The sequence below is a fragment of the Lactuca saligna genome, chromosome 8, assembly GCF_052625555.1.
Source record: "Lactuca saligna cultivar CGN05327 chromosome 8, ASM5262555v1, whole genome shotgun sequence".
Taxonomy (NCBI): domain Eukaryota; kingdom Viridiplantae; phylum Streptophyta; class Magnoliopsida; order Asterales; family Asteraceae; genus Lactuca; species Lactuca saligna.
Genome location: NC_136424.1, coordinates 12047386 through 12119474, shown reverse-complemented (window position 1 = coordinate 12119474; position 72089 = coordinate 12047386). Strand labels below are relative to the sequence as shown.

At 37.7% G+C, this 72089-nt stretch overlaps 3 protein-coding genes and 1 pseudogene across 3 annotated transcripts; 1 reads left to right on the top strand and 3 right to left on the bottom strand.

The window, feature by feature from the left end:
• Positions 1-16956: 16956 nt before the first annotated feature.
• Positions 16957-17724, bottom strand: LBD21 (LOB domain-containing protein 21). The gene has a single exon (XM_078966559.1). It carries the CDS (start codon positions 17675-17677, stop codon positions 17192-17194), a length of 486 nt encoding a protein of 161 aa, XP_078822685.1. The 5' UTR covers positions 17678-17724; the 3' UTR covers positions 16957-17191.
• Positions 17725-23463: 5739 nt separating this feature from the next.
• LOC145010834 (uncharacterized) lies at positions 23464-27294 on the bottom strand. Its single transcript, XM_078969384.1, has 4 exons — positions 26696-27294; positions 25903-26388; positions 24477-24983; positions 23464-23869 (listed from the first exon to the last, which is right to left on the bottom strand). Exons 1-4 carry the CDS (start codon positions 27191-27193, stop codon positions 23786-23788), a joined length of 1575 nt encoding a protein of 524 aa, XP_078825510.1. The 5' UTR covers positions 27194-27294; the 3' UTR covers positions 23464-23785.
• A 7807-nt stretch (positions 27295-35101) lies between these two features.
• Positions 35102-39365, bottom strand: SYN1 (Rad21/Rec8-like family protein). The gene is made up of 20 exons (XM_078968104.1): positions 39243-39365; positions 39008-39076; positions 38854-38912; positions 38740-38784; positions 38629-38648; positions 38469-38545; positions 38263-38383; positions 38088-38163; positions 37930-38008; positions 37719-37834; positions 37585-37649; positions 37339-37515; positions 36954-37116; positions 36705-36787; positions 36420-36615; positions 35936-36002; positions 35715-35845; positions 35546-35639; positions 35325-35437; positions 35102-35219 (listed from the first exon to the last, which is right to left on the bottom strand). The coding sequence occupies exons 1-20, from the start codon at positions 39293-39295 to the stop codon at positions 35137-35139; spliced, it is 1887 nt and encodes a 628-aa protein (XP_078824230.1). The 5' UTR covers positions 39296-39365; the 3' UTR covers positions 35102-35136.
• Positions 39366-44648: 5283 nt separating this feature from the next.
• LOC145009399 (pyridoxal kinase-like) lies at positions 44649-63422 on the top strand (annotated as a pseudogene).
• The last annotated feature ends 8667 nt before the right edge of the window (positions 63423-72089 follow it).

Genomic DNA, 72089 nt, shown 5'->3' with positions numbered 1-72089 from the left:
GTGAGACGATAACATCTTATATTCTTGAAACCGAGATGTGTGAGTTGTATCTTTCAAATTGGTTGCACATTGATAATATGTAAACGCACTAGTAACTTGGTGTTATAAAACATATTGTTGTGTGTGATTTGGTTAGTAAGTGCAAGCAAGCATTGTATCAAAGTTTATCCGTTCCTTTTATCCAAAGAAGGATAAAAGCGATATCTTTTGGGCCCCTCGATGGTTTAGTGATGACAAACGTAAATGCTCGTCCGGGCTAGGGCTAATTTGATTTGTTCAATTAGTCAGTTGTCATAAATCGGGAATCGAGAAATAGTACAAAGAGAATGATTAGAAATCATGTCTTATACGATATCTAGAATGGAGGAATATATGATCCCTTATCTAAGGACACGCGTATCTGATAGGATCAGAGTTGACAACGGCTTTGGAAAGCTACGATTGCATATCAGGATCTGAAGTCATACGCATAATAGTTATTAGACTTATCCAAGTGGGAGACTGTTGGATTAGTGTCTAAGTCCATAACTATTTTGGTATGTACTTGACCCGATGGTGCATGGTCCTTTTGGGTTGCCTTCACCAAAGCAACTTGATTGGAGAAATAAATAGAGATAGAGGTTATTATGATTTATTAATATGTTATAAGAATAATATATTAAAGGAGAAATCATATTTGTTTAATTAATATTGGTCAATAATTAATTAGGAATTAATTTTGTGATCAAGTGTAATTAATTAAACTAGAGGGGCTGATTTGTAATTATGTGATAGTTACAAAATATGGTAATGGTTATCCTAAATATGGGTTGAACGAATTCAAGGAGATAAGGATCCTTGAAATCATCCAAAGGATAAAGGATAAGGGTTTTCAAGGCTTATCTTATGGTTGCTTTGTGGATAAGCAACTAGATAAGGATAATGACTGAAACCCTATCTCTACACCTATATAAAGACCCTAAGGCCTTAGAATTCGTGTACTTGTTACCAAGAAGTCCTAAGGACGAATTCTAACCTCTCTCCTCTCTCTTTATACCTTCTCCATTTGCTCTTGGTGTTTGTAAGCCATTAGAGGAGTGACACTTGTGACTCTAAGCATTCCAAAGTCAATTCAAGGAGGAATTAGGATTGTTATTGCTACATAACAATCAAGGTAATATCTTAAACCTAATTATATGTTAATATCGATTCCCATATGCTAGAATTAGAGTTTATAGTCTTGAATTCAAAGCATGTACAATAGAGAAACCTAGATCCAAGCATTAGGGTTTGTATGAGCACATAGGATATCTTATGACCAAAAAACCCATCAGATGATGCCTTCACATATTGATGAACTTGACTCCCCACTTAATGAAGACGGTGTTAATGAGTCATTAAGTGATGTTGGGGACGATTCTGATAATGTTTGTGAAACTCCAATTGTGAACTTTATGAATAATGTTGGAGATGTAGGCGATGATGACTTAGCTGGTTTCTAAGACAACATTCATATAGCTTGTTCGAAGGAATTAGACAACAAAATAAGGTTAGGAACACTATTTGAAATTAAAGAACATGTAAAAAAAGGCAGTATCACTTTGCTCGATCGCCCAAAATAAGGAGTTTAAAGTGTATGAAAGTAAAAGTAGTTATTGGGTAGCTAAGTGTAAGACTCTAAGCAAGGCATGTATTGACCTTACATTCAATAGAACTATGCAAATTTTTAGAAAACACAATGATATTGCAATGAAATACAATACACCTCTACCATCACATATGTGGCGTCTTTTTGTTAACCGTGACTGTAACGACCCAATTTTCACGCCCGCAAATTTCATTTAAAATAAGTGGTTTGTAAAATATTTATAGTAAAACATCATCCGATCATATCATCTCATAAAACATATTCCGTGTCCTAAACCGAAACATAAAAACAACCATAATGTCAGAGTACAAATCCCAGAATATCTCGTAGTGTGGAAAACAAAGAGCGTGTGTGTGATATGATGCTACCGCGCCAGTTCCTTCCCCTTCGCTGAAGAGGCACCTGAACAACAACTAAAAACCATAAGCACGAAGCTTAGTGAGTTCCCCTACCGTACAACATACCAAATAACCACATAACATACATATATTGTCAGGCATATTTGGGTCCCCGACCTACCCCTTCGGTCCTCTCGACCGGATACTAACTAGCATATCTGGGTGCTTGTCTCCCCTTCGATCCTCTCGATTGGATACTGACTAGCATACCTGGGTGCTGGTCTCCCCTTCGGTCCTCTCGACCGGATACTGGGGACTATTTCACCCCTATCACTACCACATAACATGTATCACATAATCTATCTAGCATGGCTGGGCATATCTGCCCCTTCGGTCCTATCGACCGGTAATCTGGGGACTATCTCCCCTACTGTCACTAGCACATAGCATCATATCATACTAGCACATAAACATAACACAGGTAGTAGCAACCCTAGATGAATATCACAGAGACAATCATCTAATCATTCAACTTCTACTAGTGGGCCGACATTTGGCCTTAGACCCACTGCTACTGGAAGGTAACTCACCTCGAAAAGTAGTTGTTGAAAGTCTGCTTGCTGAATCGAAAATCCTCCGGCTATAAATCATAAACATAGATTAGCCACTCATACACACCCTTAGGTCAGATGACTGACACACCCCTGGTCCAAGGTCAACTCCTTGGTCAAATTCAACTTCCATTTGACTGGACTCGCCGAGTCATGGCACCGACTCGCTGAGTCCTTCTCCCACTAACCCGGTCCCACTCTACAAGTCCCTTTTCCCACTCACTGAGTCACCCTTAACTCACTACTTGGAACGATAGAACCGGCTCGCGATCCGACTCACCGAGTCCAAGAACAACTCGTCGAGTCCATACGAGCAGATCTCCTACTCGCTTCCAAATCCTCACCAAATCATCCTTTATGAGGATTTGGGTTTCTGGGACTATTGCTACACGTAGATTGCTAATTCCGCATGCAGATACGAAGGGTTTGACCTTCAACACCTAAATCCCTCTTACTCAGTAATTGTTCATCTGACTCGCCGAGTTTGAAGAACAACTCATCGAGTACCAGGAAATTTTCATAGGACTCGCCGAGTTGTTCATCCAACTCGCCGAGTCTAAGGCCATCTTCAAAGAACTCGCCGAGTTCCACTTTGGGACTCGCCGAGTCTCTTGACCCACTTCCCATATCGACTAAATCTGAGACATGCAATGCTTCAAAACCATAGATCTATGTTCCTAGGGCATGCTTATCACGTAAAGTTGCAAACTTTACGTGCATGCATGGCCCTACAAGCTCAAAAATGCAAACCCAATCTCTTTATGAGGTCATACACCCAATGGGGACCTCAATCACTTTAACCACATAAACTTTAGGCTTCTAATACGTCCACAAGGTCTATGTATGAAGTCTTTTCGGATCATTAAGCACAAACACATGGAGTTTGGTGTTTTAGGGCTTGAAAACCACCAATTTAGGACAAAATGGTATCTAATGAACTAGTGATCAAGGTAGGAATTTTTCTACCTGAATGGAAGCTTCTCACAGTGTAGATTTCGGATCTACTCCCCTCCTTGCACTCTTCAACCTCCTCCTTCTTCTTCTAAGCTCTAAACTTCCTTCACCAAGCAAAATCACTTACAAGAACAATATGGGGGCTAGGGTCTCTCACTACAGCTCTCTAGAAGGGTTAGGGACAAGGGAGGCCGAGTTAGTGTGCTTAAATAGGGTGTCAACACTCGGGTTAGGGTTTTTGCCCAAATAGGGCCTACTCGCCGAGTCGGGGAACCGACTCGCCGAGTCCAAGGCTCAGACCTCGCGTCTCATCCCACTCCTACTCGGCGAGTCGGTCCTTCAACTCGCCGAGTCCAAGGCAAAAATGCATGAATTTATTAATTACAAGAAATACGTACCGAGAACCAGGTGCTACAATGACACTTGTTGTCACACCCCCAAACCGAAACGACGGAAATGTTCGGGGACGGAGGACGTCATGTACAGTATCACAACAATTATATAATAGGAATCAAAACAACACAACCATTACATTTATAAGGTAAAGTATTTACATCTGTTCAATACATAGTTTGTATGGCATCAAAATGAACAACAAAAATATAAAAGATGTGACTCTAGAAAGCTCCGTCTTCTCAAAATCCTGCGTGTGTACCTGTCTTATCGGTTCCCTGAGAATACATGTGGTTTTGAAAGTGTATCAACATTTAAGTTGGTGAGTTCATAAGTATGTTTTAGTGTTGGAAAGCTTGTCTTTGTACTTTGAAAATGCAGTGTGTTTTTCAAGAAAATCTAATATTTTCTTATAGTGATTGTAATGTAATCTTGTATGTTCCTAGCATTTGTATACTGTATTAGTGTACTTAGTGCTAGAAAACAATGTATTGTATCTGTATTTGTATGAAAAACCCTTGTACGTATGCTTGGATATCACCGGTTGTAGTGAAAGTAATGTATTATAATAGTGTCTATATAAAAACCTTAGTATGAAAACTTGGTATTCACCAATTGTAGTGTAAAGTAATGTAACACAGTAATATTAGTGTGAAAACTTTGTATGAATGCCTGGTTATTACCAGCTGTAGTGTAAATAGTGTACTGTAGTCTTATTAATTAAAAATAAAACCATTGAAGTAGAGTTAATACTGTAAACATACTTATTAGTTATACTGTTGTGAGTTTCATATAACAATGCCAATATGACCTAGTGACCTCTAAGACGTTCTTCAGGTGTCCGATAATTATGACATTTGTCACCTCAGGTCTGCCGACCTAGCTGTTGCAAACAACTCTGGTGTGGGATTGTCAGTCCCGTATCTATAAACAAATCTCACGCTCTCCCTCCGGGAGACTCTGGTTATACTTTATAGGATTTAGTTCCATACCCTAAAGGATACTAGTGAAGTAGTGCCTCACAACCATGTATCAACTAGTTTACGTGTAGTGTTGTAGTGTTCTCTTGTATTAGAAAATAGTAAGTATTGTCTCGTATTAAAGTATTGTAACACCTGTGTTTCTGGGTCTGTCATTAATGATGATATAATAGTCTAGGTTAACCTTTGTAACCCGTTTTGAAACAATAGAAGTGTATTATTTGAGTATTATGTGTTTTGTGCTTAATTGCTTAATTATGTGGTTTGATTAATTAAGAATAAAAATAAGCGTCAAATTTAAGTGTAAAATAAACTTGATATCTTTGGATAATGTTGTAGTAGTTGAAACGAGGTTTCCGAAGATATAAAGAATGCCGAAATCCAAGTTATAACAAAAAAGTTATGACCTGTCGAAGTTTCGCGACACAACCGGCAACGCTGAATGACGTAAAAAGTGAAATTTACGTTAGAGCGATATTTAGCCTTAGTGATCTAAATGAGAATCGAAGATCTCGTTGTTAGTATCGAAGCGATAAAAAGTTAGGCGAGAACGGACGTCAAATGAAGAAGTTATGAATTTATAACGGAATTTTTTGTCCCAGCCTATTAAAAATAAATAATAAAAATAAAGTCAAAATTAGCCGACAGAGTCTAAACGAAAGTTGTAGAGCGTAGTCTCACATTCGCGTGGATATACAGAACGTCGAAAACGGAGTTCGTATGAAGAAGATATGAATTTTCGAAGTTTATTAAATAATTAATAATTAAATTTAATTATTAAATTCGGTATTATCCGAAGGCGAGTCACCGGACTCATCCGAAGTACGCCTCGCGTACAGCGAAGCATGACACACCTCGCACTTGAGTTCTTCGGATGACGCATGCAGTGACGAATTTGGAGGCTTACGCCCCGCATAAGGCTGTACGCCCCGCGTACTCCGAGGCTCCAGCCTCCTATAAATAGGATGCAAGGGCAGCCGGCTCTTTTACTATTTTTCTCTCCTCTCTCTCCCGTTTTGCATCGTTTTACGTGCCAGAAGTACCCCGAAGCCCCGGTAATATTCCCGGGTCCCGAAGCAAGTTCCGAGATCCCGAAGATCCCGAGAAGTGCGGTTTCCAAGCCGAAACTCTGCCCGCGAGAAGTTCGATTTTTGTAGAGATCTTCCAAATCTGCTGAAGATTACTACTTCTACAAGCCGTAGTGTTGTGCGATCATCTTCTGATCAAGTGAGTGTATACTACCTTTCATAAACAAGATAATAATACAAGTATGGTTTGAGTGTATTAAGTATACTGTTGTTTATATGTGTGAGTGTGTAGTTACTTTCTTCTAACGCATAATTATGAAGTATTTTATACAAAATACGTGTTATGTGTATAATTTTGTTGTTATGTGCGTGAGTGTATATTCACTCTCTTCAATCTCATAGATCTGAATTGTTTTCTATGAAATACGTGTTATGTGGGTATGCCTCATCTGTTATGTGAAATATGTATTGAATGAAAATGCTATATAGGTTTTAAACTATGTATAAAAATACATATTTTTATCTACTAATATATTGGGTAGAACATGGGTAGATAGTTGGTGTGTAATAAACAGATGAGAAACCTCGATGTTGTTGTTGTTGACCTAGTTATTCAGCGGAGTATGGATAACAACCACATACTCCTTCTAGACAGTCTCGTGGAACGCTAGCAGGTTCATAACCTGTAGGTGTTGTGAACGATGTGTTCACCGGTGTACTCTATCCCCCTCATGGTTGCCTTTAGGATATCTATTGTTGAGGAAACCCCTTAGCAATAATGTCCGTCCCGATGAAAATCCTAGATTAGGTCCCTTGAGATAGATGTTGTTTTAGGGACGTAAAGTGAAGATAACGGGAATGGGTAATCGGGATAGTGATTGGTCGGTGAAATTAAATATAATTTATTTATTGTGGGTTGAAAACCGTTCAACCCCTATATGCTCACCAGGCTCCTAAGCCTGACCCACTCAGTTTTATTTGTATTACAGGAACTGGCGCAAGGGAGTAAGATGGATGAATCATCGAGTTGTTTTGTTTACAAGTCTGTATATTTATATATTTATTGAATGACTTGTAATGTTATCGTTTATGCTTTATGGTCTGTATCAGAACATGACACCCCGAGTTTTAATTATATAATGAAAATGCATCTCTTGATGAAATGCTTTGATAAATATTATTTTATCATGTTTTGTTTTGGGAACAAATTCCGCAACACTTTTAAATCAAAATGATTTACTCTGAAATTATTCTAAAAACATAAATGAAATCGGTTTTTTCTGGCCGTGATTTTGGGGATGTCACAAGTATCTTGTAGTGTAAAATAATTATTTTATTATAGTGTATATGTATCAATATACTAGAGTAGTGATTCCTAAACTATATCTATTATAGTTTGATTGTGCGTTCTTGTTTCGTGTATCATACTTAGTAAAATAATGTAACGAATCCCAACTATATCAACTATAGTTTAAATGTATGTTTCGTGGTGAAATAAAAAAAATTTGCAATTTAATTGTATAAGTAATTACCCTTATGCTCGACATATTACAAAATGGTTAAAATATATAAAATATTTTTAGGAAGTGTAGCGAAGGCTTATTTTGGAACAATTGCAAATGTTTTTTTTAAGTATTTAAAAATATTTGTATAAACACAATAGTCTTTGTATTTTAATTGTATTCCCCTGCCCTAAAAACATTTAAAAACATCAAAAAAAATGTAGGGGTATGAACTCACCTCGACTGTGTGTGACAACCGTCAAATTTTGGTCAAGTCAAAGTCAACAGGTCAAACTGATAAACACATTTAGTGCTTGTATGATAGGGTATATTCTATGCTTTCTTATGTACAACTTTCTATCATAATACAAAGTATCACTTAGAAGTTTCAAATGTTTAGAAATTCTAATCCTAACCGGGGAGAGTGATGCAACAACTCTATAAAGCACTATTACATACCCTTTGGGGGTGTAAAACACTCATAGCGAGGCATAATGGGGTTTACGAACCTTGCATTATGGGGCCAAACACAATCGAAGGCTACACACACAGTTTCTCTCAATCTCTCCCACTCTATCTGAATCTTTCCTAGACCTTTCTCGAAATCTCTCCCGATCTCTCTCAAAAATTTTAATAGTAAAAATCACAATTTCGAACGTTTATATGATCATCCGTAGCATCCTAAACCTTCCCTAGGCCAAAAATAGATTAAAACGAAAGAAGGAAGTCAAAAAGGGGTCTGGAGGTTCGCAAGTCACTATTCACCTATGAACGCTCGCAGGTCTTCACAAACCCTAGACACGTTCATTTCTTAGTTAAGGTTCGCATCCTAGCCGGGAAATCTTGCATGAACCCTAGCCTTTCGGATCAAAACCTCCTTTCGTAGTGAAACGGGAAAGTTCGAACTCTAGCCAGGATTCCTCGCATACGAGCCTCTCACTCCGAACTTCACACTCGCAATCGGCTAGGTTCGTATCCTCCTCACCGAGAGCCTTCGCATCCGAGCAAAACCATCTTGCACCGAACCCACTTTTGCAGCCGAGGACGTTCGCACCCAGCAGCCTCTCGCAACAGACCTTTCCCCTCTCGCATCCGGACCCTCTCGGATCCTCAGCAACCCTTGCAGGTTTGCATAACCTTCCTGATTTTCGACCACTTTCGCGTTTTAAGTTTGTTTTTGATGATTTTGACAGGGGATTTTCACCCAAACTCATATTTTGACATATTAGACCCCATAAACTCATTCTATTCCTATTTGGGGGAAAATTCTTATTATGGATCATATCTTTTGTACAAGATATTATCTAAGGGTTGTTGACTTTTCCAAGAAGTTATGACACCAAGCCATACCCATATCCACTTTATGTTACTATTCACACCTTACCTAGTCAAATCATTGTCCTTTTATGAACTACCCAACACTCCATCAGATTTCCTTAATCAAATTTACTCAATGAAAACTTTATTCTTCACATTTCCAAAATCTCATTTGCCTCCACCGAAAGCAAACTTATTTCTCTCTCTCTCTCTCTCTCTCTCTCTCTCTCTCTCTTTTTGGAAACTCAAAATTTCCCAGGAAGATCTCGAAATTCTCCTCCATTCTTGGTAGCTTCTTCATTATTAATCTTAATATCCTACATTCCTTCACACAAATCATGGATTTCTTACACAAATATCGTCATATTTGTTTTTAGAACCTCCAAATCCTTAGGTATTCTCCAAGTGTTCTTGACTTGGAAACCCCTTTCTTCAACCATCCATCTTAGGAAATCACTCAATGTGAGTTCATACCCCCTTCTTTCACGTTTTCATCTAGTTTTATGGGGGAGAATACAAGTTACAACCTCAAAACATGCTTAAACTCAAATGAAAGCTTTCAACAGAAAAGTTATAGCTCAATCACGAACTATTTTGACCATCTTAAACTCCATAACTTTCAAAACTGTTCAATATGAAAATAGTTCAAGTTTATACCTTTTAAATGACTACTTGACTATGTCCATACGATTTTTATACAATTTATGGTGATTTTTACAAAACTGTCTATCACTGCAGTAAAGTTTTCAGACCAGTTAGTGAAAATGGTCATTTTGACACTAGTTAGAAGTCATTAAAAATCATAATAAAAATTGTGAGTATACTAGATACATTTTCTGAACTTCCGGAGTTTACGAATTTAGATTTCAACTCACGATGATCTTTCTGTAATTTTTACAAAAACAGGGACATAAAAGTAAAATTAGTAACAAACAGTTTACAAGTTATTAACACTTTGTAATGTGTTGAACAAAGTGTTTATCTATGATGACTACATATTTACTTGTGTTTTCTGTTAAGTGACACTTAAATAACAGAAACTTATTCATTATAAGGGTTCTTAGTCATTACAAACATACAAGATGAACTATAATAAATATAGTTTATGATTTGCTAAATTACTATTCATTATGAAACTGTTCAATTCTCACTACAAATGGGTTTTTTCACTACTACGTACATTCAAGATAAGCTATAATAGGTATAGTTTATGTTACATCAACTCTATGAATTTACTAAGGAAGGTTATATTCCTACTATCAAAAAGGAATTTCAATTATACTACACGTAAACTCGTTAAATCCGGTTGTGAGACACTACTTCATTGTACTCTTAGAGTACCGGTAAAAATCATGTAGTTATAACCAGAATCTTTTGTAGGGAGAGCGTGATACTTGTATATAGATCTATATTAGGATTGACAACCCACACCTTAGCTGCATGCAACACCTAGACCGATAGGTTTGGGGTGACAAATTCCGACGCCTGAAAAACGTCGTCACAGGTTACTATGTAAATCAGTATGGTTATAATAACTCACATAGGGAAATAAGAACACACATAGTTTACGGGGATCTCTACATATAAAATGGGTTTTATTTTTATAAAACTGCTTACACTATTATAAACATGGTAAAGTACTTGTACATTTTGGTCTTTGGGTCTTAAGATTGCAACTCATTTTATAAGGAAGATATTGGATTTTTTGTGTGTATACATTACATTTACAAAGAAAGGTTTTCAATTCTATATACAAAAGCTTATGCACTCACCAACGTAATCGTTGACACTCTCTCAAAAGGTACTTGTATTCTCAGGTAATCAATAAAAACAAGTGACTACTACCTTTTGAGGATGGAAGGCTTCGGCGTTAGTCAAAATATTTTATCATTATATTGTAATCGATTTTGAAACATGTACTCTTATAAAACCATGTAACTTTCTAGATTATATTTGTAATGGTTGTATTTACTTCGAGCACTATTACACTCATTGTTGTGATACTATACATGAAATCCTCCACCCCCAGACGTTTCCGTCATCCTTGGTTTGAGGGTGTGACACCGTGCGTTGGCGACGTAATTTAACGAGTTGTAGAAACGATCCCCGGCTAAGCGTACGTGCTAATAACGTTACCCTAAAAATAATTATATTCTTCGTCGTATTTAAATTAATTCAAATGGTGTGTTCAATAATTAATTAATTAAGTAAGAATTACTTACAAAAATTAATTTGAATACTTGGAAATGTTGAAGTGTAAATTCGGTGGGGAAAATGAGTTTCCGGTGGGGGGAAGGGGGTGTTTTCGGTGGGAAAATAGTGATAGTGTGTGTTCTTGGTGGATTCCTTGAAGATTTGAAGGTTCCTTTTGAATGTTCTTGAAATTCTATGAAGATATGAAGATATTGGGCAAATTTTTTGAAGATTGAGAGTGTTTTTGGATGAAGGTTGAGAGAAAAGTTGGCAAGAGTTCGGTGGCAAAAGTGAGAAATAAATTAGGAAATCGGTTATACACATATATAGGATGTGTTCGACCTTAATGGGCCTTAATTGTTGTGTTCTCGGTCCTATAAGGCCGAATTCCTTCATGAATTCGGTCATAAAGTCAATAGAACTGTGAGTGTTCGGTTTCTAGTCTATGAAGAATGGAGAATTCGGTTTTTGGGTCAAGGGGAAAACAAAATTCGGTCAAACCTTATATCTTAAAGGGAATTTGGTTTTTGCTTCTACTTCTTAAAGAGATTTCGGTTTTGAAGCACATAATTTAATTCCATAAACCAATTTCTATATATATATATATATATATATATATATATATATATATATATATATATATATATATACATTATATAATATGATTTTATTTAAGTTTTAAGCTTTTACATGATTCCAAGGGTATAGCTTTCGTTTAAAATTTTCTTGGAATGAAAACCACAATATATTGAGATATAATATAAACTAATCTAAGTATTAAACTTAGGTATGAATAGATGTAACTCTTTGTTTGATCTAGTGTAAGCTTTGATTGAATTAGTGTGAATTTCATTGACTTTTATTGACTCGAAAGAACGGGTTGTTACACTTGTGCACAAAGCCATAACTTATCCGAGTTTGGCTACAATGAAGGTGTCTACAAAATTATAACCAAGTTACGGATGAATGAAACAGAAGGGAATACATAAACTGTCCATTGTTAACACATATGTACATGTGGTAAGTGGAAGATGGAAAGATTCCCATGTTTACATGCTCTTGCTGTTTGGTGGTTCAGAGGGGATAACCTGATGGGTTTTACATGTAATAAAGTGGAAAAATCATTATAAGGGTACATGCAACCTATTAGATCTTCATAACACTATTGAAGTAACATTCTATTGAACAACAAGAACCTTATAGAAACCCTAGTAATTTTAAAAATTATAAACAAGTTAGGGTTTACATTCCTTTTAGTTATTATTGTAAATAACTAATCAAATCCTTCTTCAATAGCTCTTGGAATCAAGCACTATAAATCTCATGCTTCTGATGGTTCACACCCAAAACCTAGCAACTAAGGCCCTATTTATAGCTACACTAGGAAATCCTATTTTGAATATAATACTATTATTTCAGATTAAGTATTATACAATCTCCTAATTATCTTCAAGGGATATTCTAGAAACCCTAGAATTTCCCTCCAAACCGTCCACCTCTTGTGAAGGTTCTGGAATACATTTTGTTCAACTGTTGAACAATTACAACTTATGTAACATCCTAAAATAAGACCCAAATTTTTTTCATTTTTAAGTTTATAAAATAGTAAACCATATCGTTATCATAAAGCCAAGGTAATCAAATTTTATCAATACATTATAATAATACAGTGAATCACAAAATGTAGAATCAAGTAGTGTGTGCTATGCAATCATCCCGGGCTCTTTCATTTGAAAACAGAAGTACCTGAAACATAACTGAAAACCATAAGCACAAAGCTTAGTGAGTTCCCCAAAATACCACATACCAAACATACAACTGGGCCTAGCCCTGTGGTATATTCCAACCCAATAAGCAAGTATGGGCCCCGCCCTAGGTCCTCACCCTGAGCCGATCATATTTCAACACGACATGCCATAATGGGCCCCACCCTGGGGTATATTTCAACCCAATCATGCCATACTGGGCCCTGCTATGGGGTATTTTTCAACCCGATCATACAAGAACAAATATATATATATATATATATATATATATATATATATATATATATATATATATATATATATATATATATATATATCACAACAACTAGAATTCTACTTAACCGAATAATAGGCCAACATTAGTGCATTTGACCTATATATACAGGGAGGAGAAGTGGTATACAGAAGGTATAAAACTCATATCTTGAGGCTTGCTTTGCTAGATATTGACAGGAAGTGTTGCAAAACTCGGCCTACTCGGCCGAGTACTCGAAATCTGCCATCCACCGAGGCGAGTAATGTGCACTCGGCAAAAAAACTCGGATTAAGTCAAACTTGGTCAAAAATTGGTCAACATCTCTCTAACTCGGGCCTACTCAGTCTTACTCGGGCCTACACGGTCAAACCCAACCAACTCGGTCAAAATCGGTCAACTCGGTCAAAGGGTCAAAATTGTCATAAAAAGAGAAAAAACATCAAGAATTTCAAGATTAATATGTATAATACACTTAATGATTTATTATTTAACACACACATGTGATTATTACTACATATATATCTTAAATTTTCAGTAATTATTTATGAAGTGAGACATTTGTGTGTATTTCAGTTTTTATGTATTCATATGTATATAATTTTGTTATATATTTCAATCAAATTATTATTTTAACTTCTGATTTTGGCATATATAAATTTCCTAAAGTTATTTCTACATGAATTACCGAATCCGAGTACTCCCCGAGTACTCGCTACTCCCTCGTCGGCCGAGCAGGTACCGAGTAGTGAGTTCTACAACCTTGTTGATAGGGTTTAAGTTTATGTTCATTTTGTCCTAAAACCTTGGTCTTTGTGAGTATGAACTACTCCATACCATTTGATTTTTCCTTTTAGAAGTTTTTGAGTGCATGGTGTCATAAAAATGCAAGCTTGGTCATTTCCTTTCACCCATGCATGAGTTATGGGGTTTTTGGTGATGTAAGAAGTTTGGGTTTTGTGTTTGAACTCTATTTAGCCATGCATAGGAATAACTTTGGAGACTTTATGGGTTAGAATGCCTTTTAGGGTCAGATTTGAGGTTAGGGCGAAGTGTTTTAATGATTAAGAGCTTAAAAGTTAAGACTTGAGTTTAGGCTGAGTACGTCATGTGTAAATATGGCTACCCCCGCATAGCCAGCCGAGAGCTTGTTTTCAGGCTTCGTGCTCTACGCCATGCATAGAGCCTTGGTGCGCAACGTGTGTGGTCAATTGTGTTAACCATTGACTTTTTGATGGAGTTTGACTTTTGATCAACTATGGGGGTTTTGGTCTTGGAAGGTGCTAAATAGTCTTTTGACCAAATTGTAGATTAGACTTGGCTTGAGACTAGTTGAGTTTGGATAATTACCTTAATTGCTAATTAGGGTTATTTAGTGCGATTAATAGGCATAGTCTAGTTCCGGTAGTTTGGGTGTGAGTTTTATCAGTCTTCTGTGCGAGGTGAGTTTTCTCACTATACTTACCTATGTGGTAGAATATATGTGTTGACCAGATGGGTCTATTTATTGTTACTGTGATATGTATTACTGTGTGTGCTGAGACTTTTGGTAATCTCCAAGATTGCTAATAATCCATAGGATGTGTTGTTGCCTACTGAGGCTTCAGGTAGTCTCCAGGGTTTCTGATAACACATAACTGTTTATTTGTGTTGTGTTGTATGTGGTATTCGGGGAATTCACTAATTTTTGTGTTTACATTTGTTGATTAAATGTGTTTCGGGTACTTCTGATGATCACGGGAAGACGAAGGCTTGATTATACACATTCTCCTGTGATTTATGATTCCATATATTTTGGGACACTCTGATATTATGATGATGATTTGTATTTGATACTTGTGATTTTCTTGAGTTAGGTTTTTAAGAACAATGTTTTTAGTTCATTAAAAATGAAATTTTGGATATTACACGATGAGCTCTACAACTTTCATTAAGGTCTCAACAACTAATATTTGCTCTAACAAAAAATCATATTTAGACCGGTTTAGACTGTTAAAGTTCGTGCGAAATTCATAACTCTTTCAACTTTGTTACTCCTAATCATAAGACCTTCAATTATTGTTTAGATTGTTTTGTCTAACAATCAACCGATTTGAATTTTGATTTCTATGCTAACACAGCTGCACCGAAACTTCAAAAAATCATAACTTCCTCACACGAAGTCAAATTTGGGCGTTCAAATTTATTAGGCTAATAGCAAATTATCTATAATTCACTTCTAACAATGTGCATAACCATGCCGGTTTAATCGTAGAACTTCAAAGGAGCATAACTTCTTCATGTGAAGTCCGATTTATGAGTTCTTTTGAAGTACGCAATCCTTATCACATCTACTATAACTTTGGTTATGATTATTTATCCTAAATAATCATCTATAAAATTTTCGTTTATCGTTTGTCGATAAATTCCTTAAAAGTCTTATAAGAAGTAGTCTAGGGTTCAAATTATAAATTCATTAATTGTCTATTCTGAAGTTGTGGGCGTTACAGTATCTAAGAAACTACAAGAAATTTGTTAGAGCTAGAGCATAAAAACATAAACGAAACTACTAATGTAATAAATTGAGGGTGTGATAAGATCGTTATCCTTAAGTAATATTAACCCTCACCAGGTCGTTGGTAGTTTTATGAGATCAAGACTAAGTTCCTCCCAAGACCTCCTCGACGTTTAAGAGTTGAAGGCAACAATCCTACAAACTCTTCTTGTGAACATGACTCTGAACATTTTTGTGATAATTTTAAGAAGATATAAAAATAATCAAATGTAAATGAAGACAAAATCCGTGAATTCTTAGCACCAATTCTCAAAAATTGCAACTTTTCATGAAATGTTGTAATGCTTCATATATAACTGAAAAAACTATCAATTCAATTCTCACTCAAAACTGTTAGCAAAACAATAACAAAAACTTAACTAACCGTGAAGTATAAGTTTCTGGACTCAAATTGTAAGAAATTTTATGTGCGTGTGCGTGTGCAAGAGCCAAATGCTAATAGATAGATGTATGCAAGAGTTGTCACCGTAAGTGAAATGCAAGAAGGGAGATTGAAAAGAAAGAAGAAGATGAAGTCAACAAAAAAGAAAATAAAATCAGTTATTAGGATAGACGGATGAAACAACCAAATTGCTCTTATGTGCATTACACATGAGGAGAGGTAACATAATCTTTCCAAGTTTGTTATGGGCAGCGACTAAATGTGAAACGAAACTACGAAATATGGGCGAAAAATGTAACAACTCGGTCCGCGGACTAAATCTGCAGGATTTGGGAGAGCATGGGACAAGTTATGTAATTAACTCTTTATTTTACATTTAAAATTTATTTAAGGTATAATTAAATAAAAGTGTTATAGATAATTATGAAACGATTAAAAATATTATTTACAAAAAAAATATACTTTATGTTTTAATTAAAACTCAAAAAGTTAAAATAGTTTTCAAATGATATCTATATAATTAACTTCAAACAATAAATAAGAAGATAGCAACAACTACACAAGGATGGAATGAAGAGAAATATTCCATCGAACATAACAAAAGGGGAAAACTTAAAAATAAGAACGAAAAACAGGAATTGAAATGAAACTCATCCCCTTCTGGCTTCTTGGGTTTAGGTGATTTCAATTTCTATATATTTAAGTTCATCTTTATTCCTTCATATCAAGTACACTTTTATAAATTGGTTGAAAAAAAGATACGAGGACGTTAATTATGTCAACAACCCATTTGTGATCCCTTCTAATTTATAAAATAAATAGTCTAACATCAGGAATAATAAAAAACTAAAATACAAGTTAAAACTATTTAATCCCAATAAAAAAATAAAATTAATAATTGGGAAATAAGAGAACGTATATCATAATTTTTGAAAATGAATATTGATACAAATTTTGAAAAGTAATGGTTGCATTCAAGCATGCCAAAAAATGTTGGTTGCTTTATGCATAGAGGAGCACAATTGCATTTACAAAGCACAAGAAAAGGACACAAAAGCAAGAAGAATAAGCATCTCTTTGTAGCATTTTTTCAAGATCAATAATTACAACAAAACCCATCAATACCTAAATCAGTTGCTTGGAATTCACATAGGATTTTAACTTTTATGCCGAAGCCAAATCGATAAAAAGATAAAGACAACTAACGAACTGAAATATTAGTCTCGTAGAAGTCCTTAATTTGCAAGTTCTAGTTCTAGTAGATCATGTCGTCTCTAAATTAACGACGCCGTGTTATGGAAAAGGGTGTTGGTGAAAGTCACTTGTTAGCGCACCTTGATCCATGTTGAAATCACCGAAAGAGGACATACCAAAGTCACCATCCAACATCAAGAATGGTGATGTAGTTGAGCAAGAAGCATAAGTTGTTTTGGATGAGCATCGAGCTAGCCGGGCTTTAGCCACAGCTAGATCATGTTGCAACTGGAACATCTTATCCTGTAAAGACGCTATCGCCCCAATGCATCCATACACCGGGTCCTTGAGCCGCTCCTCGGCCTCAAACACCAAGGAATTGACCGCATCATGTCGTTGTGGTTCTGGGACCTCATTTAGGATCTTGGTGACATTGCTTGCACCGAAGACCTTGTGAACCTTGGCAAACTTGTTGGGCTCATCGGCTCGAAAATAAGGTGCAAAGAGACAATGAGGGGTGCACCTCCTTTTCATGAACTTGCAAGCCGCACAAGAAGATGTTGAACGTGGCTCTTGGCCTCTCATGGGATTGCCTTTTCTTTAGCTTTCCCTTTCTTGCAAATATATAGCGTTTGATGGGAAGGGGCTTTTATCTAGTGTACCCTCCCCACCTAAGAAATATTTAGTGTTGCTTTAATGAGTCATCAATCATTTTATTAGTTTTTGTATAAAAAGAATTAACATGATATAAATAATATTTTTGTAGCTTTTAAAATTGAATCATATTTATGAAATGAAAACTAAATTAATCTATTAAGATGGATTTTCTTTCTTAAGAGCATTAGTGAACGATGAAGTTAAAGGGGGACATATGATGGTTCATCTCCACAAAGGAGTGGATGAGACAATTGTGGCCTCATAAGATTAGATAGGTCATGATAGTTGTTCATCATAAAAAAATAAAAGTAGATTCACATTGTGATATTTGAATTGATTGAAGAAAAGAGATTTCAACCAAAGAAGAAACCCCTCAATACATAAAGTTGAATACATCCACAACAAGTAAACCTACACAAGCATTGCTTTGGAACCTACATTCACTTGATGGACCCAACAAAGCCACTACCACTACCATCTTCGTATCTTTTTCCTTACAAAACAAATATGCATTTTAGTTTAATAAAGATATTTATTATTAAATAAAATATTAGTTTATCAAATAACATATGTTATTTGTAGAACTAAATATACGAACTACGCAGCATATAATTAATAACGTGTATGTTAGAAAATGGTGCGAGTCACAAAAATGGTCCTTGGATTTATGCTGAATGTATGATGAGGTGGTTTGAATAATTTTGTTTGCTTTTAGGTTCATATATAATTGTTTGTCATAATCAAATAAACAATCTAAAGTGGTGGGACATAGTGGTTTAAACTTTTTTAAGCAAGTATTACCTTATTAACCGAAGCCGAAAAGTGGATGGGCCTTTTCAACTCTTGGATCATGTCAACCTTTTTATTATAAACTATTAAACTATTAATTATACTTATTTTAGATCTTGAATCAACCAAAACATTAAAACATATCAAAGCCCATGATGTTAAACAATTAGACCCAAGGGATTGATAACAGTGGACACCGTGTATATATATATATATATATATATATATATATATATATATATATATATATATATATATATATATATATATATATATATATATATATATATATATTCCTTTTTAGCCTTTAACCATTTTTATTTAAACCTCTTAAACCTTACATTTTTTTTTATATTTCTATTACTTTTCCTTTCAAAAGAATTTAAAAATGTCACGTCTGATTCTTCTGAAAAAAAAAGAGTTCTTGGAGGAAGTTGTAATGGAATTCATTTGATTCTTTTTAATTTCTATTTTTTTTTCCTAAGTTTCTAGACTTTTTTTCTTGATGTTATTTCTTTTTTCAACTAATGCAATGTAATGAGTTTTTATGTTTAATTAATGAATTTTTTTTAATTAAAAATAAAACTTTTAATTATTAAAATAAAATAAGTGTGGTATGAAACCACACTTTTATGGTAAATGCTGATGTGTCGCTTACATGACAATGTAACAAAATAAGGGAGTACGATACCATTTCCTCTAGCTAGGGATGTGTGTTTGGACCGAATATCTGAACTGAAAATGAAACCGGACCGACCCGAATTAGAAACGAATAAGTTATTTGAATCGGTTCTCGGATATCTATTTTCGCCAAATTCGGGTTTCGAGTTATTCAGTCCAGGAAGTGAATAATCATTTGAACCGACTCAGAAAGTGAATAATTATTTGAACCAAATAACCCAAATAAACCGCAATGACCCAAATAACTTAAATAAACCGAAATGACTTGAATAACTCAAATAAAAAAATTCAAAAAATTAAAAATTAAATTAATATTTTTTTTCTTGAACTAGATATAATACAACTTGATCTAACTCATTTTTGGTAACGTCAATATTCACCAACAACATCCCACTTGTTTTTATTTTTTAATCTCACATGAGATATATAAAACGAAAAATAAACTTGTTATGATAAATATAAGAAAAAAAAAGTTATATATATATATATATATATATATATATATATATATATATATATATATATATATATATATATATATATATTGCAATTAATCATGAATCAAATAATGCATGTCCAAAAAGAAAGAAAAAAATAGCAAAGAAGTATGAATACAATTATTTTTGTATTTATTTTTATAAACAAATTATATTTGTTTTTATTAATTTTTATATTTTTTTGGTAAATAATTTTTTTGTTTGTACTAAAAATAAAATTAAAAAATATGAGGAAATGATGGATGGCTATTTCATAGGTGAGACCACAAGGATCACAATAGAAAATGATGTGATGTTGAAATGATACATCTATATATAAAAAAAACTCTCATATTATTTTCTTGTTAAAAAAGATATAATATTTTTTATTTATTTTGTTTTATCCAAATTTTGAACAAACGTCTATTAATTTGTTTCATATAAATGTTGTAACGATTCGATGTGATATAACTGATGATATGGATGTTCAAAGTCATGTTTGATATCTTATAAGATATCATGATTTAAGAACTCGATCATCTTCCACATAATATTTTTATTGAGTTTTACCTATCGATATCTTATATGAGTTCAAGGGATTAAATGAACCACTCATGTCATCGGCCATAATTACCGGATCACTTAAATAATACCGGTTAATATGCTTTTATAATAATTTTGGATAAAATGAATAGTTAAAAAATAATATCTTTTTTCTGAATATGAGGAGGATGATATGAGTTTTTTTCAAACTAGGTAGTTAGAAATCAAGAGTTGATTATAGCTTGAATATCTTAGACTTGAAATCATTTTCTTTTTAGTAACAAAAATGGAAACCATGTCACAAAAGGTGATTATATCAAATCTCAACACGGATGTAGCGTAACACAAGTTCATTTCTAGTCCTTGCCATCATATGAGATGACATATAGCTATAATATTCGAAACAACGGAACGGTTAATCATAATTTTGTAACAAAAATTTCAAATCATTTATGATATAATAAAGACAGCAAATTGAAAAATTGAGTATAATTCTTTTGACTAGTTTCAGCATTATTCTACATCCTTTTCAAGAGCCTGCCATATACTTGTTTTTTCAGAGTGTGCAAAAACATTGAATGTGTCTAAATTCTAATAATGAAAGCCACAATAAAGGAACAAAAATTTCAAATCCTAGACGCATAAATTCATTATTAAAAAAATAATAATAATAAAAGCATGATAAAAAATCATCAATCATACGACAAAACTCTTGAGTCTTGATAAGATCAAGTGCATAATCACGACCACATGTTTTCTTATGAAATAAAAAACTATAAATGTAAATAGAAGTTTTATGGTTGTTATATATTTTATTGAAGAATTAGAAAAATGGAAAAGAAAATTGTCACTTCAAAGGGAAGTGGTGGAATGAAGAAAAAGAAGACAGAGATAATGGGCTTTACTCTCTCCACTTGGGCTGGGGCCTCGACTCTCGAGGTGGATGTGAAACGGCCCCGTATTTGATTTCACAACTATTTAAACACCACGCCACGGTGACCGCGACGGTGACCGGCGACGACCATTAACAATCTAAATCAGTTATTAACAACTCACATCACATCATCGATCTCACAAATAAATCATAAATAAAATAGTTTTGGTTTATAAGCTATTCATGTTTATAAATAAGTCTTGTTTAATTGATTATTTATAGTCAATCACTAAAATACAAAAAATGGGATGGTTATACAAAAATGATAATTTATTTGGTCTAAAAGTATTGTATAATACACCTTTTATGAAATTGCGTTTTGAAATTTGAATAGTCCATACAATCATCTTCCATAACTTTTTTTTTTTTTTTTTTTTTTTTCATAAAGAAATCTATTTTTTTGCCAAATAAAGAAACCATGAATTGATTAATATGAATATTTCTTTTAAATGTATAAAAAAAACTAGGTTCAATAAAGTCAATTAAGTGTTTGGCTTTCATAATATTTCATGCTTGGCAAGCATAAATTGTTGTGTGTAATATATATATATATATATATATATATATATATATATATATATATATATATATATATATATATATATATATATATATATATATATATATATATATATAGGGTTAGGTTTATTTGAGACCACCTATATTTTGTGAGACCGTGAGACGTATTTTTTTATTATTTTTATTTTTTTTAGTTAATTCATGTTCCGAAAATAATATTTAAAAAAAAGAATTTTTTGATTTTTCCATTTATTTTGCATTTTAAAATTATTTTTAGAATATGTACAGTGTAATATTCTATTTAGAATATTTCACGTATTTTTCAAAAAAAAAATAATTTTTTATTATTTTTTTTATATTTTTTTTAGTTAATTCAAGTTCCGAAAATAATATTTAAAAAAAGAATTTTTAGATTTTTCCATTTATTTTGCATTTTAAAATTATTTTTTAGAATATATCACTGTAATATTCTATTTAGAATATTTCACGTATTTTTCAAAAAAAAAAAGAACAGAATTTTTTTTTTTTAATATTTTTTTATATTTTTTTTAGTTAATTCAAGTTCCGAAAATAATATTTAAAAAAAGAATTTTTGGATTTTTCCATTTATTTTGCATTTTAAAATTATTTTTAGATTTAGTCTCACGGTCTCACAAAATTAAAATAGTCTCAAATGAACCTGAACCTCTATATATATATATATATATATATATATATATATATATATATATATATATATATATATATATATATATATATATATATATATATATATATATATATATATATATATATATATATATATATATATATATATATATATATCACGAAAAATGAGTTTTACGTTAACTCTAACCCATAGGTTTCGTCTAAAACCCACTTTTGTTTTGCATATTTTTATGTCTCAAAAAATACTTTATCTTGGTGAAATTCTCAAAATGATCCCATTTACCAAAATTATCAATTCTGTTCTATGAAAAAACATCATCTTCTGGCAAAAAAAGTATGACATTTTCACATAAAATTATTAATAGTATTTTACAGTGCTTCACTAAATAAAATGTTAATTTGTGATATTTTGTTATGTAACATTTCCTTTTTTCTAATCGTTTTATGATTAACTCTTATTATGTCCAAAATAAATTTATTTGTTTTTTTATGAATAAATATATTTTATATTATTATATAAAACTATCATTTATTCTTTAATTTAATAATAACAAAATAACATACAAATTGTATTGAAAAAAACTAACATAATTTATATTAAACAGTTAAATTCAATAGATGATAATAATTTCAGTTAGAAATGTAAGTTGTTGTAATCGTAAAACGACATCTTCATACGGATATTTTCATTAGAACACAGTTTATCAAATTTATTTCCAGCTAAAATATTTGATAGACGCATAAATAAATAGGAAATAAATTGAGTGCAAAAACCGTTTTGCGATGGTATGAACCAATAAACCTTGGTTTTTTTTTTTTTGGGTAAACGGGGTGAGGGTGAGTGTGGGTCTGGTTGGGTGGGTGAGGGTCCGCTAATATCAAATCAGTTAGATCGCTGTGTCCCCACTTGGATCACCTTTTAATCTCATATCATATACCATGACTCATGAGTGTCTTTCACGCGCTGATACTCCCTCTCAATCAAACAGCTGGGCCCACACCACACACACCCCCAAAGATCTCAAATCAATCAAACGCCTTGCCTTACCTTACCTTTGAATCAAAATTAATCGTCTGCGCATCGAATCGCAACACACAACACATTACACACCCACCCAATAATTCCAACTTCATTCACTATCTTTCGTGTAATTTCTAAACAACCAGAAATACACTCACACTCGCATATCTCTGAATTCCAAAACAAATTCTTAACAACATCAACAGATGAGTTTGAGATATAACAAACACCATTCAAACAAAGCAGCATGTCAATTGTCATATAAACTGAGATGAGATTATTAATTTTCTGTAGTTTTTTTTTCAAAATTACAAGAACCCTTCACTTCACCAGATGACAGCGGTGGAGTGCCTAATGGCTTGTTTGTTGTGAAGTTGAGATGAAACCAGCCCAGGATCAGAATCCTATAATGGTGAAGAAAAGCTAAATTGGACACCAGTCTTTGCTCGATCATGTTCATGTTGTCTCACTATGTAGCAGTAGTTCACCTAAATAAAGTAGTAAACAATCAACATTAATAGTAATGCTCCTACAAAAGATAGAAGAAATGCAGTTTCATTGATCCCTTTGTTTATTATATCATCCCATTCCCATTCCCATCCCTACTTGTATTTCTTCCCACTTTAAAAAATCATAGCTTATCTATAATCAGGTTTTGTTTTTTTTTTCCTCCATTAAGTCATGTATGGATAAAGTAGCTGAAAATAGATGATGAAGTCTGTCAGGATAAAAAGCGTTACACATACACATACTGACATACACATACATAAATGAGGGTCCTATTTCTTTTGTTTCTTTTCTAGAGTCTAGACCCAATAAAGAATAAATGACCATTCTATCCTTGCATTCCAACAAAAAAACTTCACAATATTAATCAATTTTAACGTGTGAGAGAAAAAAGAAGAAGGGCTGGTTATTTAATAAATTAAGCAAGTTATTATTTTTTTGGCTTTAACCCATTAAGCCATTCTACTATAGTTTGTTGTCCAAATCAAGTGTTTAACCCATTAAACTTATTAAGTTAAAAAGAAAGTATAATGCCCTAATTTGAAAGTACGCAGCCCTGATTAAAAAAAAGGAGGGGAAGGGACTAACCTCCATGCGAAACAATTTAGTTGGTACAATAAGCCCAAAGCCCGCAGAGGTACGGAAGGAGTCGCGGTATTTTTGGAAGGAAAAGTCACGAAATGAATTTTCAGTTAATTTGGTTAGACTTCCAGCACAAGCAAACGCATGTGCATGAATATTAGAATCCCTCAACACCTTCAAAGGGAGATCAAAAGAAAGGTCTGCAAAGCCAGTAAAAGCAAGGTCTCCACCAACAAAATCTCTTTCAGAATTTGTATCTTCGGAGTTTTTTGTTTTGAATTGGCGTTTTGGTTCACTTGGGCCTAATCCCCTGGTTTTGAAGCCCAATAAGGATGTGGGCCCACCCAATGAGCAAACGGGAGAGGAGTTCCCACCTAAGAAGAATCGATCGGGTAAAGATGTGGGTCTGTTCAGGAATTCACTTCCCCATGGGAAAACTACACCACCAGCAACTCCAAAGTTGAGAGCAGCTCGTGCAAAACCCAAAGGTAAAGCATATCGAAGATCAAATTCCTATTAAAAATAATCAGAAAGAATATCAGAATCAGTGTGTTTATTAGAATCATAGCCTAGGTATTCAATTTGTTTAACAACATGCAGATAATTTTATAGTACAGCACGTGACTATAGTGAAATCATGAGGTAACATTAGGATGTCATAAACATCAAACTCAACAGTTAATGTTGCTTTTCCTGTTGTTTCTTTTTCTTTTCTCATTAAGTCCTGTATGGATAAAGTGGCTCAATGGGGTGCTAATGTTTGTCTGGATAAATGTGGTATGTAATGCATGTTTCTTTTCTTTTCTAGACTGAATAAACCTAATCGTTGAACGGGACTAAATGATCATTTTACATTTTTACCTTTACATTCCAACAAACAATTTTCACAATATTCATCAAATTTTAACAGCAATCATCGACATTAACGTGAGAGGAGTTAGATGGAAAAAAATAAGGACAAATAGGTAAAGGGTTGGTGTCTTAATATATTAAGCCAGGTTTTTTTTTTTTGGCTTAAGTAAAAAAGAACCAACAATGCATAGATGTCCATATTAAGTGCTTAAATTCATAGAGCTCATAAGTAAAAAGAAACATCCCCTTACAACTTGCAACGTTTCAATCTGAGTAACAAATCGGTTCAAAGCTAGAATCCTTAGGATAACAACGACCCTAATTTTCGAGCTCCTTTGAGATACCTAAAGATCCTTTTGACATCAGACATGTATGTCTCTTTTTGATCAGACTAATATCTAGCACATAGACATGTTTGCAAACATTACGATTATAGCTATTAATTTCTAACTACACTTATTTATTTATTTTGTGTTCCGGGAATGAAGCTGGGGAATCTTGATTATATGTAAAAGCATCTTATTTCACATGTAAAACGGGTCAAAGGTAACTGAAAATTTGGAAGAAGATGAGGACATACCTGGCGTACAAAACGCAAGCTGCGATAATCAGGAAAAATGCCTCCAAGTTGAGAAGAAGAAACAAAAGCAAACCCTCTAGTGGGTCTAAGAGGTGAATTCCTCCTATCAATCTTAAAAGTATACTTCAAATGTGATAGTAAACCGTGTCCAAGTTGCCTTCTTATTGACTCAGAAGCCATTTGTGATGGGTCGGTCAACGTGCGCCAAGAAAGATTATATGCTAAATCATGGTGCTTGGTTGAAAGCAGGCCAAGTGATAGGCCGAGTGCTTGCTCTTTATAAGAGGAGAATTTGAGCCAATCTTGAGAAAGAAGGGATACACGAGCCATAACAGGAGTGAACAATCTCATGAATCTTGGCAAAGAGATGCCAACACTAGCTTCTGATGTTTGGTCCCACCCATAAGATAAAGAACCATCCCACAAATCTCCATATCCAAATAAGTTTTTGAGTTTAAGTGATCCTTCAAGTGACCAAGATCTAGCCTACAGAAGCAAGTGATGAAATATGTTATATGAAAAATGAAATGCATCTTTAACAGAAGAAAAAACCCTTGGTCCTTGGCCTCATGAACAATTACTACATCCTACAAAAGTAAGTCAATATTGAAAACCTTGATGATCAAAGTTAGTATCATAAATGACTGAATGCCACACGATGGAAACTGTAAATGATTGTATAAACATAGATAGCAATCAAAAACACTTATCATCAACAAAATGATCAATATATTACTCCAAACACCGTAACATTATATAACTGCAAAGTCGGAAAATAAACGGAAACTAGTACCTCAGGCTTCGTGAAAATGCCAATATCACCAGTGAGAGGGTTTTTGGACTCAACAACTTTAACAATCACATTAGAAGTCCCAGGCAATTCAGGCGGTCCTGAATCAAGCGTGATATTTACGGAATCAAATATATCGAGCTTTTGAAGCCTGGCATTCGCAATAGTCGCCGCCTGAAGCAGCTCTTGGACTGATGTGGCGGTTTTTAGGGCTCCGATTTCAGCTTCGATTAACGATTCTTTAGTCTTTATGTTTCCTTTGATCAACACATCATGGACTCTCAATGGAACTCTCTCAGAAGAAATCCGATGAAAGACTCCTTCCATTCTTGCTCTTTCGGCTCGCATTCTAGATTCCGATGTTACTGGTGGTTCTTCTTCCTCGTCTTCCTCATCTTCATCCTCATCAAAATCTTCTTCTTCCTCGTCCTCTCCATTTGATGATTCTTCCTCGTCTTCATCTACTTCTGAAACTGGATTTTCATTTTCGTCTTTCACCATTTCCGATTTCGCTGTTCTGTGTGTTGTTCGTTTGATGCAGTCCAAAGCTGGGACAGATGAGAGAGGTTAGACGTCGAAGCCAAAGGCACAGTGATCAATCGATGTGCCTTGCTGCTCCTTCGGTTTTCATCCAATTTGGGCCGCTGGGCTAGGCTAACCGCTAACCTAAAAATGATAATTGGACTAGACTAAGTGGGCCTACAAATAAAGGGATCCTACATTTTATTTTAGAATAAACAAAGTCATTTATGGTTTTTTTTATCTAAAGTAGGGATGAATAGTTTGTTCCAAATCTCGATCCCGTACTAGTACCGTATTGGAATCGGTACCGAACTGTACCGAATTTAAAAATACGGTACGGTACTTGGTACTCCAAATACATGGAATTCAGGAATCGGTATCGCCGGTACCAGTACTAGTATCGAGTACCGATAACATTCCTGGTACCGGTACCGGTGATGTTAATTCGGTTCGATACTCGGGATTAACTTTTGATCAAATTCGGTATCCGGAAAATAATGGGACGGATCGATACCGGTTATGTCCCACGTTCATCCTTAATCTAAAGTGTAAGGCATTGCGTCTTCTTTAACTAACACGTAACATAACAACATATAAATCAGCCAGCCTTCATCTTGGTTTATAACAAAGTAGACAAATGCTCGTTTGTTGCGCAAAAACATCTATATAGCTGAAATTTTTACAAATATATATATATTTTTAAATAAAACAATAATAATGTTAAATTTGATATTATAATTCGTATGCTAAGTTGATATAATATATTAATTATTTTGAATTATATGATAATATATATACATATATTAAAACTGCATAATCTTAATCTTTTGAATGACCTTTACCCATGAGTTACTCATGAATAAAATTAAATATAATATATGGTTTAATGTTATTTATAGTTGTTGTTGTTGTTGTTAATTATTATTTTTAAATTTATTTGCTTAACGTTTGAATTTATATCATCGTAATTATTTAAATATCAAACGTTTTTTTTTTAAAGGTAACAATATAATCATTTATATAGAGTTATTTTTAACTATTGTTATTGTAAGTTATTTGAAACTACTTATTTGAAAACTTTTAACGATTATAAAAATATCTTTAGGAAATATTTTAGTTAAATTAATATTATAATTTAGTTTTTTCATTTAGCACTATAATTTATCACTTTTAATTATTCATATAATATTCTTTGGATTTTTTAAGTGGAACTAAAATTTATATTAAAGTTGACCGGGTAATGTTATATTTAAATTAACAATTTAAGTATTTTGTTCAAACATTTCAAAAGTTGTAGCTTTTAACTGATAATGGTTTACATATATCAACATATTAAATCTAATAAATTAAGTATAATATGCTAACAGTTAAAGACATAACTTAATAAGTAGAAGTAAAAAGTATGGTTTTAATATTGAAATTTAGTTTATTTATGATTACACTTTAGGTTTGATACTTATTTAACATTATTAACCAACTTATAATCATTATTAGAAAGACATTACAATTTATTAGAAAGTCATGAAAGTTTCAATTGAATGTGGTGAAAGAAAAAATGTTTCCTTTATAATACAAATTATACTTGTCTTCAGATCCTTTATAGTACACAATATAATTTTATTTGTGTTAGTTAATCACTTAATCTGACGATTTCATAGTGCAAATGATTTAAATTTACGACTACCTTTTTAACCTTTTAAATTGGTTATCTCATCTTTGGATTTGTTAGCACAACAATTTTTGTTAATGAATTAAAAAAAAAACACGATACATTCTCATATTTTAAAGTTTGCAAATTTGAAAACTCAAACACCCCAGGCCTCAATCAAGGTTGGTTGATTTGTTATGTTGATCCGAATTGTTACGGTTGACACAAGGTCTAATACTTTAGTGCAAAAGATCGAGAATATCAAAGAGTTTCACTTGTAATTACTAAAGAATCTTGCAAGTCATGTATAAATTTTTTTTTAAGCATCTATGGTAGAAATTACGTAACACAAAACAGAGAGAGAGAGAGAGAGAGAGAGAGAGAGAGAGAGAGAGAGAGTATTAGCCTAGCTTATATTTATGTAAATTATTAGATTTATTGTATACTTGAGGGGTGTATATTGTATCATTTTTCTAGTATTTAGATAACTCCCATGCCTATTGGGGTGGTATTCCATTCATTACATGGTATCAGAGCCCTTCAACCCCTCCATTCCTCATAACCGACTCCTCCATTGTTTCCGGCGATCTCACCATGGCCGGCTCCTCTAATGACTCTACCCTCCCGATGAACACCCTCATTCATCTCATCACCATTCGTCTCTCTTCTTCCAATTATCTTTTGTGGGTAAATCAAATGGTTCCCCTCCTAAATTATCAACATCTCCTTGCACATGTCGATGGCTCCTCGGAAGCTCCACCCACTCATCATACCGTGGACGCCAAGCAAGTTGAGAATCCGGCTTTGCAGAATGGCAAGCCGCCGATCAACGCACGGTTCTTCTCCTCCAAGCCTCCCTCACGGAGGAAGCTTTTTCTGAAATCGTGGGTCTTTCCTCCGCCCGCGCCATCTGGACTGCTCTCGAATCCGCTTATGGAAACTCCTCCATGAACGGGTTCAAAATCTACGCGACCAACTTCGGCTTCTCTCCAAGGGTGACTCTCCCGTTTCTGATTATGGTCGCAAGTTCAAGGCCATTTGTGACCAACTAGCGGCTATTGGTCAAGCCGTTGATGAATCCGACAAATGTCATTGGTTTTTATGTAGCCTCGACGACAGTTTTGAAGCTTTTTCCATTGGGGTTCGCACCTCGCGTATCACTCACTCATTACGGGATCTCCTTGCGCAAGCCGAAAGCCATGAATTGTTCATCAAATCGATCCATGGGCAGCCCACCCCTGCTGTCGCCTTTTCCGCTGTTTCAGCGACTAGCGGGGCTGCTCCCGCGTTTTCTGTTGGCCGGGGTCGTGGTGGTGGCTCCGGTGGTCGTGGTGCTTTTCGTGGCGGTCGTGGTCGCGACCGTTGGCCTCCTCATTGCTAACTATGTAGACTAAATGGGCATTTTGCTAGTGCTTGCACTCGACTTTCCACTTTTGCTTCTAACTCTATTCCAAATGAAAGGGACTTGACGAAGGCGTTTTTAGCGAATTGTCGCGTCACTACACCCGCTCCGGATTGGTATGTTGACTCCGGGGCCTCGGACCATATGGTCTCCTCCTCGGGCTCGGTCACTCAATCCAAGCCTTTCCATGGCGACGGTTCGGTTCATTTTGGTAATGGTACAACTCTTCCAATTACCTCTATTGGGACTTCTACTCTCACAAATCGTATTAAATTGCGAGATGTTTTAGTTGTCCCAAAACTTACTGAAAATTTATTATCTGTTAGCAAGTTGACTTCTGATAATGATGTCGATGTCCTTTTCTCAAAAAATTCATGTTCTATTCAGGATCCGGTCACGAAGAAAATTCTAGCACAAGGAAGGCATGACCGCGGGCTCTATGTTCTCCCCCAATAAACCGGTGTCTTGTTCGTTGTTTGCTACTAAACGTCCCACCGCATCTTTTAAATTATGGCACTCCCGTTTAGGGCACGTGAATTTTGATGTTATTTCTAAATTGAATAAAGATGGTCATGTAATGGTTTCTTCTATTTTACCAAAACCCGTTGTATGTTCTCCTTGTCAACTTGCCAAGTCTCATCGTATGCCCTTTGAGATTAATGACCAACGTGCCTCAAAGGTCTTGGATTTAATTCATTGTGACCTTTGGGGTCCATCTCCTGTTGTTTCGGTTGCCTCCTATCGATATTATGTTACATTTGTGGATGACTTTTCGCGTTTCACGTGGTTCTATCCACTTAAAAATAAATCCTATTTTTATGGAGTTTTTGCGACATTTATGGCCTTTGTTGAGACACAATTTTCTACAAAAATCAAGACTTTTCAAACTGATGGGGGTACGGAATTTTTAAACAATAAAGTAAAGGCTTTGTTACAAAGCCATGACATTTTTCACCGTATCTCTTGCCCTTACATGCCTTAACAAAATGGGCGGGTCGAACGTAAACACCGCCATATTGTGGAAATGGGCCTTGCTATGATGTTTCATGCCTATCTTCCAGTCTCTTATTGGATGCATGCTTTTAGTACCGCGGTGCACATAATTAATCGTCTTCCCACTAAAGTGTTGGCCATGCGCTCTCCATTTGAGGTTTTATTTGATCGCGCCCCCATTTATGCCAAATTTCGTATTCTAGGTTGTGGGGTTTATCCATATTTGCGGGACTATGCGGATCATAAACTATCACCACGGAGCATTCCGTGTGTTTTTATTGGGCATCACTCGCAATACAAGGGGTTTCTTTGTCTCGATCCGGTTTCTAATCGTGTGTTTGTCACCCGCCATGCCCGGTTTGATGAATCCTGTTTTCCGTTTCGAGACACACATACTACCGCCCACATTGGGTCTCTTCTGCTGCAGTCCTTTGTCGTTGGTTCCGACCCCGTCGACCCCGTGGTTCCTCCTGCCGTTGTTCCTGCTCCTCCTCCCAAGGTCTCCAGCCCGACTACTTCGCACCCCTACACCGTGTGCACTGATCCGGTATCGCCCCAGACGCCGACAGCTTTCCCGTCTGATTCCGACTCGTCGCAGGGTGCCGCCTCTGATCCATCATCCGCCTCTGATGCTTCGCCGTCTGGGTCTGACTCCGATCCTGATACTGGTGTTGAATCAGGCCCTGATTCCGAGTCAGATTCTCCTCCGTCGCCTCGCATGCCACCTCCCTCTCATCCGATGACCACACGGGCGAAATCTGGGATCTTCAAGCCGCGTTACTGGGTTGATTTGGTACACTTACATTCTCACTCTTTGTTTACGCAGGTTTTTTCTGCCCCGGTGCCTTCGTCTTATGCGGATGCCTTGTGTATTTCTCATTGGCGTGATGCCATGCATGCCGAGGTTGCGGCTCTTCATCAAAATAAGACGTGGACTCTCGTTCCTCGTCCGTCTCATGCCAATATTGTCGGTTGCCAGTGGTTGTTTCGCACCAAGTATCGTGCGGATGGGAAGGTTGAGCGCCACAAAGCTCGCCTTGTTACGCAAGGATTTAGTCAAGTTCCGGGTCTTGATTTCTCTCATACGCTTAGTCCGGTGGTCAAGGCGGCTACCGTTCGTGTTTTTATTACTCTTGTCGTTGTTAATGGTTGGCGGTTGCGCCAACTCGATGTGAACAATGCCTTCCTTCACGGCACCTTGGATGACACGGTGTTCATGCACCAACCCCGGGCTTTGCGGATGCTTGCCATCCCGACTATGTGTGCAAACTTAATAAAGCTATTTATGGTCTAAAACAGGCACCGCGTGCATGGTTTCATCGTCTCAGTTCGTTTTTAGTTCAACATGGTTTTACTTGTAGCCGAGCTGATCCGTCTCTATTTGTGTTTCGCCGAGACTCCTGCATTATTTATTTGTTGGTCTATGTTGATGACTTGATTGTCACGGGCTCCGATGATGCTATCATATCCTCGTTTATTTCTCGTCTTCATGCTGAGTTTCGTATTAAAGATCTTGGGCGGCTAAATTACTTTCTTGGCCTCGAAGCTGTGCATCATTCTAGTGGCCTGTTTCTGTGTCAGGCCAAGTATGCTCATGACATTGTCTCACGTACCGGTCTTCTTCATGCCAAACCGGTGCTTACTCCTCTTGCTGCCAATACCGTTTTGGTTCGTGACGGTCCTGCCTTTGCCGATCCCACCCTCTTCCGCTCGTTGGTTGGCGCTTTGCAATATTTGATCATTACTCGCCCCGACATTTCCTATGCGGTTAACTAACTTAGCCAGTTTCTTGCTGCTCCGACCGAGGCTCATTTTCAGGCGGTCAAACGCCTTATTCGCTATGTCAAGTGTACTCTATCGTTTGGCCTCACCTTCACACGCCCTCGGTCTGTTGCCATTGTTGGTTATTCTGATGCCGATTGGGCCTGGTGTCTTGAAACTCGCCGCTCTACTTATGGGTACTTGATATTCCTGGGGGGTAATCTTGTATCATGGAGTGCTAATAAACAGCCCACAGTTTCCCGCTCCAGTTGTGAGTCTAAATATCGAGCCATGGCGAACACGGCAACTGAAATTATTTGGATTACTCATCTGTTACAAGAGTTATATGCTTTGCCCACCGGTCGCCCTACACTTCTTTGTGATAATCAGAGTGCATTATTTCTCACTCAAAATCCAGTCGCTCACAAACGTGCTAAACACATTGACCTTGACTATCATTTTGTTCGCGAGCTAGTTGCATCCGGAAAACTGGTCACCATGTTTGTTCCTACCAAGCTTCAAGTCGCTGATATCTTCACCAAGAGTCTTCCTCGACCGCAGTTTGAGCAATTTCGTCGCATGTTGCGCCTTGGGTCACCGCCTCTTGCTTGAGGGGGGATATTAACTTAGCTTATATTTATGTAAAGTATTAGATTTATTGTAAGGGTGTATACTGTATCATTTTTCTAGTATTTAGATAACTCTCATGCCTATTGGGGTGGTATTCCATTCATTACAGAGAGAGAGAGAGAGAGAGAGAGAGAGAGAGAGAGAGAGAGAGAGAGAGAGAGAGAGAGAGAGTAATGTAATGTAATGTAATGTAATGTAATGTAATGCACTATAAAAGCAATGACATTTTAGAGGTTCATTGAACTATGTCCAAATATACAATAATTTTTTCGTGTATCTTATTATTTTTCTTATAAGATTTTTGGTATCAAGTTGATTTCGGTTTTCTTTTTTATATTAATATGATGATAAAATGATTAAATGACTGACTTTATATTGATGCTAGTGTTAATTTGAAAAAGTTAAATATATTTTTCATAAGCATTAATTATAATTAATGTTGATTAAATTAAAACATTTGTTTGCGAGTATAGAATATAGACTATGTATTTTAAGGTTAAAACTATTACATCAATCTTCAACATTGGATATGCTTCACTCAAGGAATATTGATCATGTTGCATACATTTCTTTATAGATAAAAATGTATATTTAAAAACATAAAGAAAATATATTAGTACATAAATTTCGTATTATTAATAACTTATAAAGTTGAATATAGCCCATGCCAACAGTATAATTTTTGGTAGGAACATGTAAACATTTATCTAATTAAGTAGGTCAACTAACAAAAAAAATATACTACAAATTATATAATAAAAACGGTCATTATAATAGCTGGGCAAATATATATATATATATATATATATATATATATATATATATATATATATATATATATATATATATATATATATATATATATGGGAAAAGGGAATATACATTACAACCCCATCTAAATTTAGGTACTAAACCTCTTGAAAATACATTGTTTTACTATATAAAGATTACGGTTAATAGATTCACAATTAATACTTCAAGATGTAAATTCAAGATCAACACAATAGGGTTTAGGGTTTAGGGTTTAGGTTTATGGTTTAGGGTTTAGGGTTTAGATTTAGAGTTTAGGGTTTAGATTTAGGGTTTAGGGTTTAGGTTTAAGGTTTAAATTTAGGGTTTAGGGTTTAGGTTTAGGGTTTAGTAATGTTCACTTTGGTAAAGTAATTAACAATAATTGAGGAAAGAAAACAGTAATGGTAAAACGATAATAAAAGAAAGAAATCTTGTGGAGGATGATATATTTACCAAGTGAAACCAAATCGGGTCTATCTAGTATGTTAAAACGACATATTTTGCAGATACATATAGTCCTCATAAACTTAGAATTAATCCTAAGGCTTATTTATTTATTTATTTATTTTTTATTTTTTTATATATATATATATATATCTTTATAGTGCAACTTAAAGTATATTGTTAAACTATATATAATAAAACGAAACATAACAACTGCATAAATTCTTCCAAGTCTCTTTCTCATTCTATCTCTCACATCTTGGCACCTCTGGAAATTAGAATGTCTCCATAAGCAACTCTCTGTTCCACCCTTATGAAACAACGGGTCGCCATAACTGTATGCATGTTCCATAATTCATATATATTACCGATATATATTTAAAAATATATAATTTAAAAAAAAAAAAAAGTATATATGCTTAGGAAGAAAACTAAAATACCACAAGTCTGATAAAATAAACCAGCAGCCGCTTTCCTGTTCAATCCCAATGCAAGCTGGTTAAGTGATTCCGTTTGAGGAGACCCCGGTGCATCAAAATGCATCTTCAGTTGCCTATATATATATACATATCAAAAACATACATATTTTACTTTAATCTATATACTATTAAATTAAATATTAACTGATTATAAAAAACATAATGTATATAGTGTTTATTACATTCGGATAGAGTCAGTTAACTGCTCAACTGGTTGATCAGGTATGGGGTCTTTTTGTGTTTGTGTTGGTCCTGTTCCAGTTTCTACCACCAGATCTGATGAAATTAAACAGATTAGGTGTAAAAATAGTGAGGAGACATTTTAAAAAATAGTTATATACTAGTATTTACCATTTTGGTTTTCTGATAGTTCAGATAGCTTGAAAATTGGATCAGAGTAATTCCCATAGAGCTCCTCTACAACTGGTTCAAGGTTACTCCCACTTCGTCTAGTTGATGAGAAAAGTCTCTTCTTGTTTGACCTGAAAAACTCAAACGGTCAAACCTCACACTTGACTTGTGCCTCTCTATCTCTAACTCTACTTAATTTAAACCATGCTTACGTCACTGACCTTCCAGAGTTGACATCTGAGCCATGTGGTGCAATTTCTGCACTTGGCATGGATCTAACATCGTCACCTGTTGTTAAAATAATAATAATAATAAAAAGATTAATGGGTTAAGCACTTAATCTAGATAAACTATACCTTGATGTTTCTTTTTGACTTAATCTGGACAGAAATGACTTATTGGGTTAAGCCAAACAAAGAAACTGGCTTAATGCATTAAGACACCGATCTTTTACCTATTTGCCCATTTGAAATTAAAGTTGATGAAAATTGTTAAATTTAATTCATTTTGTGAAATTTGTTTTATGGAATATAAAGAGTAAAATGGTCATTTAGTCTTTCCTTCAAACTATTTATCTAGTCCAGAAAAGAAACACAGTTTATGTATACGACATTTTTATGCCTCATTCTGTATTAATAGGAAAAAAAAAAGAATGATGGTATAAAATTACGAATTATAAAGAAAACGTCCATTATATAAATATACCAGAATTTGAAGGTGTAACTGTCCCCCTGTTGACCGCAGATAGACTTACTCCACTGTTGACATGGTTGCTTGTTGACTTTTCCACGGGGATTGGAGGAGGCATCACCTCATTGTTATCCATAATATTTACCCTTATATTCTCTATGGATACCCCCAATGATCCAGATCCAACTTCACCATGGTTATCTTCAAAAGGCTAAAGGTTCATGTTCATCATAAGAAAATTTATGTTAATTATATATCTATTGATTAAATGAATGAAAACTGTTAAATGATTAGGCTTACAGGGCTTATTGGATCATGATAATTGTTTCTTTCTGCGGGTGATGATGATGATGGTGCTGGTGGATGAGGTGGCGAGTTGTTCCCTAAATCCAATAGATGAAATTGTTATATTCATTATTATCATTGTAATAATTAACAAAATATCATAAGTATGTTTTTATATAAGGGTCATTCAGAAAATAACCCCTAAGCTAGCCCACAATTTCCCAAAAACATCATGCTAGAAGTATGTTAATAGAGAATTCATACCTGAAGGAGAATCATGCAAAGGTTGAATGCTTTTTGTCCACAGTTTTAATATTGGAAGAGGATAATAAATATCATTGTTTCCAACCAAGCCACAAACAAGAGAAACTGGTGGTAGATCCATGAGTCTGGCTATCTTTACAGAGTGTGTGTTATTGCGCATGAGCTGTATTGATATTCAGAAGCAGTAGTCAATTATTATTTAAAAAAAAAAAAAAAACATGATTGTGGTAAGTACATTTTTATTATCGGTAAATAATATGTTATTAAGGGTAAAAAATAAAGTACATTTCCCATCTTGGCAGATAGGATAAAGTATGTTGCTATTCTCCACAATTTGCAGTTTATATAAAGATTAGAAGAAAATGTACATGGGTGAAAAACGTACTTTTCTCTTCTGTCCTCTTCTTGAGACAATATCAGAAGTATTCTGAAGCCAAAATTGATACATTGGTCCAGGAATTATAGTTTGTCCATGATCCATTAAAGTAGTTGTGACTCTTCTTGTAGTTCTTCTGGTTGGTTTTCGCCTCTGTGGACTGTTGTGTGGACTGTTGTACTGTGCCTACAACATTTAAACCAACTCATATGTTTAAATGTTATGGTGGAAGTGAATTACTGAATGAATATTTACCTTATCTTCATCAGAAACTTGGGGATTGGGAATTTCTCCTGGATGTTGCTCATGGATCTCATCAGCTACAAAACCTAAAAGTCAGTAACTTTTCTTACACATGACTACAATTGAGACGATAAACTGATACTTACGGTTTTGAATTTGAGGTTCTTGTGGAGGTGGAGAGGGGACAAGAGTATTTGGTATGTCAGTATGATCATGGAAAGCTGAATTCATTTGTGTTTCTTCATCCTCATCGATGTCAAACCTGCACATAAGAATGTTAAAGTTAAATTTACCCATTTAGGTATGCTCATTTTTGTATGTAGAAAGTTCACTTAGCATCAAAACCAAGTAACCTACCTCTCAAAAAGATTGAAGAGACCTGCTTCAGTCTGGTGTGAATCAAATTTGTCACACATTGTGATATCATCGATATTAGCTGAGATCACATATAAATTCGTCAGTAAAGGTTTGAGAAATCTGATAATCTATGATAAATTTTGATGAAGTTAAACGACCTTGATGATGATCCTGAGGGATATCTTTCTTGCCCTGGTTGTGGCTGATGTAGGCTTCATTTATACTGTCAAGTTTCTGCACAAAAGAAAAGGAATAAATCTGTTTTTTGAACTTTGATGTAGAATAGAACGTTAAGGGAGATAGTCATTTTTATCACTCCATTGGACATATTACCATTTCAGTATAAGCACTTCTATGAAACCCTCTTTGTGTTTCTGAGTTAGAAAACTGAAGAGGTTGCTCAATTTCTCCTAGGTCTGTGGGTATGTTATCAGGGAGTGTGACATCTTCATATCTACATAATGTAACAATAAATGGAAATCAAAACTACGAGATTAAAAAAACCAATCATCAATGTGTGAACGGAAATTACGACTTACTTGGCATGAGACTTGCCCTTAGGAAGTATGGTAGGATCTCGAACAGTTTTAACCTTCCATGCTTCATTGATTTCCATCTGGGTAATTCATCTCTTTCAATTTTCATCAAGTACATGGAAAAGCAAAGCGAGAATGTAGACATACGGAATTGAGAGTGTACCAGAAAACGAGTCACATCCTCTGTAAATAAAAAGAATTGGAGTTTAAGAACAATTGCATTTTCTAGCAACACATAATTCAAACAATGAATGAATCAAATCGAAGAGGTTACCATAGAGAATTTTTACTTTGCGCTCGTAGACAATAACAACTCCACCTGAGAATTACGAAAAGCAATTTGAGAAAAATCAATGTCAACAACAAAAATGTCGAATAACCAATTTACCCATGAGAATTCCAGATAATCTGAGAGCCATTGGAACTGATGGATTCAAAATTTCTTCACTGCAATTCAATCAGTGAGATCATCAACTAAAGCGAACTGAAAAACGAAAAAAACTCATGTTATTAATTAGGTACAAAATTAAGTGAATCAATACCAGATGTTGATGATGTTAAGCTTGTCGAGCTTCCTCCTATTGATTTTCGCATGCATTGTTGCCGCCATCCTTAATAAACCAAAAAAACGAGAATGAAATAAAATTAATGACGAGATTCAATCAAATCCCTGCAACTACTCCACTATGGGAATCTGAAAGTTCATTCAACCTCGAATCAATAAACTAAATTATGCTTCACTTAATCGAAAACACATTATTACTATCGATTCCATACCAGATTTGTCCGAGAGGAGCTTTGCGAGCAAGGAGCTGGTGAGAGTAGAACATTTTCTCTGAGTTGGTTGCAGATATGAAAACGAACAGAGAGTTGTTAATGGCGGTCGTTTGCTTATCTGTGTGTGTGTGAAGAGGAAGATCTCACATACAAAGTGAGATTTGAGAGTGAGAGTGTGCATTCGCAATAACGGATTTTAGGCGGGAGGAAGGAAGCATGTGGAAAGAATGTCGTGGTTCCGTTCTAGTGCTACCGTTCACATCATAGTTTTCCATGCTACCCATCTATTAACCTGCCACGTGTACTTTCCCCCTAAATGTATGCTTCGAGTGTTTGTGCGTTGTGCATCGATATACAGCCCAATTATTGGATTTATTAATTTTCGACATCCGTAATAAGTCACAAATAACAATATGGTTGTATATTACTTTAATTCGTTAGATTTTATTATTATTATTATTATTATTATTATTATTATACAATATATTAAATTTCTCTGTTCTTAGCTACAGTGAACATCCACCAGTTTTAGCAAAATTGATCCTTCTTTTAATACATGTCCGTACAATTTTGTCTCTTCTGTGCATCGGGTCATTTTAAGTCATTATTTATATTGTTGTTGGGTTTCTTTTGCTTCCTCACCGTTGCTTGAGTAGGCGTACGTGTCCGCTTCTGATTCTCCACTGTTTGCTTCTCCAATAAAAGTCTTACACAGTTCCACCGTATGTGTCCCTTTTTCGAAGTACCCACCGGGGTTTCTTTAAATCGATCCATTGATGCATTCACCGCCTTCATTTGTTACCGCTTCCACTACTTCAAATCACCGACTGTTTTCTTCTCCTTCTACCATGCCCCTCCTTCTATCTACTCCTAAGGTTCGTTTGGTCTTCGATCGACAAGCTCTCAAGCTTCGGGACCCGGTCTCATGGCGGATCGACCGACCCTTTACCTTCGTTTGTTTGAAGGTTTTCTGACTGGAAGTGCTGAAGAATTTTGTTGGATTTCAGTTCAGTTACGGTAATGTTTTATTCCATATATTGTTTCGGACTTTAATTATAGGTGCGGAAATGGAATTGAAGTTAATTTCATTACAATTTCTGAATTGATTTGGTTCCTTCACACCCTTGGAACAATCGATCTCAAGATTCCAGATTCTATCTTTAGTTAGAGATTCTTGAAACCCGTATTTCCAAAAAAAAGTTCCATAATCGATCCAAATGCTACATTTAGTAGATGGAAAGTTGTGTCGTTCAATCAACTACAGTGGAACCACAAGGTCAATTTTCAATCTTTTGTTTTACAGCCCCATGGGTATGGAAACCTGATTTACTTACAATTTCTGAACTGACTTGGTTCCCTTTCGAATTTCAGTATCAGAATCTAACAATATGTTCGCATCTTCAGCACCATGGCTTCTAAATTCACAATTTATTTAACAATTTTATTCGTTAATCGTTTACATTGTTTTCCATTTGATTTTCGTTCACAAGTATTTTCATACAAAATTTCTATCTTCAGTTAGAGATTCTACCAACCTGTAGCTCCGCAATTGATTCTCACTTCAACTTTTACTTTTTGTTTTGGTTCAATCAGGTATGGGTGTCATCTGATACATGACAACACTGCTATTTGTTTTGGCAACAATGTGGAAGCTTTATAACCATTTGAAAAATGTCCAATTTGGGTTAGCTTTGTGATTTCTTACATTTAAAATCATCAAGGAAATCATAAAAAAAGGCTTTAAGTCTTCATAATAAAGGTTCAGACATTGATGATGACGAAACAGGTACCTTTCATTGCCGTGAACCAACTTCCTTCTGTTCTGATGGAAATGTTGCTGAATTTGGGATTTCTTTTGCAGCTTTTTTCGGGCTTTTCACTTTTCCTAAGATATTCGTTGTAGTTCCAAGCAAAAAAAATTATCTCGGACCTTGAAACAGGTGGCAATGACATCTTTTTTAAGATATTCTTTAACTATTTATGATTTTATCATTAAGGAAGAAGGAATACTACTATTATTTTGGAACATTGCGGTATGTATTTTGTCTATGATTTTCATCAATGGTAGTTTTGTCTTTTAAAATATCTACTAGGTTGAGTGACTTCCTTTTTCTTTTACTTTTGTCTATGCCTTTCATCAAGGGTAGTTTTTTCATTTAAAACATCCGTTCTTTTTTTGTTTTCTTCAAGGTAAGGTTATCGATTTCTATTATTTGAGTCAACTGTCTTATTTTATTTCCTTCTACATATTTGGTCTTTACGTGGTCAAGATGATAAGATTCGAGTTCTTCTTAAGAAGGCAGATCAAGTTAATACTCTACAAGTAAGACCTACTTTCTTTTTATTCTTATACTGAATAAATTGTGTACATAAGACTAAATGACTATTTTGCCCTTAAGATTTAATCATGACATGTGGTTCTTGGGATTTGGCATAAATAAGCAACAACTTATCATGTGGAAACTTTTTTTGGGGGGCTAATTTCCTAATTATTAACCATGTACAAATGTTTGTATGCATTTTATGTTGACACTTCAGATTGTTACTTCTGGAAGAGTTGACTTTCACTTTTTCACTATGTTATACATTTTAGAATAAAGGTCAATAAAGATTTTGTTCCAAGGGTAATTTAGTATTTTGTGATCATTTAGTGTTAGCTGCAATTTCTCAATGGAGTTGAAGGCTTTTTATTTTAATCATTCAGGATCCGATGCAATAATAGTAATGCATTAATAAATATATATTAAGAATGGAAATATTATGGAACTTAAAACCTATAGCAGCTACATTTTCCCATTATAAGTTCGGTTCTATAATGGATGGATATAATTGTTTTAATGAATCATTCATTTATATAGGTCCTTAATGCTTTGTTTAGAATCTATGAATGTGCTCATCGTACCATTTAGGAGCACATCATCGTTTAACTTTCTTGTCTAACTTAATTTCCCTTACCATGCCCCGTTATAGAATTGTAGACACCCAGGTTAACCAAAAAGCTTCAAATGTGAAAACAGGCTGCAACATTAGTGGATTACAGGAAGATGTATCTTATGTAAACAAGGTATTTATAATTTGCTGATGTAGCTTCTACTTTTTATTGTATAATTTCTTTATGTATCTCATCTAACTAACAAATTCATTACAATGCATTTTTTGCTTTTTCTGCATTGGTACACATACATAGAGTAGTAAAGTGATGAAATATGAGAAAGTAACTCACAGGTTTGCTTATGTAATTAACTGTAACACACTTTAGTACATCGCCTGAAAGAACACCTACAAAATCACTTTACTTTGATCATTCCACTACCTTATCACCTTAAATTCGCTCAACTGTCGAATTTAATGTCCACGAGATAAAAGGGAATCACTTTCATATAGTTTTCTATCTTTTTTGTTAAAATAGGACTCTTTTTACTCATACATGTTATGTTACAGAAAAATTTCACAGAACATGCAATTGTAACTTTCTTTCTTTCTTTACTTATTCTATTGATCTTTCCGTCTCCAATGATTGTGTTGAAGTTTCATTTATTTTTTTACTACGCGGGTAACCCTACCTGAAGGAAAACTGAATATTTTCCTGCATAAGTTTTGGATTTGAAGATTGTATAATAAATAAAACCACAAATTAACTACAATAAGAACTACAAGGTGCTACCAAAAAACTGTTAAAAAAGACTGCAGGGTGTCGATATTTAAAAACCCCATTTTTATTTGATCCGATTTGGCGGACGGGTTATGGGTAAACCAATTGAGTTCAAACACCCCCTTACATCCTTTATTTTTCCATCATTTTTTCTAGTAAAGTTATGACCCCATAATCTGTCATGGTAAGTTTCAGATGTTTCGTAGTTTGGAAAAACTAATGTGTCGCACCGCAGATTTAAACATGGAACAAAAAGATTATGAAGATGAAGGACTTCCATCTGGATGGGATAACACATATCAGCTAAAAGAAAAAGTGGAGCATATGCTTACAGCATAACTGTTTCAGCAATTTCAACCGCTGGTGGATTTTGGCATATAGTAAACAAAATAAAGCAATGTACTTTCATTTTAATGTTTCGTTTTCTGTGATTTTGATCATCAAAATACCAATGTACATTCATTTTTTTACTGTGTTTGCAAATGGGCGAATTGTAGAGAATAGCAACATATTTTATCGTGGTTACCAATTAACGTGATGTACTATAGTTGCACACAAAAGAAACACCTTTAAACCCCCGCAACGTAGGGGAACGCATCTAGTTATATATTAAAATTGTATGTCCTTAGCTACAGTAAAGTTGCAAAAGTAGTTTTGGTCCTTTGTTTATTTCCTTATTGTCACTTGTGTCAAATGGGTTTATTTTTATTTTAACCGCTACACTTTTAGTGTTTTTGGGTTTTATCAAATTTCGTTCCTCATCAAATATTGTATGCATCCTCCTCACTCACTATATGGTCAATGGCGGTGGCTGAACTGGCTTACTCACAGGTACGTGCCGAGTTCTCCTTCTCCACCGTTTTCTTCTCCAATGAAATGCTTACATATTACCGTCTCCCTCTTTCTCTTTATTTTTCTCGATTAAAGGCCATTATCCAGAACTCTCTCTATCCCTCTCGCCAAACACCGAGTCCTGCTACATCGGCGAAGAAGAAAAACACAACGATCCTGCAGACCCTCTTCCAAATTAGGGCTCAAATCATCATTGGGTTTAGGGGAAATGATGGTCGACCGATCAATAGTAGGGTTTTTAAGGTGGGTGTTTGGCTTGCAATTTTGGTTCGGCCGACTCGCTCCAATACAAGGTATGCAACTGCTTTGGTGTCGCAAGATAACCCACACACAAATGGCTTTGGTTTGTTGAAAGAGATCCCGAAAGGGACAATTGGCACCTTCAACTTCAGCTTTAGCCTACGTGGGTTTCCAGCATCGACCACTGCTCCTCAGAAACAGACTTCGGTCTCCACGAACTCAATCAGAAGAGGGATACTTTGTTTCTTACAAACAAACTTCAGATGATGTCTTTACGTTTCCGATTTCTTACCTGTGGCTTCAAAGAAGAGATATCGGAGATGGAAGCCAGTGAAAAACCTCCATCGGTATCTCCATCGTATTCTTCCTTTCTTCAATTTCGTTCTTTTTATTTCTACTACTTTTGTTGGTATTGTTATGTTGTTTTCTAGGGTTCGCGTAGGGAATCTGGAAATCCTAAAAAACACGAACACAAAGAACCATGTGCTAATAATATCTGTTCTGAATCGATCGCATTTCGAAGATTATGTTATTTCAGGTGAAGAAGAAGTTTTATATGTACATTTTGTTGATTTAAACTGATTGTGCGTAGTAAAATCAATTCATTATTTGTGTGTGTGTGTGTGTCAATGGATTCGAATAGAAGGGCTAGGAGTTCGAAGAAGGATTCGCAAAAAATGGCACCTCCAATCCTATGTTTAGCTTTACCATCGGAAACGGGCCGGGTTCTCAGAATTCAGTCTCACACTGTTCAGGTTCGTTCCACTTTTCGTCCTCTCCCACCGTTTGACTGGAAATTAGTTTGATTTATTGTGAATTAACATTCGATGATTGATCAAAATCAGGAAATTAGTTGAAATTACAATGGTTTTTTCTTCTTCTCACTGCACTATTAGTTCTAGCAATGGAAGTTCTCCACTAATTTACACAGCTTTGTGTTTATGACTCTGCATGTTCATCATCTTAAGCCAACATTCAGATTTGTTTACTACAAAGGATCATGCTCAGACTGACAGATACTGAATCATGTTATCAAGTTTCTCTCTCTCTAGGGTTATGTTGGCAATAGATCTGTTGTCTTTCCACTCCAATTACTAGGTTATGATGTTGATCCGATTATGTGAGTGCAATTCTCAAATCATACATGCAAGTTTAAGCGACCCCAACATTGAGGGACATATTTGTGAATTTAAATCTATCCATGGCTTTAACAACAACAGCAAAATTTTGTAGGAACTTTCAAGGGGCAAGTTCCAAATGGAAATCAACCTTAGGAGTTAATTGAAGGCCTAGAAGCCAATAATCTACTATACTACACACATGTATTGACTGCTATTTTCTATCTTTTTTTCTAATACAAAAAAACATTTTCTTCAACATTACAACTTAGAAAAAGTGTTATTGTTTTGTGTAACGACCGAAAAATCCAACCAATTTAAATTTTTTCAAAAACAACCCAATTTCATTAAATTATTACAAAAAGGTTTTCAATACAAATCATTTAGAGTATTCCCAGAATCACATTACTACAAAATCATGAGGAGCGGTATGATCATGCCTTTGCCTTGCCACGGTCTCCTGAAGAACCTAAAAAACATTAAACCACAACTGTAAGCCCGAAAGCATAGTGAGATACCCCCAAAATACCAACCACATATACCATACACATATCATGCTATCTCATAACGAATCACAGAACAGACATGCATATCGGGTCTAATGTGGGACTGGTCCGCCTTGTCGGCCCTTCAGTCCACCGGGTCCACCCTCCAAGTCCAATCATGTCCCTCGAGTCTACAGTGTGGTTGGTCCGCCCGCACCGGGCCTTCAACCCACCTGGTCCACTCTCTGAGTCTACAGTATGACTGGTCTGCCCGCACCCGGGCCTTCGGTCGGCCTGGTCCACTCTCCGAGCCTCGGCACGTCTAGTCCACCCTCGTGGGGCCTACAGCCTATCCGGACCGCTCGTTGGGCCTTCGGAACCACTGGTCCGCCCTGGGTATCTTGGCCTACAGCACGAAGCAGGACCCGCCTCAACCCAACTCCAGTCTAAACAACCATGCGCACATAAACATACAATCACATAACAATTCATATCCAGGCAAACCGATCTAGTAAATCACATAACACAACATACTCTAACAGGATACCGACCTAACCGGTCACTAGCAAATACCATCCTAACTACCAGGATGCAACCATATCAAAGCAATAACATAACAACAGATACCCGGATCTCAATCCGATAAAAGGGCTGGCCTTGGTGCCTTAGACCCTGTTGATATAGTGAGGATAACTCACCTCGAAACTGCCGACTGAAAGGATAAGATCCCGCTGCTCCAAACTCCGACACGAACTCCTCCACTGAACACCAAAACACTCAACTCAATAAATACCCTTAATTACCAAAATACCCCTGGAAGACAACTGGTCAACCTTTAGACAAAGTCAAAGTCAACCCCTGACTGACTCTACTCATCGAGTCAACCCGATGACTCGCCGAGTCCCTAAGCTCAAAACTTCCTCAATTCGCGACCTAACTCGTCGAGTCACCCCAAGACTCGCCGAGTCCAACGACTCTGAGTCCACTCGCACCCAAATCACCGAGTCATCCCTTGACTCACCGATTCTCGACTCAACCAGAAAATATTGGGACTCTTCGACAAGACTCGCCGAGTCCAAGAACAGACTCGCCGAGTCTAAGGCTATCTTCAACCTACTCGCCGAGTTGTTCATCCAACTCGTCGAGTTCCAGCTCATCTTCAAGCAACTCGTCGAGTCCACCCTTGTGACTCGCCGAGTACCACCGGTCTGAATCCATACAGAAGCATTCCAGGCCATGCAATTGATCCATAACATAGATCTAGCCTCCTACAACCCATCCATCACGTAAAGTGGCAATCTTTACATGAATCCAAGAAGATCTAGGCATTTTACTCTAGGGTTTGGGGTTTAGGACAAGATAGCTCCATCAACAACACAAGAACAGGGACTTTAATGCTCTTAAGACCTTCTCCACTCCAGATCTGAGGTAGCAACCTCAGATCTATCCTTCAAACTCAAGATGCCACAAATCTAAGCTTCCCACACAACCCCAAAATGAAGAATCTAGAAGAACACAGCCCAAGAACGAGATATTACCTCAAAATGAAGCCTCCAACAGCAAGAGATCCGAATCTAAACAAAGCCCTCTGATCCAAGCCTCTTCTCCTTCAAGATTTCTTCAACGAACACCTCCCCAAGCTCCAAATGCACTCCAATCTTCCACAATCACGCTTTCTAGGGTTTTTGGACTTCAAGGGGGATCAAAGAGGCTGGGGAGAGGGTATAATGTTCTTTAAATAGGGCTCATTCCCTGGATCTAGGGTTTTCTCCACTCAGCAACTACTCGCCGAGTCCATCTTTGGACTCGCCGAGTAGGCCACTTGACACGCGACCAAAGTCGCGACCCTACTCGCCGAGTCCATCCATGGACTCGCCGAGTTTCCCTTCAAAAATTTACACTTTTAGTCCTTCATCTCTACTCTTGATATTCCGGGATGTTACAATTCTCCCCCACTTAAATTAGGCTTCGTCCTCGAAGCCTACGACAACTCAACTCCAAAAATACTCCCACGACACGCCACCTGGCCTTAACCGGACCGGGTCCCTCAAGGCATACCCATTGAAACTCGAACTCGCTTTCTCTTTCCTTGCGGTGTCCTGACCACCATCTCAAACCGGGCATCGGTTGTACCCTCTGATAATCGTACTCAACAACCGAGTACTTCCCATGATGCATCACTGCTCCAATTCTCAACAATCACTCGACCCATATGAGCTAGAAAACCATGAACCACCGGATCCCTGATCCGAATCCCACTTTATCCATCCCATGCTGACAGAAATACACACTCTTTAGAGCAACTCCCATGAGTTCTCTTCTTGCAATCACATGCACATGCTGAACTAGCTCTAGCACCCTCGGGTTAAAAAAACCCATCACACTGACGACCTTCAAAACATCCCTCAGGACGAACCACTACTACACAATTCCTTCACTGAAAAAAAGCTTGGAATCCAAAACTCCATACCTGCATCCCTTACGAGCCTCTTGACTTTACAACCTCAGAATTTCCTTCTGCGACCTCAGCAGACATCCCCTCATGATGTCATCCCATACCGCCGCCGCACACGCTGCTCAATGACCACCGTCGGACCACTTTGATCATAACTCTACACTGCCACTTCCACTTCCGCGAATTTACTCTTTCTCTCAGAGCTACACTCCTCTCTTCCTCTTTCCTTACCAAGGAAATCCACTTGGCTGCCTTGTCACCACGACAAGTGCCACGGTGCTCACCCAACGCTGCACCACCCCTTTATAGCATAACCGCTATCCATGCAACACACATACCCTGAATCTGCTCGCAAGGACTCTCGAGTCCATGCACTATCTCCACTAATCATGATCAATTCCCGGGTCCAGACCTTATGATGCTAACACATCGCAGCATACTCAATTCATTACCTCGTACCGATCTAACGACACCCACAGAGTCTTCAGCATGACTGGACCGCCTTACCAGACCTTCAGCCAACTGGACCACTCTCATAACTTTCAGCAGACCTGGACCGCCCTCCAAGGCCTTCAGTCTAACTGGACCATTCACCGAGCCTTCGGCCTGACTGGTACGCCTATTGGCCTTCAGTCTAGCCGGACCGCTCAACTAGCAATCAACATTCCGAGTTACCTCTCCGGGAAATCCTCCCATGCATACTGTTCTAGCCCCCTAGGGGGTTCCGAACTCTATCTCCATCATACATACTCGATCCCGGCCTGCTCCCAGGCCCTGCACAATCAATCTCTTGGTCTGTATCCCGCCCCGCACGCCTGCCATTTACTCATACCAACCAATGCCCTTGGCTGACCGAGACACTACTGAATCCCATGCAGGTAAACAACCTTTCATACTCGTCGATCCTCCGGAGAATTCTCCAATTCTCCCCCAGTTAGGGCACTGACTATCAACCACCTGTAACATCCGAAAAATACAACCAAATTTAAAATTTTCAAAACAACCCGATTTTCATTAAAATGTTTACAAAAAGGTTTTCAATACAAATTATTAGAGTGTTCCCAGAATCACATTGCTACAAAATCATGAGGAGCGGTACGATCGCGCCTTCGCCTTGCCACGGTCTCCTGAAGAACCTAAAAAACATTAAACCACAACTGTAAGCCCGAAAGCTTAGTGAGATACCCCCAAGATACCAACCACGCATACGCCCTTCCAGGCTGCGACCTTCCGGTCCAAAACATACAAAACATACATAACATAACAGAACATAGAACAACCATGCATATCGGGTCTACTGTGTGACTGGTCCGCCGTATCGGGCCTTCAGTCCATCGGATCCATCCTCCAGGTCTAGTCATGTCCTTCGAGTCTACAGTGGGGTTGGTCCGCCCGCATCGGGCCTTCAACCCACCTGGTCCACTCTCTGAGTCTACAGTGTGACTGGTCCGCCCGCATTGGGCCTTCAGTCGGCCTGGTCCACTCTCCGAGCCTCGGCACGTCTGGTCCGCCCTCGTGGGGCCTATAGCCTATCCGGACCGCTCGCTGGGCCTTCGGAACAACCGGTCCGCCCTGGGTATCTTGGCCTACAGCACAAAGCAGGACCCGCCTCAACCCATCTCCAGTCCAACAACCATGTGCACAAAACATACATTCATATAACAGTCATGGTCAACAAACGAGCAAGCAGATCACATAGCATATCATTACCCTAACCGGGTTACCGACCTAACTGGTCACTAGCATAGCACCACTCTGTATATCGGGAAACTGACCTTAGCAAGGCCTCCTAGCATGTACCATCCTAGCTACCAGGATGCAGACACATCAAATAATAACATAATAACCATAACCGAATCTCAATACAATAAAGGGCCGGCCTTGGTGCCTTAGACCCTGTTGATATAGTGAGGATAACTCACCTCGAAACTGTCGGTTGAAAAGATAAGATCCCGCTGCTCCGAACTCTGACACGAACTCCTCCACTGAACATCAAAACATACAACTCAACAAATACCCTTAATTACCAAAATACCCCTGGAAGACAACTGGTCAACCTTGGACAAGTCAAATTCAACCCCTGACTGACCCTACTAGCCGAGTCAACCCGATGACTCGCTGAGTCCATACGCTCAGAACCTCCTTCGATCAGCGACCCAACTCGCCGAGTCACCCCAAGACTCGTTGAGTCCAACGACTCTGAGTCCACTCGCACCCAACTCACCGAGTCATCCCTTGACTCACCGATTCCTCGACTCAACCAGAAATATTAATACTTCCTCGACAAGACTCGCTGAGTCCAAATGGACTCGTCAAGTCCAAGGCTATCTTCAACCTACTCGCCGAGTTGTTCTTCCAACTCGTCGAGTTCCAGGCCATCTTCAAGCAACTCGTTGAGTCCACCCATATGACTCGTCGAGTACCACCGGTCTGAATCCATACAGAAGCATCTCAGGCCATGCAATTGATCCAAAACATAGATCCAACCTCCTACAATCCATCCATCACATAAAGTGGCAAACTTTACGTGAATCTAAGGAGATCTAAGCCTTATTCACCTTAGAACCAAGGTTTGGGACATGGTGGCTTCACTAAGCACTCAAACACAGGAACTTTAATGCACTCTAGGCCTTCAATATTCCAGATCTGAGGTAGCAACCTCAAATCTAACCTCCAAACTCCAAAATATTCCAAGATATACTCCCCACAAACCCCAAAATGATGAAACTAGGAAGATACAGCCCAAGAATGAAAGTGTTACCTCCAAAAGGTGCCTCAATAGCAACCAAACTCGAATCCAAGCAAAGCCCTTAGATCCAAGCCACTTCTCCTTCAAGATTTCTTCAACCAACACCTTTCTAAGCTCTAATTTGCTCCACAAATGAACTCTCCATGAATTTAGGGTTTCTGGAACTCAAGGGGGGAATAAGGGAGGCTGCGGAGGGGTATAATGCTCTTTATATAGGGCTCAACCCCGAAAATTAGGGTTTTCTCCATACAACACCTACTCGCCGAGTCCATCTTTGGACTCATCGAGTAGGCCACTAGACACGCGACCATAGCCGCGACCTGACTCGCCGAGTCTATCCATGGACTCGCCGAGTCACCTTCTAAAACTTACACTTTTAGCCCTTCAACTCTACTCTTGCGATTCCGGGATGTTACAATTCTCCCCCACTTAAATTAGGCTTCGTCCTCGAAGCCTACGACATCTCATCTTCAAATTACTTCCCACGACGCGCCACTTGACCTTGACCGAACCAAGTCCCTCAAGGTACAACCATAGAAACCAGAAGCTCACTTTCTCCCTCCATACGGTGTCCCCTCCACCTACTCAAACCGGGCACCAGCTGTACCCTCCGATAATCCACACTCAACAACCGAGAATTACCCATGATGCCTTACTGCTCCAATTCTCATCTTTCACTTGACTCATGTTGCTATAAAGCCACGAACCATCGGATCCCCGATCCGAATTCCACTCTACCCATCCCATGACAACCGAAAGACCCATTCTTCCATTCCGGAGCAACTCCCCCGAGTTCTCCTCCCGCAGTCACACACACATGCTGATCTCGTCCTAGCACCCTCAGGTTTGGATAACCTGATACACTGATGATATCCTCAAAACATCCTTCCAGGATGAACCGCTGATACATACCCGAAACCCTGATCAGAATTACTCTGAGAGTCCAAGACTCTTTCTCTGTATCCCTTCCGAACCCCTCTCCCTGGCTTTATGCCTGCGGTATTCCATCCGCGCCCTAAGCAACATATCAAGTCGAATGAGCTTTTATTCTACCGCCGCAACACACTACTCGAAGACCATCGACGGACCACTCCGATCGTAACTCTACACTGCCGCTTTCACTTCCGTGAATTCGCACTCCCTTTTCGGAATTTCATTCCTCCCTCTTTCCTTACCAAGGAAATCACTCATCCGCCCAATCACCATGACAGGCACTATGGTGCTCATCCCATGCTACACTACCTCTTTAAAGCGTTCCCGACATCCATGCATCACCACTACTCTGATTCTCATCGCAGGGACTTTCAAGCCCATGCACCACCTTCACTGCTCAAAATTGCTGCCCGGGGCCAGACCTCCTAATGTAATCCCACTGCAACATACGCAACCCACAACCTCGAACCGATCCAACAACACTCGCAGAGTCTTCAGCATGACTGGACCGCCTCCCCAAGCCTTCAGCCAATCTGGACCGATCTCAGGACCTTCAGCCCATCTGACTGGACCGTCCTCCGAGCCTTCGGCCTGACTGGTACGCCTACCGGCCTTCAGTCTATCCGGACCGCTCAACTAACATTCATCATTCCGAACTATCCCTTCGGGAAATCCTCCTGTGCATACCGTTCTAGCCCTCTAGGGGTTCCGAACTCTATCTCCATCATAAATCCTCGATCCCGGCCCGCTCCCATGCCTTCCACAATTAACTGCTCTAGGTCTGTATTCCGCCCCGCACGCCTGTTACTCACCCATACGAGCCTGCTCTCGACTGATAGAAATATCGCTGAATTTTCCCAAGCAGCTAAACAACCTCTCAGACCCAACGATCATCCGGAGAATCTCCAATTCTCCCCCACTTAAGATACTGGAAATAAATCACCGGTCGCCATCACCGATCTCCCAAAGTAACCTTGCAGAAAATCAACACTTACACGTAAAATGTTTCTCACCAGCGCCAACAACTTTCATAATAATCATGTTTCCACGCTGCACACCCCGCTCAAAAAGAACCCAATCTTCAACTATCCATTCCTCAGACTGCAGAATTTACCCGGCCTTCAAACCAACGTCGCATCTGCCACACATCCTCACAAAGATGATCAACGATAGCTCGAAGTACAAATCCATAACCATATCGATCCTTTAGGGAACAAAGGATACCAAAACAAAATCCTGATCACAACTCGCCACACCCTCAAGGAACAACGGATACCACACGAAAACCCGAAGCGCAATTCCATAACCAACCAATGAAACAAGCAGATAACAATACTCCACAACAATCATAAATAATCAAAAACAGCAAAAGAACATACCCGCAGCAGCAAGCTGAAAAACACGACCCTAAGCCCTTGGGGGCTCCGCTCCACCCTGACCTCCACCTGTGATCCTCAACGTAGCCGGTGCTGGAGCCTGCACCGGTCCTGCAGCAATCCGTGGACAGTTGACCTTCAAATATCCAACCTGATGACAATGATAGCATATCCTCAAATCCCGAACCGGCACTGACTGCCGACAATCCCTCGCATAGTGTCCCTCCTTTCCGCACTTGTGGCATGCTCCACCAGACCGATAAACCCCGGCGTGACCCCTTCCACACTTTCCACAGACGTGGCTACCCTGATCTCCCATCCTGGAATCAACGGTCTTAGACCGTTTTTTCGCCGGCTGCGACTGAACCGGAGCTTGCCTCAGTTCACGCATCTGTAACTCAATCTCTAACTCACGCCGCCTGGCAGCCTCCTGCAACTCTAGCAAAGTCTCGCACCTCTGCGCAGACACAAATTGTCTGATGTCCCTCTTTAGCATACTCAGATATCGGGACATCTGAGCCTGCTCCGAAGCGAACTCAGGGCAAAACATCACCCTCTCAGTAAACATCCTGGTGATTTCCGTCACCGATTCTGAATCCTGTTTCAGCTCCAAGAACTCCTGAGCCAACCTCTCCCTCTCGACCTGCGGAACATAACGAGTGTTGAACATCTCTCTGAACCGATCCCATGAAATCGCAGCCCTTTGCGCATTCGAGTACAACCCCGTGGTCAATCTCCACCAATCCTTTGCTCCGAGCCTCAACAGGTTCAGAGCACACCTTACCCTCTGATCAGCAGGGCATGAACACGTGAAGAAACATCCCTCCACATCTGATAACCACCTCATAGCAACGATCGGATCCTGAACTCCATCGAAAGTGGGAGGCTTCGTATTATCGAAGTCCCGATACTGAAAACCTCTACTGGCTCTTCCCCCTGCCGCTGCTACTGCTGCGGTAGCCACCGCGGCAGCCGTCTCCGCGAGAGCCGCATAGCGCTCATCAAAATACTCCACCATGGCGGTCTTGATCGACCCAAACAACTCCGGCAGCTCAGCCCGAAACAATGCAGCAACCTCATCATGCAAGATCTCATGAATCCTCGCATCCAACTCGTGCGTACTCATCTGGCTGACAACCTCGGCTTGTACAGACCCACCCGGAACTCCCTCTCCTGCTCCTGATCCTGACCCGGATCCACTCCCAGCGTGCCCTGAAATCTCCATACTGAAAATAAAACACCAAATCACAGACATGTTCCACTATCCCGGGAACTAGCTCTCATCCCAACCCTAGAGGTCATGGTTTCCCCGATACGCGTATGAGTCCGTGCTTTCAGTAGTACGGGCCCATACTACCTTCCACACCAACCCATATTTGTATGAAGTACTCCCACAACACCCTAGCGACATACATAACAACGCTCTATTCTCACAACTAGAGGAACACTAGAAATCTCTCACAAGGAACCCTAGGCTAGCAGGCATCATAAATCAGGCAACTCATCAAGAAATCCTGAAGAACCCTAGCCTAACCCTAGCATGTTGTTCTATCAAAGATCAAGAAAACAATTGTCATGTATGGTATTTTGGGGCTACTTACTGGCTCCGACTGATCGTACCTCCGCGTCCTCCTTCACTTATTTTGAAACCCATTTTAAATTCTCTTTTGAAAACCCTCCTCGATTTGAGATTGGAGTCACACAAGTGTTCCTCCAATTCACTCAAACCAAGGCTCTGATACCAACTTGTAATATCCGAAAAATACAACCAAATTTAAATTTTTCAAAACAACCCGATTTTCATTAAAATGTTTACAAAAAGGTTTTCAATACAAATTATTAGAGTGTTCCCAGAATCACATTGCTACAAAATCACGAGGAGCGGTACGATCATGCCTTCGCCTTGCCACGGTCTCCTGAAGAACCTGAAAAACATTAAACCACAACTGTAAGCCCGAAAGCTTAGTGAGATACCCCCAAGATACCCACCACGCATACGCCCTTCCAGGCTGCGACCTTCCGGTCCAAAACATACAAAACATACATAACATAACAGAACATAGAACAACCATGCATATCGGGTCTACTGTGTGATTGGTCCGCCGTATCGGGCCTTCAGTCCATCGGATTCATCCTCCAGGTCTAGTCATGTCCTTCGAGTCTACAGTGGGTTTGGTCCGCCCGCATCGGGCCTTCAACCCACCTAGTCCACTCTCTGAGTCTACAGTGTGACTGGTCCGCCCGCATTGGGCCTTCAATCGGCCTGGTCCACTCTCCGAGCCTCGGCACGTCTGGTCCGCCCTCGTGGGGCCTACAGCCTATCCGAACCACTCGCTGGGCCTTCGGAACAACCGGTTCGCCCTAAGTATCTTGGCCTACAGCACAAAGCAGGACCCGCCTCAACCCATCTCCAGTCCAACAACCATGTGCACAAAACATACATTCATATAACAGTCATGGTCAACAAACGAGCAAGCAGATCACATAGCATATCATTACCCTAACCGGGTTACCGACCTAACTGGTCACTAGCATAGCACCACTCTGTATATCGGGAAACTGACCTTAGCAAGGCCTCCTAGCATGTACCATCCTAGCTACTAGGATGCAGACACATCAAACAATAACATAATAACCATAACCGAATCTCAATACAATAAAGGGCCGGCCTTGGTGCCTTAGACCCTGTTGATATAGTGAGGATAACTCACCTCGAAACTGTCGGGTGAAAAGATAAGATCCCGCTGCTCCGAACTCTGACACGAACTCCTCCACTGAACATCAAAACATACAACTCAACAAATACCCTTAATTACCAAAATACCCCTGGAAGACAACTGGTCAACCTTGGCCAAGTCAAAGTCAACCCCTGACTGACCCTACTCGCCGAGTCAACCCGATGACTCGCCGAGTCCATACGCTCAGAGCCTCCTTCGATCAGCGACCCAACTCGCCGATTCACCCCAAGACTCGTTGAGTCCAACGACTCTGAGTCCACTCGCACCCAACTTACTGAGTCATCCCTTGACTCACCGATTCCTCGACTCAACCAAAAATATTGGGACTTCCTCGACAAGACTCGCCGAGTCCAAATGGACTCGTCGAGTCCAAGGCTATCTTCAACCTACTCGCCGAGTTGTTCTTCCAACTCGTCGAGTTCCAGGCCATCTTCAAGTAACTCGTCGAGTCCACCCATGTGACTCGTCGAGTACCACCGGTCTGAATCCATACAGAAGCATCTCAGGCCATGCAATTGATCCAAAACATAGATCCAACCTCCTACAATCCATCCATCATGTAAAGTGGCAAACTTTACGTGAATCTAAGGAGATCTAAGCCTTATTCACCTTAGAACCAAGGTTTGGGACATGGTGGCTTCACTAAGCACTCAAACACAGGAACTTTAATGCACTCTAGGCCTTCAATATTCCAGATCTGAGGCAGCAACCTCAAATCTAACCTCCAAACTCCAAAACATTCCAAGATATACTCCCCACAAACCCCAAAATGATGAAACTAGGAAGATACAGCCCAAGAATGAAAGTGTTACCTCCAAAAGGTGCCTCAATAGCAACCAAACTCGAATCCAAGCAAAGCCCTTTGATCCAAGCCACTTCTCCTTCAAGATTTCTTCAACCAACACCTTTCCAAGATCTAATTTGCTCCACAAATGAACTCTCCACGAATTTAGGTTTTCTGGAACTCAAGGGGGAATAAGGGAGGCTGTGGAGGGGTATAATACTCTTTATATAGGGCTCAACCCCGAAAATTAGGGTTTTCTCCATACAGCACCTACTCGCCGAGTCCATCTTTGGACTCGCCGAGTAGGCCACTAAACACGCGACCATAGCCGCGACCTGACTCGCCGAGTCTATCCATGGACTCGCCGAGTCACCTTCTAAAACTTACACTTTTAGCCCTTCAACTCTACTCTTACGATTCCGGGATGTTACACACCGGTCGCTATCACCGACCTCCCGAAATAACGTTGCACAAAACCCAACACTTACACACAGACTGATTCCCACTAGCACTAGCAACCTTCGCAAAAACACATTTCCGCACCGATCACCCCGCTCGAAAGGAAACCAATCTTCAATTATCCACTCCTCAGAGTGCAGATGCTTCCCGACATTCAAATCAACACCGCATCCCCTAATAATCCTCACAAAAGACAACCAGCGAAAACTCGAAATACTAACCCATAACCATGCCAAACCCTCAAGGAACAACGGATACCAAAACGAAAATCACCCAACGGGACTAGCAGATAAACGATACTCCACAATAATCATAATAAACAAGACAACAAGAAAGAAACATACCCGCAGCTGCATCCCACACTGCTCTAACCTCCTCCGCTGTAAGCTGAAAAGCACGACCCTAAGCCCTTGGGGGCTCCGCTCCACCCTGACCTCCACCTGTGATCCTCAACGTGGCTGGTGTTGGAGCCTGCACCGGTCCTGCAGCAAGCTGTGGACAGTTGACCCTCAAGTGTCCAACCTGATGACAATGATAACATATCCTCAAATCCCGAACCGGCACTGACTGCCGACAATCCCTCGCATAGTGCCCCTCCTTTCCGCACTTGCGGCATGTACCACCGGACCGACAAACTCCGGCGTGACCCCTCCCACACTTTCCACAAATGTGGCTGCCCTGATCTCCCATCCTGGAATCAACGATCTTAGACCGTTTCGTCACCGGCTGCGACTGAACCGGAGCTTGCCTCAGCTCACGCAACTGCAACTCAATCTCTACCTCACGCCGCCTGGGGGCCTCCTGTAACTCCAACAAGGTCTCGCACCTCTGCGCGGACACAAACTATCTGATGTCTCTCTTTAGCATACTCAGATATTGGGACATTTGAGCCTACTCCGAAGCGAACTCAGGGCAAAACATCGCCCTCTCAGTAAACATCCTGGTGATTTCCGTCACCGACTCCGAATCCTGCTTCAGCTCAAGGAACTCCTGAGCCAACCTCTCCCTCTCGACCTGCGGAACATAACAAGTGTTGAACATCTCTCTGAACTGATCCCATGAAATCGCAGCCCTTTGCGCATCCGAGTATGACCCCGTGGTCAATCTCCCCCAATCATTTGCCCCGAGCCTTAACAGGTTCAGAGCGCACCTCATCCTCTGATCAGCAGGGCATGAACACGTGAAGAAACACCCCTCCACGTCTGATAACCATCTCATAGCAACGATCGGATCCTGAACTCCATCAAAGGTGGGAGGCTTCTTATTATCGAAGTCCCGATACTAAAAACCTCTACTCACTCCTCCCCCTGCCGCTGCTACAGCCGCTGTAGCTGCCGCGGCCGCCGTCTCCGTGAGAGCCGCATAACGCTCATCAAAATACTCCACCATGGCGGTCTTGATCGACCCAAACAGTTCCGGCAACTCGGCCCGGAACAATGCAGCAACCTCATCATGCAGGATCTCACGAATCCTCGCATCCAACTCGCGCGTACTCATCTGACCGACAACCTCGGACAGTACGGACCCGCCCGGAACTCCCTCTCCTGCTCCCGATCCTGACCCGTATCCACTCCTAGCATGCCCTGAAATCTCCATATTGAAAATAAACCACCAAAATCTCAGACACTTCCCACTATCTCGGGAACCAACTCTCAACCCAACCCCAGAGGTCGTGGTTTCCCTAATACGCGTATGGGTCCTGTGCTTTCAGTAGTACGGGCCCATACTACCTTCCACACCTACCCATATTTGTATGAAGTACTTCCACAACACCCTAGCGAAAACATACATAACAACGCTCTATCCTCACAACTAGAGGAACACTAGAAATCTCTCACAAGAAAACCCTAGGCTAGCAGGCATCATAAATCAGGCAACACATCAAGAAATCCTGAAGATCCCTAGCCTAACTCTAGCATGCTGTTCTATCAAAGCTCAATAAAACAAATATCATGTATGGTATTTTGGGGTTACTTACTGGCTCCGGCTGATCGTACCTCCACGTCCTCCTTTACTTAATTTGAAAACCATTTTAAATTCTCTTTCGAAAACCCTCCTCGATTTGAGACTGGAGTCACACGAGTGTTCCTCCAATTCACTCAAACCAAGGCTCTGATACCAACTTGTAACGACCGAAAAATCCAGCCAATTTAAATTTTTTCAAAAACAACCCAATTTCATTAAATTATTACATACAAATCATTTAGAGTATTCCCAGAATCACATTACTACAAAATCATGAGGAGCGGTATGATCACGCCTTTGCCTTGCCACGATCTCCTGAAGAACCTGAAAAACATTAAACCACAACTGTAAGCCCGGAAGCTTAGTGAGATACCCCCAAAATACCAACCACATATACCATACACATATCATGCTATCTCATAACGAATCACAGAACAACCATGCATATCGGGTCTACTGTGGGACTGGTCCGCCTTGTCGGGCCTTTAGTCCACCGGGTCCACCCTCCAAGTCCAATTATGTCCCTCGAGTCTACAGTGTGGTTGGTCCGCCAGCACCGGGCCTTCAACCCACCTGGTCCACTCTCTGAGTCTACAGTATGACTGGTCCGCCCGCGCCCGGGCCTTCAGTCGGCATGGTCCACTCTCCGAGCCTCGGCACGTCTGGTCCGCCCTCGTGGGGCCTACAGCCTATCCGGACCGCTCGCTGGGCCTTCGGAACAACCGGTCGCCTTGGGTATCTTGGCCTACAGCACGAAGCAGGACCCGCCTCAACCCAACTCCAGTCCAAACAACCATGCGCACATAAACATACAATCACATAACAATTCATATCCAGGCAAACCGATCTAGCATATCACATAACACAACATACTCTAACAGGATACCGACCTAACTGGTCACTAGCAAATACCATCCTAACTACCAGGATGCAACCATATCAAAGCAATAACATAACAACAGATACCCGGATCTCAATCCGATAAAAGGGCTGGCCTTGGTGCCTTAGACCCTGTTGATATAGTGAGGATAACTCACCTCGAAACTGTCGGCTGAAAGGATAAGATCCCGCTGCTCCAAACTCCAACACGAACTCCTCCACTGAACACCAAAACACTCAACTTAATAAATACCCTTAATTACCAAAATACCCCTGGAAGACAACTGGTCAACCTTTGGACAAAGTCAAAGTCAACCCCTGACTGACTCTACTCGCCGAGTCAACCCGATGACTCGCCGAGTCCCCAAGCTCAGAACTTCCTCAATCCGCGACCTAACTCGTTGAGTCACCCCAAGACTCGCCGAGTCCAACGACTCTGAGTCCACTCGCACCCAAATCACCGAGTCATCCCTTGACTCACCGATTCTCGACTCAACCAAAAAATATTGGGACTCTTCGACAAGACTCGCCGAGTCCAAGAACAGACTCGCCGAGTCTAAGGCTATCTTCGACCTACGCGCCGAGTTGTTCATCCAACTCATCGAGTTCCAGCTCATCTTCAAGCAACTCGTCGAGTCCACCCTTGTGACTCGCCGAGTACCACCGGTCTGAATCCATACAGAAGCATTCCAGGCCATGCAATTGATCCATAACATAGATCTAGCCTCCTACAACCCATCCATCACGTAAAGTGGCAATCTTTACGTGAATCCAAGAAGATCTAGGCATTTTACTCTAGGGTTTGGGGTTTAGGACAAGATAGCTCCATCAACAACACAAGAACATGGACTTTAACGCTCTTAAGACCTTCTCCACTCCAGATCTGAGGTAGCAACCTCAGATCTATCCTTCAAACTCAAGATGCCACAAATCTAAGCTTCCCACACAACCCCAAAATGAAGAATCTAGAAGAACACAACCCAAGAACGAGATATTACCTCAAAATGAAGCCTCCAACAGCAAGAGATCCGAATCTAAACAAAGCCCTCTGATCCAAGCCTCTTCTCCTTCAAGATTTCTTCAACGAACACCTCCCCAAGCTCCAAATGCACTCCAATCTTCCACAATCACGCTTTCTAGGGTTTCTGGACTTCGAGGGGGATCAAAGAGGCTGGGGAGAGGGTATAATGTTCTTTAAATAGGGCTCATTCCCCGGATCTAGGGTTTTCTCCACTCAGCACCTACTCGACGAGTAGGCCACTTGACACGCGACCAAAGTCGCAACCCTACTCGCCGAGTCCATCCATGGACTCGCCGAGTTGCCCTTCAAAATTTACACTTTTAGTCCTTCAACTCTAATCTTGATATTCCGGGATGCTACATTTTATTGATGCATTTACAATTATAGGTTACATTGGTTGAGTTTCTTTTCTGGAAAATGTATTAGAAGTACTTAAAAAGCTTCGATCCATTAATCGTACACTTACATATGGTAAGTTGTCATTTTTAGCATCCAATCACAATTCACATACATGTTTTGTTTTTGTGAAGTATATATAAATATAATGTATGTAGTTTTGTTTTTCCGTTATTAGTTTGTGATCCAGTGATGGGTGATAAAGGAAGGCTGTATGTTCCTCAAGAATTGATGTCTGTGTATCGTGAAAAAGTTGTTCCTGTTACTTCAATGTTGACTCCCAATCTGTTTGAAGCTGAACAGTTGACTGGATTCAAGTGCTTTTAATTTCATCACACAAAATTTCAAAACTTTATTAATTTGTTAGACATATCATTTGACATATTTAATCTTCTGCACAATTGCTTCTAAACAAGATGGACGCCAACCATGCAGGCATCTTCATGCTGCTAGCCCATCAAAGGCTCTCTCTCTCTATTATTTATATTATTATTTTTTAATTATTTATTTTCTTTAGAATCTAATTTTTATTTTTATTTTGTTCTCAGGTTGTGATAACAAACATATCCATAGATGGGAATCTTCTTCTAATTGGAAGTCATCAGAAACAAAAGGTACACATTCAAATTCAATCAATCTTTATAAATTATAGCAACTTAATTTTTTTTTATTTTTAAATTTTTTCTACTGCTTACAACTTTCTTTTAGTTTCTTAATATTTAAAAATTCTAAATATTATAGAATCAATTAGGTGTGAGCATGGATGTTGTGTATATTGGTACGTGTTCTTTTTTTTTTTTCTTTTGATGTATACTCAATTTTTCATATTTTGGATTACACATGCAACTACTGTTGGTTTTCCTCAGTTTTGAACGGTGCTTTTATGGAGAAGAGAAAATATAATTTACTTTATCCATATTATTTGTTTTCTTACTCCTATTGTATGGATTTTCTTAGTAATTATATGAAGATTTCTTTTATATAGGTTTCCTTCAACAGAGGCTAACCACAATATAAAGAAATGATAGTAACGTTATTAGGATAATTTACTTTATCCATATTATTTGTTTTCTTACTCCTATCGTATGGATTTTCTTAGTAATTATATGAAGATTTTTTTATATAGGTTTCCTTCAAGAGAGGCTAACCACATAGAAAATTTTAACAAATGTAAAGGTAATAAAATCGTTAAAATCAAGGCAACTTTGTTGTTGCTCACTGATATTTTCTTTATTAAATGATTTTACAGATTGAAAAGGGCAAAATGGAGAATGGTGGGTATCATGTTTACAATTATGTACCTGTCCTACAAATGAGTATCATCACGTTCAAAAATGAATTAGTGGAGGTATAATTTATTTTTATATTTTTTTATAATACTCTTTCATACCAAAAAACATACAAAAATAGTAGGTTGCTTTAATTTTTAATATATAAACAACATTCTTCTTTCATTAGCATATTACTTTCACTTAAAAAAAAGTATTCCATTTTCATTAGACAGAAACTTTCATTTTTAGGACAAATACATATTGGCTGCTTCTTTTGTTCTTCAAGGGCTGTAATGAAATCTGAAGTTGGATTGAATTTGTTATTTTCGTTGTACCATAGGGACCATTTTTCTAATTCAGTCATTTCTTTACATGCAAATATAAACCAAAATTAAACTTTATAGCAAATTACATTTATAATTTTTCATGTAATAGTTTTGATTTTAGGGTTTCTTAGTTTTTGGTTATTTGATGCAGGTCATTTGAATAACCTTCCTACTGCATTGCTCCACGTTTCAACCAGAGGCCCTGTTAAGGTTGGTTTACATGATTCTTAGATATACTAAGAGAGAGTGTGACAACTATTAGTGAATTAAAAAATGAAAAAAAAATTATAACAGTTAGGACATTTTTATTTTGATGCTATTTGTGATCGTTTTGAGGATAATGTTGTTTATGTTAACGAACACTGGAGGTTCACTTTCTTATGTGCTTTCTTATGATATTTAAAACATATAAATTTCTTTCCTATTACATATTCTCAGGTACCTCCTTCTTTCTATGGTTGGAATTTTACAAGGGGGATAAATTGGACCAACATTTTACAATTAAATAAGGAAACAATCAGAAGGCTATGATGTTCTTTGTGGAGGTATATTTCATTTTTTAAAATTAATTTGATGTATGATATAGCAACATGTTTTCATGTTGAACTATAGAATGAAAGTACATTTCTGTTGAAGGTGTTAGTTGGGTTTTGCAGATCACAATTTCATACGAAGGCCACTCCCTTATTTCATTAAGATGGAAACCATAAGGAATTCAAATTTTAGAGTAATCATCATACATCAGATTGATGTATGGTGATTTTTTGTTGTACTATTATGCAATTTTTTGAAATTGATGCCATTTATGTATTTTTTTTTAGGACTGATCATTTCTGATGTTATTTTAAAGCACGCTGTCTCAACATTTTGTTAACATGAAATAATTTTTGAAATAACTAAAAGTTTTCCTTATTATAGCATTGTACTTCAAAAGTATAACGGTATAACAGAATACCGACACCTTCCGTCCCGCGCAACGAGCGGGTAACCATCTAGTTGTTGTTGTTGTTATTATTATTATTATTATTATTATTATTATTATTATTATTATTATTATTATTATTATTATTATTATGTTTAAAAGTATAAGACTAAGTATAAAAAGTATTAGGTTCTGTTTGTTTTTTTGAAGTGAAAATATCTTAAGTGCAGACCACCTCTGTAATCCTCTGTAGCAGAAGAGGTGGAACAAAAGGCTGCAATATTTAATAAAAAGTTTGTTTGTTTTTTAACGTCTGCAAACTGCTGCAGTAAGTTAAATTAAGGCGCGAAAAGGTTTGAAGCAGTTGGTTTAGTGTTGCGCCACGCAACACACACACATCAGTTTTTAAGTCAGAAGTCTTCAGGAAAACAAACAACTGCGAAAGGCCAATTGTTGCGTGTGTGCTGCGCGGCGCAGCAATAAGTGGTCTGAAGTGGTTAAAAAAAACAAACATCAACTTAATGTTAATGCATTAAATTGATAATTGTATTATTTATTTACAATACAAACATTACTTGAAGTATCTCTTATTCTTATTCATTAGATTTAAATAATTTTCCTTACCTACTAGTCCTTTCATCGACTCTAGTTGTAGTTGCCTCCTAAGACCATCTCCAACTCACTTTCATTTTTCTTATTTTTATTTATTTTCCTTAGTTTAAGTATCCACCCCCCCCCCCACCCCCAAAAAAAAAAAAGTTAAAATGTGGAGGTGTCGAAATACGTGAGGCCTTTATTTGGACAAACCATACAAACATTTGTAAACTTCTCTCTAGTGCAATACATGTTATCTATATTCCCCGTAAGTTTCTCTTGTGTGTTTTTGGTCTTACTGCGTTGTTTCTTTTAGCTCACTATTTAGGTTGGACTAAATTAGCAACCAATAAAGGGTGTTTAAGCACTAAGTACCACACAGTCAGCTTAGAATCATCTAAGGTCGTGATAGTTTGCATCAAAGCTAAGGTTACGAGCTAGTCGTAATATAGGAAGATTTAGACATGATGTCAAGAGTCATTAGTGAATTTGTTTCTTCTCATGTTAAGAGGAGACAAATGGTCGCTGCTTATTATCTTACCAAGAGACATAGGGGAAAAGCAAGTCATAAGATGGCAATGTTATATTAGAGGGATGTAACATCGCTAGAGTAAACTCTAGATTATGGCTCCCATAAAAATCACAGGCTTTATGCGGAGCCCTCTATCTGAACTTAACATTCTTGCTCTTATGTCTTTTTATACGATCCAGAATCACAACAAAAATGTCCATTGTGTGATTTTCCTGTGTTTTTTTGTCACTTGATTGAGTGGAAAGTTATCTGGAAGAGAACTTAGATTTGCATGACTAGCAAGCGGCTGGCGTGCTTATCTTGTGTGACAACAATATAGCTCAAAACCCGATCTTACATTCTATATTTTTAGTAAAGACCTTTTCAGGCTCGAGGTAGGCGATTAGTTTTTTTGGTTTCCTTAAAATAGTAGATTAAAAAGTTGGTAAATATCTGCCCCTTGGTGTAGCTGAATGTAAAGCAGCCCCTCTATAGCCTTTGATCAATAAATTATTTATATATTCGGAATATGGTCACTGTAGCTTGCTTTGAAGACATTGCATTAGATGCACATTTAGTAATAGTAATCAACCATATGACAAAGATCTCTCCATAAGAAGGGGCCAAATCACAATGGATTAAACAACTGAAAATGATAACAGAATACATAGGTCATTGTTCAAATAAACAGATAAATATAGCATGATTTACTTCTTTCGTCTATGAGGAGTAAATTAACTTGAAAAACCCATGAATATATGCAACTATTTATTTTGTTTCCACGCTTGCCAATTATCAAACCAAGATTAATACCTTGATCAAAATACATTTAGCGGTTCAAAAGAAAATACAAAGATAAATAAACTATAGAGATGATAGAATACGACAATCAGGGTTGGTCCAAGCAGATTTGAGGCTCAAGGTGAGAAAATGACACATTTAATAAAAAAAATTGTAAACAACAAGTAAATTTAATAGAACCACAAGTTTTAGATTTTTTGATATAATCTACATATAGTGTTAGAACCAAACCATGTATCTATATTAGCTTAATAAACACATGGTTTTAGACAGGGTCGATCCATTGATTTTCCATTCCTTTGGCGGGGTTAAAAAATAAAGCCCTTTATGTTTGTATCGCATAATAAACCAAACACATGTTTATAAAGAAATTATAAAACATAAGTGCAATAATGTTTATATTTTCTTCTTAATCATTTTTTTTATTTCCTACTTTGAGAGTCACATGGTTGTTTTCTAGGAAACATATCAAGCAAACAATACTCAAAAGGGTTAAAGCAAAGAAAGATAAAACCTAGATTCCTTGTTCCTTGAATAAGTCACTTTCAAGTTGCTATAGGAAATCATTTGACCTTGAGCAGCGATTTTGAGGTTCTAAGGATGGAATTCAGAAATCACAAAATTAATATTAAAGAGTAACCTAAAAAGTCCAAAATTAGTTAGTTAGTAACCAATAAAAATTAGTAACATTTTCATAAAATATATTCAATATAGATGGTTGAAGAATGAAATAAATACAAATCAGTAACCAAAATCACTACACGTACATTTTACACTGATCCAAAATCACTAAATGTCTAAATCATAAGTTCAAGATCGAGAATGCGAGTTCAAGATACTGACATTCAAACTTCAAAAATCAGTAAATCACTAATCCAAAAATTAGTAACTCGATAAAAGACTAACAACTACATACCTTAGTTAGTGTACATAGCTGAGAAGTCGAGAATTAATTTCCCTCGGGCTTCAAATTACCGAAAATCAGACTAAAAATCACTAATCCAAAACCAGTAACTTAGTAAAAGACGAACAACTACATACCTTAGTGTAAGTAGATGAGAAATCAAGAACTAATTTCCCTCAGGCTTCAAATTTTTGAAAATCAGACTAAAAATCACTAGTTACTCCAAGTTCATCCAGAAAATCACGTGTTTGGTACTTTTTTGTTTTCCACCTTGTATCTCTCATCCTAGACCAGACCTTAAAAAACATTTTGGCTTTAAAAATTATATATATATATATATATATATATATATATATATATAGTACTGAGCCTAGATGTATGCCCCCCTCCCTCGCGCGCGCCTAAGGTGCTTCCTTGGGCCGTCTCTCGTGCTGCCCAACACTTGGTTCAGGACTCGACTCATAACATCAATCTCTTTATCACTACTGGGAAATTAACTCTTTATCAATTTAACAATATGATGTATGGGAAAATCCCCTTTCTTGGAATTTTACATATTGAAACGTTTCCTTGTTTTCTCCAAGTATGTACTTTGGCTAAATCCTTTTAGACGGTTTTTTCTATCCCTATAAATCCTTATTAGTTGAAAATACGTCGCCTCTCCTAGATCCTTTATAGCGAAACATCTCCCAATCCAAAATTTCATCTCTTGCAAAATTGGAACATCGTTTCTTATAAGACAAAAATGCAAAAATGGTCTCTGTGGTTTGTCATTTTTTGTGGATATGGTCCAAACCTTTTAAAAATTGGATTTCTAGTCCTTATTGAGAGGTTTGTTTGTGGAATAAGTCCCTGGAGTTAACTTCCGTTTGTTTGTGGCTGTTAAACCCCTCACGTACATTGCACAAGAGGGCATAAATGTCTTTTTACTTGACGAACCATTTTTACAATTCCTGAACTAATATATAGAGACTTCCCCAACGTTCAAGTTCTTCCCCAAACGTTGTTCTGCAACTTTCAAGTTGTTCTTCCTTCTCTCATCTCTCTTTGTTAACAGTCGTCTTTTAAGTTAATCACACGATGCTTCTCTGTTTTTGTGGTAAGTTTGCTATTGTTAAATGCTCATGGACACCGAAGAACCCAGGCAGACGTTTCTATGCTTGCCCTGAAAATGTAAAGAAATTCGTTTGCACCCATTTTGATTTATAATCAAATAACATTTGTTATTTTCTCATTTTTGAAGGATTCTGCTTGTTGCTTCATCGAATGGGTTGATCCCCCCATGTGTGAAAGGTCTAAAGTCATTATTCCTGGACTATTGAGAAATATGAACCGAATGCAAGCTTGGTGCACAACTCTAAAGATTATGTTGTTGGCTAGTTGGGTGTTTTTTGTGATTTTGTTCATAAGGTCCGTTTAGGTTATGGGGTGGGTTTTTTTTGTTGAAGATCGATAAAAGTGTGGTTTTTAGGTGGATTAATGGTTTTTGGTACTTTGACCTAGGTTCTTTGTAGTTGTTTGTAAGGTCAAAGTAAGTTGTTTATGTAGTAACCGACTTCCTGATATAAATATGAATTTTATGGAATTGCTTATTTTGTTTGTAAGGTTCTTTGTAGTTTTTTGTAAGGTGGAAGAAAGGTTAATGTGAATAATTGACTGTAATTACATAATACACAACAATAACCAAAAACCATAATAACTAAGGCTGCAATTACATAATAGAATACAAGCATATAGTGCAATTACATTATCCCAAAATATGCAACCATATATATGTTGTAATACTTATTATACTAATGAAAACCAAAATAACCGTAAGTGATATGTTTTTTAACATCAAAACACTTCCAAAAGTAGCAAATAACATCTGCCAAAACAAACACAACCTTGATCTTCAACTTCCACCTAACTTCCACCTCCCTTACCTTTGCATGTCCTTGAGTTGTGACCTTTATTTTTTTGCATTTTGCACATGTTACACTGACATATTTCCTTGTTAATTTTTGAACTCCATCAGGACCAACTTTACAGCCTTCTTCCTAACTTACACCATGAGTACCACTCTGACTTTGACTCCCTCTTTGACTCTGACTCAATTTTTCATCCTTACTTTTCTTCCTCTTCTTTGTAGGCCTACCTGGTTGCTTATGGTGTATTAGAGGGATAAGTGTGGCGGGACACAAACTTGTAGGCCACATTATTCTTCCTTTTATGGGCTCTACCTTATAAGAATATGCATTCTTCCATGTATCCAAGCAGTATACCTTATTGACCCACCTATAAATGTCACCAACATCCTCAGAGTTCTTGGTCATTTCATAAAGGGTTGCAATGGCATGTTTACAGGGGATGCCTATTAGCTCCCACTTCCTGTAAGTAAATGTGTTGTTCCTAACATCTACAACATGTTGATCTTGCCATGCCCCAGTGACTTGGTATTTCTCACCCCCATTCCACCTAGCAATGTAATGTGATGCATGAGAATTGTTTACATCTAATATGGTTGTTGTGGTGGGTGTTAAAGGCCCTTTTGCCTTGTCCATCACCTTCATAACATTACAGATTCTCTTCATCAAGTATTATCTAATATACTCCAAACAACCTATGATATGCTTATCTTTTCCCTCTATTATCTTGTTGTTAAATACCTCATAAAGGATGTTTAACAATATATCAGAGATTGCTCTGCTTGTTAAAAAAAAAATTAACATATTGTTTTAAGTACAAGTGCACATTTAACATATAGTAATTTATGGTAAGATATGTACCTATAAAATGGCTTCTTTCCCAGTGTTTTGGAGGAATCTTTCTAAGCCATTCACATGCCTCCTTGTCATAGTTGCTAAATTCTCTCATGCAATGTCCAAATTCAGGTACAGTGGTTGCAGTTGCACATCTCCATAAATGATCCTTGTACTCTTTCAATTTCCATTGCACTCTCATGTTCTGATGAATGTGCCTGAGACAATACTTGTGCTCAACACATGGGAATAGTTAGGCTATTGTTGGTATTAAACCCTAAAACAATAACAAAAATTAAGTATTTAGTTTATATAATAATAAGTAATTAATAATAAAAGTTAGAAAGAGATACCTTTTGTCGATCTGTGATAAAAGTAAAGTTTAAGTTTGAACCAAGATCCAAGTCTTCTCCTAAACACTACAAGAACCATATCCAACTACTTTTGTTCTCTGTCTCAATAATGGCACAAGCAAGGGAGTAAATACCATTGTTAGAGTCCAACCCAACTGTTGTTAGAACCTGCCCAGGAAATGGTCCTTTCATATGCGCACCATTGAAACCCAAAAGATACCTGAGGCCAGCTTTAAAACCTTTTTTCAGGGGACCTAAGCAAACGTAGATTCTTTTAAACCTCATCGTTGGGTTTGATGGGTTTTGTTCACTGTAAACATCAATCTTGACAATTGTGTCAACATTGGTTGCTTGCAATTCAAGGACATAGTCCCTCAAGATCTCATATTGTTTCGTATAGTCACCCTCCACGATCTTAGTTGCAATAGCCTTGGCCCTGAATACTTTGTCAATAGAAACACCAAACTCGAAGTCCTTTTGAAGTTGTTCGTGCAATGCTCGAAGAGGAATCCCTGGATTCGTGTCGATTTGGTCCATGATTCTCTTGAATATAAAAGTAGCAGTGCAAGCTCTAATCTTCATACTTTGAAGGCAAGTATGGTTGTCATTTAATGTCCTTACAAACCAGGGAGATTTTGTGTTTGACCTAGAAGCATGAAGGAACCAACTACAGTTTACTTTTTCTGAATTTACCTCTTTTCCCTTGCTTTTATTTTTGGTATTAAGGCCCACCAACCCACTTGCATTCATGACAGGGACTACTCCTATACACAATGCTCGAAGTCTAAGCTTGTCATTCTTTTTATAATATAAATTCCTCCTAGTTTCTTATGCGTGCATGTCAATTTTTTCTTTCAAATATTTCTTTGATTTAAACTTTTTCCCAACATAAAAATTGGTCGTATGGACATTGCTAAGACTGCATCTTTTATCCTTAGCCAAATTCTTAAGAACACATCTTCTTTTCCTTTCATCTTCTGACCCTTCATCTAAAAAATCCCATCTATCATTGTCAATGACTTCTATGTCCTCATGTTCATCATTTGTCCCAACCCCGTTATGAAACCCATCCATTTGAACACAACCATCTTCCTTATCAAGATTAAGGTTAAAGTCAGTCATATCCACCTCCACTTCTGATACATTGTTTTCATCATCAACAAGTTCATCATACTGTTCTTCTGATTGTTTCCCAAGATCATCACTTTCAGCAAACTTTTCATGTTCAAACTGATGGTCTTCAACATTCTCATCTTCTGGTGGTTGATAATGTTTTCCATCAAAAGGATCAAAGTGTTCATGAGAAAAGTTCTCATAATGAAAGTCATCATAATCAAAGTTATCATGGTCACCACCTTGATCTTGTACCACATCATCAATGTTAGCATGCTCAACATCTTGATCTTGTACCACATCATCCATGTTAGCATGCTCACCAACTTGATCTTGTACCACATCATCTAATTTAGGATTCTCACCACCTTAATCTTGCACAACATCATCCAAGTTAGCATGATCACCACCTTGATCTTCTACTACATCATCCAATTCAACTAAACGAAGCTTCTTGGCACAAGAACTTTGATCAACTATTGAGTTCACCCTTCCATTTCTTCTATACTCTGGTGAAACTTGTGTAGAGACTCTGTCAAAGAGTATCAAGGACATATACCCTGCCAACTGTGTTTGATCATTAGCTTCATCTATTATTGGGGTTTTATCCTTTGCTGGTACTTAAGGTAAATTTGCTTCTTTTGGAAGATCAGCATCACAGAGCTCCTTAATAATAACTTTTTTTCTTTCCTTTTGGAGACATAAAATAGGTCGGCAAATTAGTTTGTTCATGTTCTGTATACATTTCAATGACCTTGTTATCTCCAATATATTGAGCCAAATTCAATACATCACTATCATTCCCTAAAGCTCTAAGACCAAAATCCAAGTCTTCATGAGGAATCCTAAGATGGTAATATATTACTGGGTGTACAAAGTAACCTAGCTCTAGCATCATTGCGTCTAGTTCATGAACTAAGAACTCATCAATGTCTACTAAATCAATATATCGCACTTCACCTTTAACATATTTCGTGTTTGGAAGCTTGGTAAAATTTCCACCATGGTGTAGCTTTATGGTGAACATTGTTGGTACACGCTCTACAAGATACAAAAAAACATTAAGTAAGAAATTATCAGATGTTTGTATTTTTGGCTCTGTTCTTCAGATCATCAAGAAACCCAACAAAATTTCGTAAACAGAGGATAAGTGAAACTAACCATATTCATTTGTGATTTGTATGTCTCGCCTTTTGGCCTAATCGCCCA

Coding starts and splice junctions, on each gene's coding strand:
- LBD21 (XM_078966559.1), bottom strand. CDS start 17,677: ATGAGAGGCCAAGAGCCACGTTCAACATCTTCTTGTGCGGCTTGCAAG.
- LOC145010834 (XM_078969384.1), bottom strand. CDS start 27,193: ATGGTGAAAGACGAAAATGAAAATCCAGTTTCAGAAGTAGATGAAGAC. Junction 24,984..25,902: donor GCTTGCGTTTTGTACGCCAG/GTATGTCCTCAT, acceptor TATTTTTAATAG/GAATTTGATCTTCGATATGC. Junction 23,870..24,476: donor CTAAATTGTTTCGCATGGAG/GTTAGTCCCTTC, acceptor TACTTTATTTAG/GTGAACTACTGCTACATAGT.
- SYN1 (XM_078968104.1), bottom strand. CDS start 39,295: ATGTTCTACTCTCACCAGCTCCTTGCTCGCAAAGCTCCTCTCGGACAA. Junction 38,913..39,007: donor CTTAACATCATCAACATCTG/GTATTGATTCAC, acceptor ATTGAATTGCAG/TGAAGAAATTTTGAATCCAT. Junction 37,835..37,929: donor CTCTTCAATCTTTTTGAGAG/GTAGGTTACTTG, acceptor TCTTATGTGCAG/GTTTGACATCGATGAGGATG.